The 72,089-nt window shown below is 35.0% G+C and overlaps 1 protein-coding gene across 1 annotated transcript; it reads right to left on the bottom strand.

Annotated features, from left to right (window-relative positions):
* Positions 1-41,836: 41,836 nt before the first annotated feature.
* LOC122279938 (GDSL esterase/lipase At5g45670-like) lies at positions 41,837-45,247 on the bottom strand. The gene is made up of 5 exons (XM_043090848.1): positions 44,901-45,247; positions 43,276-43,400; positions 42,931-43,176; positions 42,363-42,618; positions 41,837-42,240 (listed from the first exon to the last, which is right to left on the bottom strand). Exons 1-5 carry the CDS (start codon positions 45,154-45,156, stop codon positions 42,017-42,019), a joined length of 1,107 nt encoding a protein of 368 aa, XP_042946782.1. The 5' UTR covers positions 45,157-45,247; the 3' UTR covers positions 41,837-42,016.
* Between the last annotated feature and the right edge of the window lie 26,842 nt (positions 45,248-72,089).

Genomic DNA, 72,089 nt, shown 5'->3' with positions numbered 1-72,089 from the left:
AAACCGTACGTACGTTTGTTCATTACAATTTTTCCGTGATGTATCATAGACTTGCTGTGTTAATCCTTGAGCTCGTTGTGGAAGATCTTGTTTTTCTTCTGCTGTTGCTGTCTGCCCCAGTTGGGTTGTTGTGGCTTGTAGTGTGCTATGAAGGGTAGCTGGTTGGGTTGAATTGCTGCTTTTTATCTTGCCTAACTCAGCATTACATGATCTGGTGGGTCTGGTCACTTTTGACAGCACGTGGCTGGTGCCGTGCAGCCAGCGTTTTGACTCCGGGTAGTGATAGATTTACTACTCATTTACTATTCATTTATTATTTATATGTATTTTAATTTTTTTTTATTTTTTTATTTTCTTTTAAGTATTTTTTTAACATTCTTAATTATTAAGAAAAAATTAAAAAAATATATAATTTTATTACTATTCACTTTTTTAATTATTAAATAAAATAAAAAATTATAAAAAAATTAAATAAATAAATAATAATAGAGTACTAAGCTTATCATTTTTTTTTTTACTCTGACTCAATTTCTTTTACCTGACTTTTTATCTCTGTAATGGGGATGCAGGTGCGAGTCAGAAATTTGTTGTTATTTGACTAATATTAGGTAGCGTGCTGCTGGTAGGTTGTCATGCTGCTACGTACGTGCCCTCGATGATATTTTCTTGTACAGGTCTCGTGGAATAAATATTAGTTCCTACCAAAAATATATCATATAAAAAAAATGTAAATTTATATATTCTTTTGAAACATGTTAATTTATAGATTTTGAAATCATTTTTGGTTGCGGCACTTCTTCATGAACAATGACATGGTATGATCAAAAGTAGTATGGACCGTTTGATGTACTTTAGTAGAAGGGATCTTGCATGCCCTAGCTAGCATATTAATTGAGAAACAAAAGTTTTTATGGTGGTTGGTGATATTGTTGGGAGCATTAAAAAAAAAAAAAAGGTCCGTTGAGAATAAATAAATCTATTCAAGAGGTATCGAACAAATAAATAAATCAAATCTAATAAATATAAGAATTCGAACCTCCGTTTGTACAATAATCTCCTTTGAGATCACCTTAATTTGGATGTCTCGGCCATGTTTGAATGTTGAAATTCCTTTAATCCATCTCAAATCATTTTATAAATATACCATTTTTTTAACTTTTTAGGAAAAGTGAAATTACTCTTATATCTCTATATATTAATATAAAGATCTACCAATTTATTCACCAAATTAGTTAGTTATCAATCGTGCAATTATATGATAAGAAAGCATTAATATAAAGTAAATCAATTGTATGACATCAAAATTGCTAACAAAAGAAGACCATTTAAAAAACTTTTTAAATGTAAAACCCTACGGAACGACCAAACTTAAAAAAGTCAATTTGATTATTTGAAAATTAATTACAAGTAAGTTTTAATTACAAAATCGTTGTCAATTGACACTCTTATTTAATAAGATAAATGACTTATTGCAGTAGAAGCAAGAATCTCTGATAATCTTCTAATATTAGCTTTTCTCTTGGAATTCCAGTGGCTGAATCAAGATCACTTAATCTCAATTTTAAATCAATGATCACAAGGGATATTATAGTATATACTAATACTATATCAGTATATATTATAATATATCATTATAGTTTATAATACAATTATAATGTATTATAATATACTATAATATATTATCACTATAGTAATATATATTATGATATAATATATTATATATTATATAATATAATATATATAATATAGTATATTAAAATCGGATCGGAACCAGTAAAATTGGATGAACCGGTTTAAAGGTGTAACCGGTGTGGTATCTATTATTGAAAATGCAAAATCTGTTCATAACAGTTCGGTTTCAGATTTTATCTAAAACTAGACCAGTTACACTTCTAATAATCACACTATTTGAGAGAAACAATATAAAAACTCTCTAAGAAATTTTCTCACCAAAATATGTACTGAAAAGTATTTTAAAAAATATCTAAAATTGAATATCTACAAATCCTAATTAATAAGATCTCTTAAATAAATAATCTAAAAGTAGTTTAAATTGCAATAAAATTTTACTGATAGAGTAACTAATTGCAGTAAGATTTTTTACATTCGTCCAAATTATAAAACTAAAAACCGACTTTTGTAAGAAAATGAATGAACTCTTGGGGAAAGTAACTACGTGACCTGTTTAGCGATCAAATTCAAAGTTAATTTTCTTTAAAATATTGTTGGGAACTGTTCACGAAAGGCGTGCAAATCATGACAACAAGAAACGCAGTTAAGAATTCAAAGGAAGTGTGGAGATTAGCTGGTACAGAATCAACAACCTGTAAGTCAATTAGACGTCTTTCTTTATTGGATGACAAGTGACAACTGGCGAACAGGAAAAGGACGTGCTACAGGGCCACAGGCACCGCTGGTAGCTCTGCTGGGAGTCACCCTTAGGTAAAATATTTTTTTTAATTATTTTTAAATATTTTAAAAAAATATAAAAAATTTATAATAATATTAAAAATAATTTCTTAATTATTAAGAAAAATAAAAATAAAAAACACCAACAGTGGCCAAAACATTTTCTATTGGAAAAAGAATTAAAGGTGTCGCGTAATGTAAGTACAGTAGTAGATATTGTGCAACATTTAAATAATAATAATAATAATAATTAAAATTTTTTATTTAGGTAAATTTTGTATTAATTCATTTGTTTAAAAAAAATATGCAGTGTTTGTATACTTAATAACTATAAATATCCCTATCAAAAATATATATATATAAATATCATTTCTTTTTTATAATATGTAAAATACTAGCATGACAACTAATTAGTTGCCATCAAATATCCACAAATTTTTTTATGCAATTCTTAAGCATATTCAACTATTAAAAAATAAAAAATATATATAAATTTACTAATATTTGCTTTCTTAATCATTAATAAAAACACAAATAAAAAATAAAATATTAGAGTGGACATATTTAATAGCCATACTAACATTTCCCTTATATTATATTTCATAATACATTTTTTTAATGTGGGAGTATTTATGTAAGGTAATCATATACTTATAATTTTTTTACATCTATTTTATAATTTATGTTCAATCAACTAATATAATCATGTCACTCAATTAAAAATAAATTTGAATATTATAAAATTACCCTTCATTTTAGGTAGAGGTGTGAAGTAGTTTCAAAATAGCTGTAAATCTTTCATTTTTTTTTTTTAAAGTACTGTTACTTTTATGGTTTAAAAAAAATATATAATATTACTTTTATAAGATAGTTTATCAAATTATTTTAAAATATGGTTGTCTAATGTGTTGTAAAAGGTAATATGTGTTTATAATTTTTGAAAGGAGAATATTACTCTTACCGAGAGTAGGTCCCGACTAATTTATTTATTTTTTATTTAATGGTTAACGGGGTATTTTTTTAATAATTTTGTAATTTTTTAAACGTTCAAAGAGATTAAAAGAATATATTAAAAAAAATAACTTTTGGCCTTGTTGGGGAGAATTCCTCTGTAGGAATCTGGTGGCTATAGTGCTACACTTAGAAAAATCCTTAAGCCACTGATAAAATATCTTGAAAGTTTCAACCAATTTGACTTTTTTTTTTTTAATTTGACTTTTTTTTTTACTTAATAGTTAATAGTTAAGTAAGTGTTTTTATAAATATTTAAAATGTTTGAAAAGAAACAAAATTAAAAAAGTAAATTTTACACTTATATTTGAGAACTCTCGGTAGCCCTAGTTATTTCCTGACAATTTATGCCTAATTTGTATAGATATGCTTCCATTTCATATCATCTCGTTTTCATTTTAATATTTAAATATTATAAATATAAATATTTTTTAATTTTAAAATTTTAATTTTTTATTTAATGATTACATATTTATTATATTTTTTTTAAATTTTCAAACAAAATATAAAAAATAATTCAATATTTTCAAATTTAAAAATAAAAATTATATTCTAATAATATTTTAACTTTATAATATTTTTATTTAATTTTTTCTTTTTCTATTTCCAACATTTTATAAAATATTTTAACTAAATTAATTTTATTACTATTCAAAAACCATCATAACTCACAATTATTAGGACTTTGTACAAGTTCAAATCGAAAAAAATCATTTCTACTTCGCGCTTAAATTTGGAAGATGTCTTCGTATCGCACAGTATTTATATACAGTAAGTTAATTTATAAATTTTCTTTTTTTTTAAATCAAAATATATTACTAAAAATCTTCATAAATAGTTATCCTTAAACTCGTGGAGATAAAATGAGAGAGAAAAGACATATTAAGTATGTATTATAATATATATATACGATTGCTAGATAAATATATTGAATAATATTAAATAAATAATAAATAATATAAAATTTATTTAATATGTCTATTTTACTCGAAACATTATCTAAATTTGAATTGATTTTTATCCGACAGCAATTTGGAAGTTTTTTTTTTTAAAGAAATTAAGTCATTAAAAAAAAAAGAAGGTAAAATTCTTTTAATTAGTTCTCAGGTTTATTAAAAGAAGTTGTATAAACGGGAAAACCCACTTTCGCCCGGTTCTCTTTTTTTTCTATCTTCTCTCTGAAAAAGGTTTCCAAACCTTAGTGTCACTGATCAAGGAGCTCCTCCCTTCCATTTCTTTTTCCTCTTTCTCTCTATTCCTCTTCATCTTTTTCTCTTTATTTTCTCTTTATTTTCTAGAGTTTTTCTTCCATTTTCTTTTCGTTTTGATTTCGGCATTTTTTGGTAGAGATGTTTCGATCTGTTGGCCTCTGATATTCGACGGCTTCCACGCGCACCACAACGGACCTTCAAATATGCCGATTTGTCAGAAGGAAGAGGAAGTTCGCCGAACACAACGGCGAGTGGATAGCACGCGCGGTCCGTAGCTGGGTGATTGAAGTTCAAATGCCACTGTCTAGGATACTTTTCTGTCGCCACGCAGAGCTTATCTAGGACCAGGACATCTGTTTTCTAATGAGCTGACTGTCGTCTCATACTCCGATGGCAGCGCATGGATCGCACGTTCCTATTACAGCCCATGCCAGTGCTTTTGTTCCATTTTTTGATTTTGTTTAGTTTAATCTCTGTTTGGTTAATATTTTTTAGTATAATAAAATTACAAGTCTCTTAGATATTAGGTCTGAAGAGTTATTTTTTCTTAGACTATTAGTTTGTAGGGTGTTTCTTCTACCTGATTTGTTAAACAGATAGAGGCTGCTTACACTCTGTCTAAAATAGAGTGTTATTCGTCTCACAAACAATAGTATTGTTTGGTGAGATGCATCTAGAGTTAGGCCATATCAGTTACATGTGTGTATTAGAGATTTTTTAGAGATTTAAGTTGATTTGTAATGAAAATTATAAATCTAGTTTGTAATGTTTAATTTAAATGAATGCAAGATGCGATTTTATATAAATAAAATTAAAAAAAATAAGTTGTATAAATGGTTTTTCAAGCAAGTAAAGTTGGGAGTGCGTTCAACATCATGTGGACTTGGAGAGACCGACGATTCATTTTCGTTTGTGGGGGGACGCTCAGGCCTCAGGGGGTTAGCTGGTACAATGATCGTTTGGACACCAAGGTCCAAGGTACTGCCTTAAGTTAATGCAGATGTCAGTTTGGTCGCTAAAAATACAAATAATAGAGAGAGAGAGAGAGAAAAATACTTGGTACTTCGATAATGGTTCAGAACATTTATACTTTTTATTATTATTTAATAATAAGTAAATAAACGACACGAATTAATGCAGATGTCAGCTTGGTCGCTGAACATACAAATAAGAGCTCTACTACCCGAGGCAATCGGCTGGTCTTCTAACTTAGTGAGAGAAACTCCAGCTTCTCTCTAACCTGAGTTGAAAAGTGTTGTCTTACTTTAGGTAAGGTTGTCCTCTAATCTGCGCTCTGCTCAGATTGAGAGGGAAGGAGATGACTTCAGCTCTAATTGAACAATGGGGCAAGCTTCGACTTACTGAGGCAGAACAGGTGGGGATCCAAGTTGACTTCACAGCAGAGGAAATGATCTCAAAACGAGGCAGAATGTGCCTCTTGGGACTGATAGTGGTGGACAAGCAAATAAACAGAGAGGCCTTCCAGGGTACAATGGTGAGATTATGGAAGCCACGAGGGGTGGTCCTCTTCAAAACTGTCGGGGACAACTTGTTCTTAATAGAGTTCAGTAATGCTCATGACATGAATAAGGTCAAACAAGGGAAGCCATGGACATTTGACCGTAACTTAGTATGCCTCAAGGAGTATGATGGGATGATGGCACCTAAAGACATAGCATTTGATTCAGAAACATTGTGGATCCAGCTCCACAATATTCCTCTGGGTGGAATGACTAGGCAGGTTGGTGTGAGAATAGGAAGCAGTATGGGAGAGGTAGTAAATGTGGATGTGGATGAGGAGGGGATAGGTTGGGGCCCTTATTTGCGTGTTCAGGTTAATATTAATATCACACAACCTCTTATGCGAGGTATTATCAGCTCCTTCAATGGGAGCAAGGTCTGGGTAGCATTCCAATATGAAAGGCTCCCAAGCTTCTGCTTTGGCTGTGGTACAATTAAGCATGGCATGGCTGGGTGCCCTGAACCTGCAGCAACCAGGTCATTGCATGGCAAACATGAAGCTCAATATGGTGCATGGCTTCGTGCAACCAACCAGAAAGAAGGCACCAAACTGAGTCCGATTGAGAAGGAGGTACATGGCCATAACCAGGACAGCTACCCAGCAAGAAAGGTTGATGATGATGACGTGGAAACATCGACCAACCACACAGGAAAGCAACCTGACACGCCTGTAGCTGTTGCAGAATCACAGGGAGGAACCTCCTTTCCAAGGCCAGACCATGCTCCTGTCAAGTCTGGCTACAGGAAGGACAGACGTATGGAAAGACCAGGTATGGCTCCAATTACTTTATCAGAGGCTCTTTCTAGGGAATGGAACACTACTAGACTTAGTGAAGGGGGACCCTTAGATGCCAACTCACCACGGACCCTCGGTCCAAAGGACCTACGTTTTGACCAAGGGGAACAAACATCTCATAACCTGAGGAGTATTAGGGTCGAGGTGATTGAGCAAGCAAAAGGGGCTGGTAATGGCACTGGTGAACAGTATAGAGAGGAAGTAAGGAACCAAGAACATACTCTCGAGGAGATTGACTTCAATATACCTCCAAAAGAGCAATCTAGGAAATGGAAGAGAAGGGCCCGAGACATAAGCCTTATGGACCATGATACTTCACTGGACATAGGAGAGAATACAAATGATCTGGACACAACTGGCACCCAGACTAGAGGCAGAAACAAAAGGAAGGGGATTATTAAGGAATCAGCTAGGAAAAGAGGGAAAGTGACACTGCAACATGGGGGGAGAGATACCAAAGGCATGGCAGAGGCTGACTTTCAGCCCTGCCAATTCAGATGAGTATCATAAGCTGGAACTGCCGAGGGCTTGGGAACCCTCGGACAGTTAGGATCCTTAACAGGTTGGTTAAGGATAAGTGCCCCAATTTGGTTTTTCTTATGGAAACCAAATGTTCCAAGGCCAGAATTGAGACTATTAAAAGGTGTATCAAATTTGATAGTTGTTTAGTTGTGGATAGTAAAGGGAGTAGCGGAGGACTGGCCATGCTATGAAAGGATGATGTTGAGGTTCAACTTTTCAACTTCTCTAGATGGTATATCAGTGTGTATGTTAAAACTAGTGCTAGTGAGACCCCATGGATGCTAACTGGCTTTTATGGCCACCCAATGACATCTAAAAGGGCACAGAGCTGGGCCCTTCTAAAAGCCCTGAAACCAACAGGCCCCACAGCATGGATGTGTATAGGTGATTTCAATGAAATCACCAGTCAAAGTGAGAAAATGGGTGCTTTAATTAGACCCTACAAGCAGCTGGAAGCCTTTCGTGAGGCCATTGAATTTTGTGATCTAACTGGACTCAATACAAGGGGTCTGAAATTTACATGGTCAAACAGGAGAAGTGGAAGGGGATTCACAAAGGAAAGACTCGATAGGGGGCTTGCTAATGAAGAATGGAACAGGAGGTTTCATAATGCAACATGTATGGTGCTCCCTGCAATAAAATCAGATCACTCTCCTCTAGTAATATCATTGGTCAGTAGGTCTTTGGAAAGTGGCAGGAATTTCTCAAGATTCAGGTTTGAAGCTGCCTGGTCCTTAAAGACAGAATGCACTGCTATTATTCAAGCTGCCTGGTCAAAGGCAACAGGAAGTAGTGGTGCTAGTTCAGTAATCAGTGGCAAACTGACCAACTGCTCCAAGGCACTGCAACATTGGAGTTCAACCCGAAGGAAAGAAGAGCAAGGCTCTCTCAGGCAGAAGATGAAGAGGATTGCTGACCTACAAGATGATGACATGGGCAACCATGGCCCAACAATCAAACAGCTGCAGGAAGAGGTGGAACAGGCCCTGAATGAAGAAGAACAAAAATGGAAACAAAGGGCTAAGCAACATTGGTTAAAACATGGTGACAGAAATACTCAATTCTATCACCATCAAGCCAATCAAAGAAGGAAAACAAACTCCATTACACAGATTCTGGACCAACTTGGGCAGACAGTTGAAGGCAAGAAGGAGATAGTATCGGTTTTTCATGAGTATTTTACTAACATTTTCTCCTCCACAGGTCCATCTGAATTCCAGGAATGCCTCCAAGGGATGAACCCCACAGTGACCAACAGTATGAACTCCCAGTTGCTGGCCAAGTTCACAGAACAAGAAGTTAAAGAGGCTGTGTTCCAGATGAACCCACTTGGATCCCCAGGTCCTGATGGGTTTCCAGCCCATTTTTACCAAACTCAGTGGGAGAACATAGGCAAAGAAACCTGCCAATTTGCTCTTGCCATCCTAAACCAAGGTGGTACCTTATCTAGTGTGAATGATACATTCATTTCACTGATACCAAAGGTCAAGAACCCAAAGAGAGTCACGGATTTCAGACCAATCAGCCTGTGTAATGTCAGCTACAAAATAGTTGCCAAGGTGTTAGCAAACAGAATTAAGGTTGTTCTTCCTGAGATAATATCAATGAACCATAGTGCATTTGTTCCCGGTAGACTCATCACTGATAATGTACTGGTAGCATACGAGACACTCCACTCTATGCAAACAAGAATGAGAGGTAGAGCTGGTTATATGGCACTCAAGCTAGACATGAGTAAAGCCTATGACCGTGTAGAATGGGACTTCCTTAAAGCTGTTATGGTAAGGATGGGATTTGATCAAAGATTGGTTGGTTTAGTCATGGCCTGCATCACCTCAATTTCCTACTCGATTCTGGTTAATGGAGAGGCCACCCCTTCTTTTAATCCATCAAGAGGAATTAGACAAGGAGACCCCCTCTCTCCTTATCTTTTTATCATGGTAGCAGAAGCCTTTTCATGCCTTTTGAATCAAGCTGAATTGAAGGGCAGCATCTCGAGTATACCAATTGGAACTGGGCCCATTCGTGTTAACCATCTGTTCTTTGCAGATGACAGTTTGCTTTTCTGTAAGGCCAACTCACTGGAGTGGAGCAGGATGCTGTACATACTAGAAGTCTATGAAAAGGCCTCAGGGCAGGTGATAAACAAGGATAAGACCAGCATCTACTTTAGTATCAACACTCCAATTGAGATCCAGAACAACATCTTGAACATATCAGGAGTTAAAGCATCTGGCTCTTTTGAGAAATACCTCGGCCTACCTGCTGTTTTGGGCAGATCCAAAGGGGCAGCCTTCCACTCTCTTATCGATAGGACATGGCTAAGGATTACAAACTGGAAGACTAAGTTTCTGTCAGCTGCAGGGAAGGAAATTCTTTTGAAGGCTGTCCTACAAGCTATCCCAACTTTCACTATGGGAATTTTCATGCTCCCAGTGTCAATATCCAAGAGAATTAACCAACTGTTAAGGAAGTTTTGGTGGGGCTTTGAGGAGGACCACACTAAGGTTCAGTGGGTTAAATGGGATCAGCTAAGCCTGAGAAAGGAGAAGGGTGGTCTGGGATTCAGGGACATTAAGAGCTTTAACCCTGCTATGTTGGCAAAACAAAGCTGGCGCCTACTTCAAGTTCCAAGCTCACTGCCAGCTCAGATTCTCAAACAGAAGTATTTTCCCAATGGGGCACTCTTGGACTCAATGCTGGGCAGCAGGCCATCCTATACATGGAGGAGCATCCAAAGTGGCCTACAACTCTTAAAGGAGGGACTGGTGTGGAGAATTGGTAATGGGACACGGGTAAACATATGGAAAGACAAATGGATCCCACAACCTCATACATACAAGATACAATCCATCAAACCTGAGGAAACACCCTTTTCATTAGTAGCTGACCTTATTGACCCGGATTTGAAGCAATGGAAAGAACCAGTCATCAACAGCTTGTTCTCTACAAGTGAGGTGGATGCCATCAAGTCTATTCCAATTAGCATAGGAGGTAGAGATGATCAATTAGTGTGGAATGGTACTAAAAACAGCAAATTCTCAGTCAGCAGTGCCTATCACCTTCAGAGAGAGATGGAATCCAGACTAATGGGGGGGTCCTCATGCATTGACCCTCTCTCTAGTGTTTGGAAAATCTTGTGGAAGCTGCCAACTACCCCAGCAGTCAGAATGTTCATGTGGAAAGCATGTAGTGAGGCATTACCTACCATGGCAAACTTGAAAAGAAGACACATTGTCACAGAAAGCTTCTGTCCAGTATGCAAGCTGGAATGTGAGACGACTGAGCATGCTCTTTGGAGCTGTGAGGCTGCGAGGGATGTGTGGAGTCAGTGCAGGAAAAAGATCCAAAAGCTGAACCTAAACTGTGCTTCATTTAAGGAAACCTGGGGTATTCTTAGTCAGCAACTACCAGAGGAGGAGCTTATGGAAGTGGCAGTAATATGTCGTTCTCTATGGACCAGAAGAAATGGTTTTATTCATGGTAAGGGTTTTATGCACCCAAACCAGGTCCTAAGCAAAGCCCTGAATGAAATAGAGGCTTACAAGTCTAGTCGAGACCATCAAAGCTCCAGTCCAGCCAGTCATGGTGAGGGGTCAGCTAGTATATGGATCAAACCCCCTGCAGGCTACTACAAATTGAACTGGGATGTAGCCATCAACACTGCTCAGGGACTAGTGGGGGTTGGTGCCATTTTGAGAGACCACATGGGAAGAAGCATCGGTACTATTCAGGCCAGAAGGGAGCTGAATTTGGATCCTTTTAGTGGGGAAGCTTATGCCTTAATGATGAGTGTGGTCTTTTGTAAGGATATTGGTGTTTCCAGGTTGGTAGTCGAGGGGTATGCAGTACAAGTCATCAGGCTTCTTAATGGCGGTGTTCTTGACTGTAGTTACGGTGGATTGGTGGTGGAAGATGCCAAGAGGGAGCTGAACTCCTTTGCTACATGGTCAGCAACTCACACGAGGAGGGAAGGCAACAAGGCAGCCCATAGCTTGGCCAGAAATGCTCTTACTCTTTCGAATGATTTGTTAGATCTTGAGTTTACGCCAGTTTGTATTCAGCAGATAGTAAGAAGTGAAATGTCTGCAATGTCTTTTTAAGGAAATGAAGTATCTCTTTTCAAAAAAAAAAAAAAGAGAGCTCTACTACCCTGCTATGCCACACAAAATTTAAACAGAAACCACCGTCGAATCATGAAGCCAGCAGCCTAAAGGCAGGTTTGGTAAATAAATTTTATGTCAAAATTTTTATTTTAATTTAAAATTCTCATTTCATTATTATAATTTTATTAAAATATTAAAAATTAAAAAGTACAAATAGAAAAAGACAACATTAATGTACCATCCATAACCCAAATCTCTTCTTTTGACTTTTCCTTTCCCTCCATCGTTGTTCCTGCACCATTCTCACCTCTAACTCTTGTTCTTTGAAAATGATAATTTATGGAAAAGGTCTTTGTTACGTATAGTCGTCGTGCAGTCGACTGACGTCAGCATCTATTAAAAAAAAAAAATCTCACACATTTGCTATTCTCTCAAGTCCACGCTTGCCATCTACTTTCCATTTCGTTCAAAGAGAACAAAAACCAAATCTCAACTAACCTCATCACAGCCTTCTTCCCTTTCAATCCAAGCTATCGGCATCGAGAAGTAGCCTCGTCGCAACTTGATACTTGTAGTGGGTTCTGTGTTTTTTTTTTTAATTATCTAAAAACTATTACGCGATGTCAGTTGGCTTTGATTAATAGCAGAGAAGATTGTTTGGAGGCCATAGCTTTCTGATAGATTTTATTGGAATCATTGAAGCTTTAAGATGTTCATGTTGTCCAACTTAATTGAATTAATTGAAGCTTTAAAGTTGTTGCCCAAGTTTTTAAGATGTTCATGTTGCCCATTCCATCTTCTTCCCATTCCTTGGAGGCGCCTATTCTGACAGAGGACAACTCCAAACGAGGAGCCACTCTGTGGACTCTATTTCAAGGTTTCAAAATTTACTTTAATTTTGTGAACCGTAACTGAGAGAAACGATGGGGGAAAAAGAGGCTAGGGTTTCAAACGTCCTGATTCTTCACATTTCATTACCAGAAAAATCCCACCGCCCACAACCACTTTACCTCCATGGATCACGACGAGGGCCAAAGCATTACTGTGAGATAAAGCTTGAAGACCTGGAATTTGAAGACCAAGACAACCATCGCAACCTTCGCTTTGTTGAAGATAAACGAAGACGATTCGGGGTTCGGGATGAAGGGGAAGGGGATTTTGAAGGAAACAAAAGCAAATAGAAATGAAGGCCCCTTTCTCACTTTCTGGTCTTCAAAGGGAGCTGGGGAAGATAACGGAGGGAGACAAAGAATTTTTCGGAGGGAGGAGAAAGGGAGAGCTAGCCTTCGATGGATCTGAGAAGGCAAATATAGGAAATGAGATATGAGGAGAATGGCAAGCGTGGACTTGAGAGAAGCAAAGAGAGGAGGGAAATGGAAGAATTGGTTCTGAGTAGGGGTGGGCAGCAGGGCCCCGTTACCCGCTGCCCCGCCCCGTTCGCCCCACCCCCGCATAGGGCGGGGCGGGGCATCCGTACCGTCAGGGCTGAGGCGGGGCCCCCCAGCCCGTATGGTGTAACCCAGCGGAGGCGGGGGACTGGGATGGACCCCCCCGGTCCATTTTTCCCCCGCCCTGCCCCGTATGTGATATATATAATATATAATATTATATATATATATATATATATATTAATAAGTTTAAGTTATACTTAATGACAAAACGACGCCGTTTCATTTAGGTATAACCCTTACCACTTACCCCCCCCCCCCCCCCCCCGGCGTCCGAAACCCAGAAACTACCTTCACACTTCTCCTGAGTCCCGACTCCCCTCCCCTCTGAAACCCCCAATCCCCTCCCCTCCAACCCTAAGTCGCCGTGCCGCACGCCGTCCCTCCTCCCTCTCCCTAGCCGACGCACGCCGGACACATGGTATGTATAATTTTCTCCTCCGGTCATTGATTTTCTTAATTTTTCTCCGTTAAATTATATATATATATATATATTTTTTTAGTTTTGATCGGAGATTGGAGGAAGGATGGGGTTGAATCGGAGATGGAGGATGAGATTTGTGAATTGTGTGCTGTGGATTCGTTGTTTGTGATATTGTGTGATTGTTTCGGATTTCAAGCATTTTGGATGTTTCGGATTGCCCATTTTTGTTGTAAATTTCATTGAAAACCTAACCCCTAAATTGATCATGAAACCCCTAAATCAATTTAGGGGTTAGGGTTTCGGATTGGGACCCTAAATTAAATTAGGGTTCCAATCCGAAACCCTAATTTTTTTTTAGGGTTTCGGATTGGGGTTCCAATCCGAAACCCTAAATCAATTTGGGGTTTTATGGATTAAAACCCCAATCCGAAACCCTAAACTCATTAATTTCCCAGTGCCCACCCCTACTTTCAACCTGCAAATTTTGTTTACAAAATTATTGAATACAAAAATTGTAAAGAATAAGAAAAAGACCTACCAATTAATTAAGAAAGAAATTATTTATATACATATATATAAATTTATTATACTCGGGGACATCCAATGAAAAAGTATTTTCCTAACCACTGCAATCATCCAAAACCACGTACTTCCCGATCCAAATTATTTTATAACATGTCGATTGATATTCATATAGTTATTTTATAACCTATTTTCCTGAGTTGTTCTACAACCTTTGATTCCACTTCATGAAAATATATATTAAATTTTGTTTATTTAAATTCTAAAATTTAAAGACTAGAGCTGGTATTAGAAAAAATAAAAATAATAAATAATAAAGATACACATGTAAAGAAAAGCAAAGGCTCACATGACTAGAGTCTCCAGGTCATTGTCACTCTAAATAAAAGCATGGCTACTTCTAAAACCCAACCATGAAATGCAAAGGCTCACATGAACAAACTCAAGCAATCTTCAATAATGGCCTTCATTCATAATTTTTTTTAATACTTCTAAAAAAATTCATATCTAATCCAGGGGTAAAAAAATAATACCAGTGTCGGTACTATTAAAATCAATTATGGAAGGATTTAGAATCAAGTCAAGAACTTATGACTTACATGAGGTTCGCTTTAGAGCAATTGCCACTAGAACATAAACTATGATACAAGAAAGAATGCATTATGAATGATTTGTTAAATGAATGGTTTTTTTTAAACAGATCATCGAAAAAGCTTATAGAAATTGGTCTTAGACAAGTTAATTTATTATGAATGATTTGTTAAATGATTGAATAAAATTATCATATGTATTGTGGGAAAGTTTTATACTCATGACTCCACATGATATATATAACGTACACATGATTAACCTAAATTACCTTGGCCTATATATAAATGACACGAAATTAACCTCTACGCTTGCCAAAACTTAAAAAAGGGTAAAAAAAGAAAAAAGAGAGAAGAAAATAATGCCTATTAAAGTGGCCGAGAAAAAAAAAATAATAATAATGAGAAAGGAAAAATGATGAAAGATTATAGGCTTAGGGCGGCTTAAAAAGAAAATATGAAGCATGTCTCTTCGACTCTTCCTAATCAAATTATTTGAAATTGCTTATATGAGGTGTAAAAACTTATTATAGTGTAGCATTTCAATTATCATCATTATATATAAAAAGTACTTAATACATCAATAATAGTTTTGTATGTAGTTTTTGCTGATTGTGTTGGATTACACTTTGAATTTTTTTTTTTTTTTTTTTTTTGTTGGAGAATCAGGAATGTCTTCGGATTTCAATGATAGCTCGCCTTCCCCAGCCAACACCCCTACCTCAGAAGCTAACCCTACTCCTACCCCTATAACGAGTACACCTTGCCCTGCTCCGAAGCCCACACAGGGCAAGAAACCTGTATCTATAGTTTGGCAACACTTTACCAAACTAGAGGGTGGGGACCCCAACAACCTACAAGCTAAATGTAATCACTGTGGGAAAATGTATGGATGTCACTATAGGAAACATGGTACATCCTAGCTGAAGGTCCATCTAGAGGAACAATGTAAGAAGAGTCCAATTTTAAAATCCTTAGTAGAGAAGAGCCAATCTAGACTAGATTTTAAAATGGCGGATGAGAGTAGTGGGGCCGGGGGGCCAACATTGAAGGGGTATACGAAGTATAACCCCGATGAGTGTAGAAGGAAGTTAGCTCGTATGATTATCATGGACGAGCTGCCTTTTCAGTTTGTGGAGGGTAAAGGGTTCCAAGAATTTGTCCAAGAGTTGGAATCCAGATTTGTACTTCCTTCTCATCACACTGTGGCAAAGGATATTAAGAAAATGTACCTTCGTGATAAAGATGTTTTGAGAGGCCAACTTGCGGGTTTGGTAGTTTGCCTCACTACCGATACTTGGACTTCTATCCAAAATATGAATTACATGTCGTTGACTGTGCATTTTGTTGATGCTGATTGGGTTCTGCACAAAAAGATTATTAAATTTTGTCAAATAACTGATCATAAGGGTGAGACGATTGGGAAGGCATTGGAGGCCGCAATAAAGGAGTGGGGGTTGGAAAAGGTTTTGTCTGTGTCAGTTGATAATGCGTCGTCTAATGATGTCGCATTGGGATATCTAAAGAATTATCTTAAAGATGTAAATAAGACATTCTTGGGTGGTGAATACTTGCATGTTAGATGTGCTGCACATATTTTGAATTTAATTGTGACTGAGGGGTTGAAAGATGTTGATGACTCGGTTGCACGAGTTAGAATGGCTGTGAAATGGGTGAGGTCTTCTCATTCTAGATTGGAGAAATTCAAAGTTGCTGCAAAAGCTGTGGGCATAACATCGAAGAAGGGTCTTTGTACTGATGTTCCTACCAGATGGAACTCAACTTTCTTGATGTTGGAGGCGGCCCAGGAATATAAGGCAGCCTTTCAATTATTGGATGATGAAGACATCCAATATGTCAAATACTTTGATGAGCACGGGGGATCACGAAAGGCTAATGATGATGATTGGGTGGTAGTTTCTACTTTCGTTGATTTTCTTGGATTATTTTATGATGTCACGTTGAATATATCTGGTTCTTTGTACCCTACATCCCATGGGTTTTGTCAACAAATATGTAGGGTAAAAGAAGAATTAGAAGATATGCGTAGGGGTTCCAATGAAATGATGAGGGGGATGGCATTGACCATGATGCTAAAATATGACAAGTATTGGGGAGATTTGACTAAAATGAATATTTTCTTATATGTGGCTGTTATTCTTGATCCTCATCTAAAAGTTTCAGGCTTGTTATATGGATTGAGACTTGTTCACGATCAGGTATGGACTGACATTATTGGTGAATTGGTCCGAAATACCTTGAAAAAATTGTATGATGAGTTTATGGCAATTAAGGGTGGTACTACATCGAAGACACATACACCGACCCCAACGCCTTCTACAGACACCGTGACCAAGCCTCCTACAAAGAAGCGCAGAATGCCGTGGACTAAGACCCTCGCACAGAATTCCACACTAGTCCATCAATCTACGGAGGTCGTTTCTGAGTTAGACAACTATTTGTCAGTGGATATGGTCCAAGATGATGATGATAATTTCGATATATTAGGATGGTGGAAGAATGCCTCAAAGAAATATCCCATCATTTTTGAGATTGTCCGCTGTATTTTGGCCATCCCTATTAGCACCGTTGCCTCAGAGTCAGCCTTTAGTACCGGAGGTCGTATATTGGATCCTTTCCATAGTTCATTGTCTCCTATAACTGTAAAGGCATTGATATGCACACAGAGTTGGACGATAGGAAAGGATATTCATGTTCCAGATATTTTAGATTTTAAAGAGACCGATGAAGGTGGTGATCAGTCTGGATTTGGACCACCTGGTAATTATTTTTTATTTTATTATTTTAATTTTTTTATATTCATTTCCATTTCATCGTTATTAATTTTAATATTAATTTTTGTAGTAACACATGAGACGTCTGGCACCTCTGCAACATAAAAATGTGCTCAAGCCCGGGCCGCCCCAACTGTCACACGCCTTAACTCAAAGACAAGCCACAGCTGACAAGCCTATTTAGAATGATCAATTTTTAATTATTTGTTCAAATTTTATATTCAATAATTTGTAATATTGATACAATGTCCCTTGGACACTTTTATGTTTGTAATTTTGTAATTGTTTAGCCTTTCAATTTTGTAATAACTTAGTTATTATTATTAGTTTATTACGTATTAGACTCTTAGACATAACACTTTTTTTTTTTCTTTTAATCTGGGTTTTAATTTTTTTTTTCTTTTTTACTTATAATTTTATGGGCTGAAAAATGAAAATGGCCTACAAGCTTTTTTTGGGCCAAAAATACATACTTGTGGGCCATTTTGGCCCATTGCTGAGGTTTCTGGGCCATTTTCGGCCCAGAAATTGCTTCTGGGCCCAAGGGGGGTGCGGGGGGGCGAATGGATTGCCCCCCACCCCGTACCCCGTCATGCGGGACGGGTACCCCGCCCCCGCACACCAGGGGCGGGGGACGGGGGGATTTTCCCCATCCGCCCCATGCGGGGGCGGGGGCCCGCGGGGGGGGGGGGGCCTACCCTGCACCGTATGGTGTGGGTAGCACCCCTAGTTCTGAGGAGATAGTTCTGAAGAGATGGAAATGGATGGATTTCGATATGGAGAGGAAGAGGGAGGAGGAAACAAGATGGAGAGGTCAGACGGAGATGGAAATTGAGGGAGGGAGGGAGGGAGGGAGGAAACTGAGAGAGAGAAAAAATAGATGAAAAACATACTATTTTATTAAATGACGTGGACACGCCGCTTGCAAGCCGATTACACCCAGCGGTTGCATCCAGCGTTTTCCTATGGAAAATGACAGGGATTTCGAATCCCCTTCATTTTTTCCACTCCAAATTTTATTTTTATTTTTTAATTTTTTATATAATAATTAAGAAAATATAATTTAATAATATTGTAATTTTTTTATTTTTTAAAAATATTTAAAAGTATTAAAAAATGATTTGAAAAAAATATTTAAAAATGTTTTATTTGTGTGTTTTTCATATTATTTTTTAACACTATTAAATATTTTTAAAAAATAAATAGAATTCACAATATTATTAAATAATATTTTCTCAATTATAATGTAAATTTTTTATTTTTTAAAAAACAAGTGTTGAGCGGGATCCTAACATATCCCATACCTTATTGATTCTATTATTCTTTTTCGACTAATTTTCTCTTTTACATTTCTTTATATTCCATTTTGTTATGAACTCAATGAAAATGAGAGAGTTTCAGGAGATTGAGAGAGAACGAGAGAGGAGATTCTCTTATTTATCTATTATCAAACTTATGAATTCCTTAAAAGATACGGCGATATATATAGGAGTATAAAAGAGACTATGCTTTTGACGACTAGCACTATGCATTTAACGACTAGCACTATGCATTTGACGACTAGCACTATGCATTTGACGGCTAGCTAAATGTGGTCATACAATTCAAGATAGTTTATAACACTTCCCCTTTGGATGACCATATTTAAAGAATATGCCTCGTTAAAACCTTGCTAAGGAAAAACCCTGTGGGAAAAAAAAACCAATGGCGAAGGAAAAAGAGTACAGTATTCATGTGAACCGCCAAGTGCTTTAGGATTGTCTCATTAAAACCTTGCAAAGGAAAACCCAGTGGGATAAAACCTTAGTGAAGGAAAAAGAGTATAATCAGCACAAGTCTTCAAGACATTACTTCCCCTGAAAAGTGTATGATAACAGGTCTTCAAATCTCCGCATTCCAATGTTCTGCACAATTTTCTTAAATGTTGCAGTTGGTAATGCTTTTGTGAATAAATCTGCTAGATTTTTACTTGACCGTACCTTCTTGATATCAATTTCAACTTTCTTCTCGTGAATTGCAATGATCTTCTTGTGTGTATCTGAAAGATAACTTGCATCTGTACATCCAACTAACTGTGGACTTGATCCATGTTGATAAAATAATCACAACTGGATCTTTCTCCTCATCACTACTCTTCTGGAGTTGTACTCTTTTGGAGTTTTTGTAATTAACACAGTTAGTGGAGAATTCATCAACATTAAACCGCTAACCTCCTTTTTTTAATAAAAACGGTGGCCAGCCTTTTAAGATCAGACAAGCACTGCGGATTTTCAACTCCTCTGTAGGTGTCAGGCGTGCTGTCAGGCGCCGCAGCTGTCAGGTATGCTGTCTGGCGCCGCAGAGCTATGAAGCTATGTTTCGTCTCTTTTCTCTTGCTTCACGAGAGATGTTGTATCATAATTTTCTCTATAAAAGAGATATTCAGCTCATCTTCATTCGCATCTCATCTTCTTCACTTTTCTGTAATCATACTACATTTTTACTCTGTAATTTCTTTCTGCATTCTTATCTTACAATGGCTCAGCGATCTTCTCATGGCCAATATATGAGGTACTCTGCACCTCGTTCATCAGCTGTTCCTGCTTCTACCACAGGTGCTATCATGCAATATAATGATCTGACTCGTAGGTCAGATAATGAAGCTATCTATGAGCTTGTGAGTCTCGGTACCCGATACTCATCATCCATTATCGCATTTTCTCAGCGACTGCAATCCAGAACTTGTGGAGTTGACAATCTCCACGAGAATATTGCTATATTTCAACGACTTCTTCTGGAATTCAACATGAAGATAGAATCAATAAAGCAAGAGAATAGGAATTTAAAATCCTTGCTTAAATCTTCTTTTCGATTGCCCACCCCTTTAGATAGGGATGCCATGCAGATTCTTGAAGAATAAGAGCGTTTGAAGAATGAGGCAAAGTGCCTCAAATTTCTGTAATTCTTGCTTCAAGATAATAAAATAATATCTCATAAATATTCATATTTGTGTTTCTATCTTTTGGTAGATGTTCTGTGTGCTCCCTTTTATTTCTTCTTTAATAATGCACACTTCATATCAAACCCATAATATGAATCTGAAATACTAATTGTATTAAAAGATGGTATTTCATGACTAATAACATCATCCATCTTCCCCTTGAAGCCGCAAGGGTTTCAGATTTATATTTCAAATATGTGCAGTTTTTATGAGCTCTTCTGGAGCCTCAATGACATTTAAATCATATATATAAACTGCAATAATAGCTTGTTTCCATTTGCATTTGGATTGCTTTAGATCATATAAGGATCTTTGAAACTTGATAGAATACATATTTCTTGATGTATTCATATTAGAAGTTTTAGACATTTTCTATCCTTCAGGGATTTTCATATATATATCATGATCCAATGATCCATATAAATATGTAGTTAATCATACATATCCAAACTCTCGGTAACTATCAAGCTAATAAAAATCTCAATATGATTTCAATCACTTTAAAATCATATCAATATTGTTTCTTCAAGAAACTAACTTGTGATTTCTATATCACATTTTCATATTAAAAGTTTCAGACTTTTTATATCATGTATATAAATATCCACTGATATTTAACAAAAATCACCTCTTTACGTGTTTGGACTTCAAGTCCATATTTATCACATTTTACTTAGTGATATCAATTCTGCAGGAATTGAGAAACTGACTAGTGATTTATATATCACATTTTTATTTCCTTTTCATAAATACCCACTGACATTCAACAAGCATCACCTCTTTAGGTGTTTGGACTATAAGTCCCGATGCATCATTTTTTACTAGTGAATCAATTCTGCAGGAATTGTTTCTTTCAAATTTGGCCAATATTTTACGTCGTATTTTTCGACGATTCTTGATTCACTTTCATCATTACTTTTGGTAATGTCAATTGCCATCTCATATGGAAATACGTTGTCGACAACGATTTTATTTCTATCCATAATTTCTCCAATATTCATGAAATATATCGAGATCTCATTATTTTCAGGTACCTGTCCCTCTTCAAGGGAAGACATTTTCATGAAAAACCTCTTCAGGAGGCACTCTTCAGGAGATTTATATAAGAAAATTTTATACAGAAAATTTGGATGGACTTTATTACTTGTTCTGTGGGTATGGCCTCTTCAGGAGCACCAATTATTTGTGCTTTTATCCTTTTAGATGCTCTATCTTTTGTATCAATACGTCTCACATGCCTTTAGACATGTCTTTAGACGGCTGAATTTCTTAATTGTCCTACAGGGATTTCAATCCTCGCTGGGATTTTAGCAGCTAGAATATGAGACATTTTTATCATATTGCATCCAAAATTTAATTATCATCTGAATTTCTGGTTCATATATGATAATCAAGATAACGTCGAATAATTTCATCTTATTTGCTTTAAGCAAATTTTTCTTTCCACTTCTGGTGGTAAAACTTTATAGTAAAAGAATCTTCTGGTTCTTTTATGGACGTCCATATGAAAATCATTCGACTTATCGTAATTGATTTTGGATGATCAAGATAACCATTAAAAGATACAAATATTTTGAATAATATCACCTTTTGATGCATCATAATATTTGATTCAATAATTTGTATAATATCATCTCAAAGAGAAAGCTTATAGCTTTTCCAATACGAGCTTCTGGTCCGAAAAGATATTCATTATCACGTCCAATCTCTTAATTTCTTTGAATGAAACGCATCATTCTTTTCGCTTCAGGGAATAGAATGATATAAATTCATTATCATTCACTTCAGGGAATGATGTAGATCTAGTAAGACGTGACTAATGATTCTTATCAAAAGCTCATTATTTTGTTCAGTCACTGAAAAATCAGATATAAATTTAGAATATATTGTGAATGTTTGCATTTCATATTACTATTTCAAGAGCATACTCGATATTGTTACTTCAGGAGCACATTCGAAACATTCATTCAAATATATATTCTTTCCACAATTTCAATTATGCAACTTCAGGTGCATAAATCATAATGAGTTTTTGGTACAAGTATCAATCATTTAAACTATGAGATACTCAAAAGCTATTATTGATTTAGGGCGATCCTTCAGGGATGTTCCATTTCCATTCTCAAATAAATCATATCATCAATAATTTATAACAAGTATAAAAGAATAAATAAAACTTATATCTAAACTATGTAAATAAACATAAAATTTATCAAATAATAATAATTAATATAACCATAAATATTCACCTCAGCAATTATAAATAATATATTAAAAACTTATTTGAAGTTGAAGATTACTAACTTCAGAATCATCATAAATTTGAAGTAGAACATCATTTAATCTTATCGTGATACCTGTGATCTCGGTCTTCAAATCTCGTCTCGCATAGCTGTTGACTTTAATCCTCCAACGTAACCAAATGCTTTACTGCTCCCACCTGCTTTCTATTCCTCGCAAGTTGTTTGAATAAAAATAAAAAATAAAAAAACAAAAATAGTAAGGGTCTCATGTGTTTCTAAAAGTAAATCCGTCCAAAATGAAAAAGGGGAAGAAAACTTTGCTTTTTGATTTGGAAAAAGCTCCAAACGTTTTTCCCAAGAGTCACGTGAATGTGTCTCCATTTCATTTTGAAAAGAAGCCAAAAACCTGCTGCCCCACTTTTCTTTTTCTTTGTCTTGTGAGTCACTTTTAAAGACTTTGTTAAAAAGTCTTAAAGTCTTATCCCTACTTTTCTAAATGGGTTCCAGTAGCCACAATGGCTCTAGCAAGTCTGAACTGAAACGCACTCACAACATATGAGCAAAAAGCCATGATTTGAGGAAAGATATTAGGGAGGATTTGGACCAAATATAGAAAAGAACTTCTTCATTAGTGTTGCGGTATCGGCACAAGCGAAATCTTCTTCAGCTTCTCCGTGTTCCTAAAACCTGCAAAAGTAATAATCATTACCAAACGAAGCTCTGAAGCCTTCCTCTAGATCTGAGGTTGGGTTCCAGGCAATCATAGCTCCCCAATCATGGCCGACCAAGAAGACCTGCTCCTTCAGGCCAACTAGCCCGGCCGTCCGTTCGCAGCCATCATGAAGGGCTGGGTAGAGTTACCTGAGAGTCCCGAATAGGACCCCTCTTCCGAGCTCTCCCCGAGATGATCCACTGGTACATACGACACCTCTTGCTTTAAGTCTCAAAAGCCACCTCTGAGTACATAAGCACCGACGAAGAGCAACAACATGCTGAGACCTAGAAAAAAAATCCTCCCATGTTGCCGTCCGATTTCCCCTTTACTCTCTGTTAGTGATTTTATTTGCACACCGGCCAACGTAGAGATGAAATGAAGTCTCTGTTTGTAGCAAGGAAAACCAAGTCCTTTTATACAAAAGACCAATTCTTATGTAAATTAGAGCTGCATCTGCCGCATCTATTTTCTGGATCTATTTTCATTGGATCTATACAACTGCAAAATCTCTGTGGTCTGTGATGACTACTGTAGACGTATCGTCTGGTCAACTTTAATCGTTGAGCCTCAAACTGTATCAGGCCAAGGCCAGAGCATGCTGGCCGTAAGATGATAACTGCCATGGACGTCATCTATGCTTTGAGTCGGCAGGGTAGGACCTGTTATCGAGCAGCACCGAGCTGCAACTCCTTCCCGATTCGCTAATACCCAGAATAAACTGGAGGATCCGAGCGTACGGGACAACTGCCAATGGAAACTCACAGATCATCTTGCTGGATGCTTAGGAGAAACTAAAAAGAAATTCAACGGAGGAAACCAACGAACAAGCACACAGATCTAAGAAAGGAGAGAAAAAAAACTGAACGACAGTCCGTGTTCAATATATGTTTCGGCTTGCAGTTTCACCTCCAACTTCCACTTTTTCCGAGGAAGAAAATGGAGTTGGGAATGAGGAGGAAGATAACGAGAATTGTGCTGGTAACGTGTTATGAACTCAATGAAAATGAGAGAGTTTCAAGAGATTGAGAGAGAACGAGAGTGGAGATTCTCTTATATATCTATTATCAAACTTATGAATTTCTTAAAGGATACGGCGATATATATAAGAGTACAAAAAGGACTATATTTTTAACGACTAGCACTATACATTTGACGACTAGTACTATGCATTAGCACTATACATTTAATGACTAGCTAAATGTGGTCATACAATTCAAGATAGTTTATAACATATTTTATATTTTTAAAAGAAATAAATTTTTATATTGCAAAAACTAGCAGCGGCAGACAAAACATTGAATTGCTTATGCTATCACCACAATCTCGAAAAACGGATATTTGTGATCAATATTTTATAATAAAAAAATTATTTTTGATGAAAATGAGTATATTTTTATTAAAAATCGTCATTTTAATTATAAAATATTAGTCATAAATATCGATTTTTTTTATAATGTCCTGGAAATCGAGGCATTGGTTCGGCGTGATGATTGATGAGATGCCTCTCTGGAACTGAATTGCACTGATCATGATGTCTATTTTACAAGTGCTGGTGCTCTAGAAGTCCTCTCATACACTAGATTTTCTGAAAGATCAACGGTGTTTTCTCCCTTGATCTCCAGAGAGTCGAAAAGGACTCCCTTTTACGTGACTATTTAAATAGTCGGTATCTACTTGACTATTTAAAGTGATCGTTTGTCTTTTTTTTTCTTAATAATTAAGAAAATAATTTTAAATATATTAATATATTTTTTATTTTTTAAAAAGATTTAAATCTATTAAAAATTATGAAAAAAATGACCACTATTTTAAATAGTGCTACTTAAACTACAGAGTAGCACTACTCCTTTCTGTAAGCAACCTTATATAGGAGTAGCATTTCTCAACAAATTATAGAGAGAGAAAAATACTTCGTATTCCTCTATAGTAATTTTTTATTGTATAATAATTAAATAAATCTTTTTATTAATATTGTAGTTTTTTTATAATTTATGAAAAAAAAACAAGAAGTAGTTTGTCTTGCGGAGAGCATCCCTCTGCTGTAGTGCCACCCATGAAGAAAACGTGGGAAAACCCGGAAAAGTTGATGGAGGCCGACGTTACGTCTTTTCGGAATCAACCATTGCAATGGATATTGGATACATTTGAAAGGAAGGTGCGCGTGTTATGTATACTTTTTCATTTTCTTTTTAAAATGTATACTCTTTTTTTAAAAATATTGCAGAATGATTTTAGAAAAATGATAGTTGGTTTTGTGAATTTGTCCTTTTAAAGTTATCTTTTTTTATTTTATTTTTTTATTTTTTAATAATTAAGAAAAATATTATTAGTAAAATGGCGTATTATTTTTTATTTTGAAAATAAGTTTACAGATGTTTAAAAAATATTACAGAATGATTTTAGAAAAATGATAGTTGGTTTTGTGAATTTGTCCATTTAAAGTTATCTTTTATATTTTATTTTATTTTTTATTTTTTAATAATTAAGAAAAAGATTATTAGTAAAATGGAGTATTATTTTTTATTTTCAAAATGTATTTAAAAAATATTTGAAAGAAAAATAAAAAGTGTAATTTATAGTAGATATAAATTTATAGAGACAAACTCTTTGAACTGAGCAGCAGCACCCTAAATTTTAAGTTGGAAAATAAATTGTCCAGGTACCGAATATGTATACCAAACTGTGTTTTTTTTAAGCATTATGTGTATTTTTTTAGTACTTTAAAAAATAATAATACACACATGCAGCATTAAAAATAACAAAATACACTATTCACATTTTGGTACCTTTTGTCGGTGGGAGTAGCCTTCCTTTTCAAATTTATCTATTATTTTAAAAAAATACATTAAATTTATATATTTTAAGACTAAAAATATCATTTATGTATATTGAAAATTAGTTAGTCAATCTACAAAAATTTTACACTAATAACTTTATGAGTAGTGTTATATGTACTTATAGTTTTACTTACAAAACTTATTTTATTAATTTTCTTTTAAAATTTAAATTTTAAATTTCAAAATTCATAATTTTCAACATATCAATAAGTGACATATAGAAAAATAAATTTTTTGTAAGTTTTTCTTAAGTACATTTAACATTTTCCTAACTTTATATACCTACGTACTTTAAATATTAATATTAGATTTATTCAATAATAAAAAAGTTTTATAACATAATGAATGATATTGTACCTAGTTAATATGTAAACCTTTTCTTGGTCTATTTGGCAACATAACTATTATTTTGGTTAGGTTTGAATGTTGAGATGAGAATTGTTAGTCTGAGATGAAAGTTAAAAATTGAATAAAATATTATTTTTTAATATTATTATTATTTTGAGATTAGAAAAAGTTAAATTTTTTATTATATTTTATGTGAGAATTTGAAAAAATTGTAATGATGAAATGAGTTAAGATGAGAATTTTGTATTTAAAAAAAATTTCAAATATTTTCAGATTTTTCATTTCCAAATATCACTCAAATACAAAATACTTTTCAATCTCAAATTTTCATTTTTTTCATTTAATCATTACCTAATCATTAACACTTTCTCAAACTCTTAAAGCAATACAAATAACAATATAATTTTTATAAATTTTAAAACAGAAATAATATTAAAAAATTATATTCAAACCATTTTTAACTTTATAATATTTTTAGTCAACTTTTATAATCTTCTTTTTCAAAACCTAATAAAACACTTTAACTCAAAGAATTTTACTACTATTCACAAACATACTATGATGGGATGAGTTGAGATGAAAGTTGAAATTTGAATAAAATATTATTATAATATATTTTTTTAATATTATTTTTATTTTGAGATTTGAAAAAATGAATTGTTTATTTTATTTTGTATAGAAATTTGAAAAATTGTAATGATTAGACGAGATAAGATAAGTTGAGAAGAGTTATGAAAACAAATGAGGTCTAAACAGATGAGAATATATTTTATTCCTATTCACAAAGTTACTAAAATATTTTAAGTATCCAAACGGCAGGGCTTAAGGTCTTGCTTGTGTTATAAGTATTCAAAGATATTTTTAGATATTTTCATATATTTTCTTTCCAAATATCAACCAAACACAAAATACTTTTTAATTTAAAACTTTTAATTTTTTCATTAAATCATTACTTAATCATTATCCAAACACAAAATCCTATATATCTTTCTTAAACTTTCAAACAAAATACAAAAATTAATACAACTTTTTTAAATTCAAAACAACAATTATGCCATATAAAAATATTACTAAATATGTTATCTACAACGACCTATAAATAGAAATTTTCGCTTTATAGTTTATAGTGATAAAAGATGACAAATTAGAGAAAAACTGTTAAAGGGGGATTCAAAAGAACAATGGTGAAAATGATAAAGGAGGATTCAAAATAACGAGGGAAACATGAAGGGAATATCTGCCTACCGACCTAACTCCTTTGGCGGAATGAATTACTTTGTTTGACATCGCAACGAAAGAATGCCGTTTTGGCCATAATTAATATTACAATAAATAGATTTTAATATAAATTTCTAATATATATTGCATCATATATATTTAAAAATACTGTAGAACATTGAAAATTCATAGAATAAACCTTGCTCTAAACACACTTAAAGTGCATAAATGTTTCGAGGAAAATAATTAATGATATGTACAACTTTAAATATACAAGTCTTGTATAAATTTTTTATAAAAATATTAAACCACACCTTGAAAAAGTATTAAAAGAAATCACCTTATTATGATGAGCTCATCACATTTTTATAAAGGGCTTGCACCAGATTTGTACCAAATATTATTTTTTAGCAGTAGAAACCTATTTGAAGAACTATTGAAAAGAGTAAGGTCAGCTCGTTTGACAACATAATTGTTTTAAGTATTCTAAAATATTCTCATATATTTCCCTCCTACACATTACTCAAATACAAAGTATTTTTTAATTTTAAATCTTTAACTTTTTCATATAATAATTACCTAATCATTAAAACATTTTCAAATCTCCAAACAGAACATAAAAAATAATATTTTTTTTTAATTTCAAAACAAAAATAATATTTAAATAGTTTTTTTAACTTTATAATATTTTTATTTAATTTCTTATCTCTCATTTTTTAAAACTCAATAAGATACTTTAATTCAAATTATTTCACTATTATTTAAAAATATTTTAAGAGCCTGTTTGGGATTGAGTTTGAAAGTTTAAAAAATACTTTTAATTGTTTAAAAGCTCTTTTAAAGAAAAAATGATATGTTTGGTAAATTTATAAAAAGCGATTTAATCACCTAAAAAAGCTGAAAATCTACTTTTTAAGAAAATACCAAATTGAAATTTTTATCGAAAAGCTCATGCAGATAACTGTATTTAAAAAAAAATTAATATAACTAACTTTAAAAGTACTTTAGAGACATAGTTACCAAACAGTAAATGACTTTTTAATAGTAAAACTTGTTATTTAAGTTAAAAGTTATAAGTCCTAAAGTTATAAACTATATTTTCTACCGCAATCTCAAATATATATTAAGTATACAAATTGCGCCCAAAACATTTGGGCGGCACATCCACTACCTATAAATCTACTTCGACCTCTTTTAAAATTTCAGCCATGAACGAAGTTGGCTACTACCAAAAGTCGACCACTACTCCCTAGAACTGCATTACACCGATGATTTCATCGTCAATATCCCGAACAAAGGAAAGTAATTATAAAGTATATGGATAGTAGCCTATGTATTAAGAGACGCAATAATTATATATTGAAAAAGAAAAGTTTGACGTACCGTACTCTACTGTCGCTTTTATCTCATTAGATGCAACAAGATGCATGATATTATCCATTAATCTTTGAAATCGTTTTTCTTTTTTTCTTTTTTTAAATAAAGATTGATCCAAGGATGATAACTTATAAGAAGTGTATGTCACATTTTATATAATAGATGAAAATGTCACATTTATGTAATTGATTTAAGGATAAGAGTGTTGTATGTAGTATTACGTGTCATATAAATATGTCTGTAAGAAATTTTCTTTTTAGGGATGAAATTTGTTAGAGACGAAATAAATTTCGTCTCAAAATAAGGAGAACCTTATAAATCCGTTCGAACTAATAAATATTAGTTCGAACCGGAGATTCTGAGACGAATTAGACCGTCTCAAAAAATCGAAACCGTTCGAACTAATAAAATTTAATTCGAACAGAAAATTAATCTATTCGAATGCAATATAATCTATTCGAATTAGTAATAATTCGTTCGAACTGTATTATTTAATTGAAAAGATATATTGTTAAAATTGTAATAATACATATTTTTTCTATTAATTTTTTATCATTTTCAAATTAAATAAAAATTTCTATATATTATATATTATGATTTACAATGAATTAAAATATTTACGAATTCATAAATTAATTTTATGTAATTATTTTAAAAATATTTTAGTTAAACAAATATTACTTTAAAGATAATGTCATTTTTTCAATTATTGTGAACATTAAGTATAATGAGAAGAAAATATAATTAACAATAAAGAGGCTAGCAAACACTAAAAATAAAAATCATACATTAATCACATCCCAAAAAGAGTTAAACGTTCTATAAAATATAAAAAAATAAAATAATAACTAACAATATCTATTTATTAAGTAAATCAAAATCCTCCTGTAAGGTTTGTAAGCGTCCTTCCACGTCCTGAAACCTATCCATAATGGGCTGAATGAAGTCCCTGAATATAATTTGGCGGTGCTCTGCCAATATAGTTCGTACCTCATCCGTAGTAGCCCCAGCAGGCTGTCTCTCAATAGGGGCAACAGCAATAGAAGCTGGATCAGTAGGTGGAGGCTGATCCTAATCCTGTACTGCATGAGTCCTCGGCAAGTGACCCCTGCTCTTGCTTAATGTGATCCTATTAACATGCCCCATTTGTGGTGTCTTCTGCTCAGTTGAAATCACTTGAACCCTCGATTGGAGTAGGAGGTTAGATATCAGCAGTGCAAATGGTAGACTACCTCCACTCGAATAGCGTGACTCTGATTGAATGCGGAGAAAGAAATATAATGTCAGATCAATCAGCTCCCCCCGTGCTAACCGTAACAAAAATCTGGCCTACTCGATTCTGAAATCAGTCTTGTGTTTTTTCGAATCAATATTATATCCGACAATCAGATTAAACATTCTGAAAAATGCTATACAGTCGGCCTGTCGGATCACTTTACTGCCATCATATGGAGGAGCTGAAGGCTCTCGCATAATGCCACGAACCTGATCATCTATGAGACCATCATCAGGTACCTCAACGCGGCTCTCACTATCATCTGAGTCGATATCCAGCTTTGCAGTTTGTACATCCGGTGCTGGCGATGAGGATGCGACTGGTGTGTCCTCTCCAAATAGTGCAGTTGCTGCTGTCTCTGGTGCTGGTGCTGCAGGATATGCACCGGGCTCCCACCGCAGATCAAGAAACTCAGCAATAACGCGGGGAGAGAAGATAATACTCATTCCCCGGACTACTAAGTTGTAGCACAGAGTATCACCAGACTGCTCTCCTATGGCACGGTAAAACTCACCGACCATCTTAGGATATGCTGTGCCCCTCTGCTGACAGATCGGGGTCCATCCACGATTGATGATGATGTCATGTATGCTTCGTCCCTCCCAAGTGAGATCACGGAAGTCATCCAGAATGATCTCCCGCTCAACAAGTATAGGCTGCACGACAAGCTAAGAAGGAGCTGCTTCGCTACTTTGGCCTGTTTGGGGTCGGGAACGTTTTCTTCCGCTGCTGCTTGCCATTAGTATACTGTTGATATACAAAATAATTATGTAATTTAACTAAGTGAATATTGTCTACTGATGATGTTGTCTTGCAGTGTTTGGCAAGTCTTTATTCGAATGGATTAAAATCCGTTCGAATAAGGGCTGCCAAATATCATGTTTAGTTCGAATGATTGAAATTCAATTCGAATGGTCTTAATTTTCATTCGAATGAAGTAAAAGTCCATTCGAATGGAATTTAACATCATTCGAATGACCATAAAAGTAATTCAAATGAGCTCATAAAACATTAACTCGAATGAGCAAGAAGTCTATTCGAATGAACATATTTTCCATTCGAATGAGCATAAATTCCATTCGAATTGAAATAACTTTAATTCAAACAGAATATAAGCTCATTTGAATGAGACTGAGCCAAACAGACATGGCTGAGTCGACTCAGTCCCGAATCTACAAATTCAAACAACTTAATGTACCAATATTTTAATCGGTAGAAATGATTGAGGAGTACAGCCCCATCATTTTTACCGATTACTTTTGGGTCATTTAACCCCAAAACAACAAAATGGGGTCGGATTGATTCAAAATCCGAACCCCCCCAAAACTTAAAATATAATCGGTTAAAACTCTAAATATTTAACCCACACCTCTTTTTGTAGGGGATTTGAGCACTTGGTCGGAGTTTGCGGCGGCGTTGGGGCTGCAAACGGCGGAGGATTTGATTGGATGGTTCGAATGAAAGGATGCATGAATGGCCGAAGAAGAAACTGTATCGCGGCTTAAATAACGTAAATTCGTTCGAACGGAAAGGGTATATGTTCGAATGGATATTGTAATAATTCAAAAATAATTTGATATATATAAGTACAAGAGGTAAAATAATATATACTAGTATTAGTACTAATATTTAAATTATGCATTAGCTGAGTATAAAATAGTCTCAGGTAAAGCATTGCATTATATTGTAATATACTAAGTCTATAGTAAAACATTGTATTAAATATAAGTATAAAATACATATATCTAATATATTTAGTTTGTGTATTAGTAATTAATAAACCAAATACTTAGAATATATTAGAAAGTATTATAGTACTATTAGTTTTCAAATATTTATGCTATCTATACTATAATAGATAATCTTATACTATTAGTGATACTTAGTGTTATACTTATAGTGATACTAATTATAAGTATAACACTATTAGTGATATTAAATAAAATATTAGTCTATTAGTAATACATAATATTATAGATTGATAAGAAACTTAGTATTATGCTATTACTGACACTTAGTATTATAACGTGTATTGTATTTTATTATATACTAATAATAATATAATAAGTATATTTATATATTTCTATTATTATCTGTTCAAACGCATATTAAGCTGTTCGAATAGATATAAATTTTGTTCGAACAAAGTTTTTTGTTTGGAGGGAAAATTCACGTCAAATTATCGGTATATGCTGGAGAATATTCATTTTTTTCGTTCGAACTGAAATATTATTAATTCGAACGGGAAAATATTGTGGGAAAAAATCACGGTTTTTTTGATTTTCGCGTTCGAACTTGTAAAAAATCTGTTCAAACGTAAATTCACATATTATTAACCCGATCCTTTAACTTCATTTTCATTCGGATTGAAGTTTAAGAAAATGAGAGAGAGCGTGGCAGAGGCTGATAGAGAGTGTTGTGGAGAGAGAGAGCTTCAAAGAAGTGAGAGAGAAGAGATTCTTGAGAGAGAAGAAAGAAGGAGAAGAGGTAAATGGTATTTTTGTTATTTTTCATTCCGATTTTCGTTTACAAGTACAATTTCATTTCTTATATTTATTTGTTGGGATAGAACAGCTGTTTAATGTGTTTTATGCATATATAGGTATTGTAGATTGATATTTTTATTGGATTGCAAAAATTGGAGGTAAGTTTTTATAGCTTTCTAAATTATTTAATAATCATATTTAGGGATAATCATATAGTTTTCAATGTATCTTATTGAAATATATCATCATGTATGTGAAAATTGTATTTTGCGATTCAGTTTTTTGCTCTTTTTCGTGACTGGTTTCTGGTTTTGTCCCATTCGAACACTCTGAATACCATTCGAATTGAATGTAATCAGTTCGAACGGAATCAAATGATGGCTTTATTCTATTCGAACATATTGAGTATTTGTTCGAACAATATCAATTAGATGATAGTTATAAAGTAATTATAAAATGTAATTATAATGTATAATTGTAAATATTTAAGTAATGTATTATAATATTCGAAAACTTAAAATATAATTAAGATATTTAATAAAAGAAGTTTAATGTATTAGTGAAAATATTTAATAGATTAATACGACAAAAAAAAAAAAAACCATAAAATATAAGTTATAAAAAATTATAAGTACTCTAATTGAAAAAATTTAAGTAATCTAAATAAGATAATTAATACTCTAAATATTCTTATTGTACTTAAGTAAAGAATATTGATGTATAATTAATTATATTTAAGTACTCTAATTAATAGATTAATACATCAATTATAATTATAAAATATAAGTTATAAAAAATTATAATTAAATATGCAGAATTATTTAAGCTCTCTAATTAAGATGATTAATACTCTAAATATTATTATTGTAATTAATTAAAGAATTATAATGCATAATTAATTCTATTTAAGTACTCTAATTAATAGATTAATACTTCAATTATAATTATAAAATATAAGTTGTAAAAAATTATAATTAAATATGCAGAATTATTTAAGCTCTCTAATTAAGATGATTAATACTCTAAATATTCTTATTGTAATTAATTAAATAATTATAATGCATAATTAATTCTATTTAACTACTCTAATTAATAGATTAATACTCAAATTATAATTATAAATATAATTATAAAAAATTATAATTAAATATGCATAATTATTTAAGCTCTCTAATTAAGATGATTAATACTCTAAATATTCTTATTGTAATTAATTAAAGAATTATAATGCATAATTAATTCTATTTAACTACTCTAATTAATAGATTAATACTTAAATTATAATTATAAAATATTTTTAGAATTATTTAAGTATTCTAATTAAGATGATTAACATGATGGAATCTTTAAGTAAAGAATTATAAGTACTTAAATATATGGCAGGGCCCATCATGTATACTTGTAATGTAATTTTGTAATGTATTTATGATGTATACTTGTTATGTTTATTATTGTGTTTTTAGATTTTCTAATTATTTTACATGCAGTTAAACCTTATACCCGTTCAAGAGTTGTGGCCAAATATTCTCGTAAAAAATGTTTGGGTACAACTCTTAAATTGTCCAAAGTGGACAGTTTGAGATTCTATCATTTATATGGCATATATATTTAGTTAAAACTCATGTGTTAGTCAATTAAAATTTTGGTTTAGCATTTTCTTACATTCTTCGAATATGTAGTTCGTAAGTTTCTCGGCCCATGAATAGGGTCGATGACTTACCGTGACTGGCATACTTGAAGAATTGTAGGGAAATGCTGCCGAAATTTTTACTAACATACGAGTTTTGGACTGAGTATATATGCGATATAGATGATAGTCTCTCGAATGGGATAAGACCAACTACCTTAAAAATAGATGGTACCCAGACACGTTTATTATAATAGTTTATTAATAGTGCTTATCCCATGAATTGAGTTTTTTATAGATGGATAAAAGTTGGATGTTGTTGGGAGATAGACTTGGTCGAGACTATAAGCAATATGCACAAGGGGTAAAGTCTTTCTTACAATTTGCTTCTGAGAGTGTTGATAGTCGAGGATTTATAAGATGCCCATGCAAGAAGTGCAAAAACCTTAGTTCATATAATATGATGGCTGTGGAGGATCATTTAGTCGTAAATGGATTTGATCCAAAATATTCACATTGGGTTTTACATGGCGAATCATTTCCTAAGGGAGTTCGATTTGACAGTAATCTCAATCAGATGGATGAATGTAATAAGATTGGCACGGATGACATAAATGATGATGTTTCTGATGATAGCAATGATAATGGAGAAGATATGACTGAAATGTTAGGGGATCTTGGCGCAGGCATATTTGGTGCCAGGGACGGAGAAGGAACATCTACATAATCATTGAAGGAAATGAAGAATTTAGATTACTATGGGAGGATGCACAACGAGAATTGTACCCAGGGTGCACCCGTCATAGCAAGTTGTCATTCACTGTCCGTCTGCTCCATATTAAGTCTATTTGTTGTATTTCTGCAAAGGCCATCGATATGTTGCTTGAATTATTTAAAGAGGCTCTCCCATAGGATAATGTAGTACCTCGAAATTTTTATGAAGCGAAGAAATTGAAGTGAGGTTTAGGATTTGATTATAATATTATCCATGCATGTAAAAATGATTGTATTCTCTTTTGAAAGCAATATGCAGAATTTGATTTATGTCCGGTGTGTCATGAGTCAAGATGGACATCAGATAAGCGTAATGTACCCCATAAAGTGCTAAGCCATTTTCTGCTTATTCCTTGACTTCAGAGATTGTTTACTTTCTGGATGACTGCGACAGATATGACTTGGCATCACACAGGGAGAGTTCAAAATGATCAATTCCTCACGCATCTTGCAGATTCCTTACAATGGAAGAAATTTGATGACGAGTATCCATGGTTTGCCAGAGAACCTCGCAATGTACGTCTTGGGTTAGCAACTGATGGCTTTAATCCATTTGACAATATGAGCACTTCTCATAGCACCTGGCCTGTCATAGTAATGCCTTATAATTTGTCACCATGAAAGTATATGAAAGATCCCTATTTTATGATGACTTTATTAATCTCAGGGCCAAGATCACCAGGAAATGAAATAGACGTATATTTGTAGCCAATGATAGCAGAGTTGAAAGAGTTGTGGGAGCAGGGTGTCAATATATATGATATGACCATGTTGGAAGAATTCAAGATGCATGCTGCAGTATTTTGGACAATAAATGATTTCCCGACATACGGTAATTTGTCTGGGTGGAGTATGAAAGGAAAGATGGCTTGTTCTGTTTGTAACAAAGATACACAGTCTCAGTAGTTAACAAATGGTCGGAAGTTATGTTTCATGTGACACCGTCGATATCTACCTCATGATCATAGATGTCATTCAAATAGAGTATTGTTTGATGAAATGGTTGAGCGTAGGTCATCACCACCAGAGTATTCTGGTATTGATATTCTCACTCAATTGGAAGATATTCCAGGCAATAGATTTGAGAAAAATGCAAGATGTCGAAAGAGGAAAAGACAAGCAATGAAATTGAATTGGACAAAAAAAAGTATTTTTTTTGAGTTGCCATATTGGTCTACCTTGGCACTCCGTCACAATCTAGACGTTATGCACATTGAAAAAAATATATGCGAGAATATTTTGGGTACCCTGATGTCAATACAAGGGAAGACAAAAGATACAGTCAACTCTCGTAAAGATTTGAAAGAGTTGGGAATAAGATCAGAGTTATATTTGCAAGATACTGGGTCGTCAGCTTATATGCCCCTTGGATGGTATACACTTTCGAGTGATGAGAGAAAGAAATTCTGTGACTGGTTCATGACAATCAAATTACCCTATGGTTATGCTTCAAACATGTTAAGATGTGTTCAAACTCATGATTGGAAGATAACTAGTCTCAAAAGTCACGACTGCCATATATTTCTGCAGCGATTGTTGCCAATTGGTGTGCGCGGAAAGCTTACTCGAGATGTTCCTACAGCTCTGATAGAATTAGGATGATTTTTCAGGAGTATTTGCAGTAGAACGTTGAAGGTTGATGCCTTATTAAAAATGGAAGCTAACATTGCATTGATATTGTGCAAGTTGGAGAGTTTGTACTCGCCTTCATTCTTTGATGTAATGGTTCATTTGGCTGTGCATATACCTCGTGAGGGTTTAGTTGCTGGCCCTGTTCAGTATAGATGGATGTATCCTATTAAACGATTTTTGGAAAAACTTAAGCGATCTGTAGGAAATAAGGCTCGTCCGGAAGGATCGATTGCAGAATCATATATTCATAATGAGTGGCATATATTTTGTTCAATGTATTTTCGTTGGGTTGATACTAGATTTATAAGACCAGATCAAAATTATGAAGGTGGACAAATGAGAGTTTCGTCAGCATTTACTGTGTTTTCCTAGAAAGTACGTCCCATTGGTGCACAAGGGGGCTATGACCTATGTGGACGAGAGTTTGAAAGAGCTCGCTGGTATGTCTTGAATAACTGTGAAGAGATTGAACATTATTTGTGGTTAGTGATGATCATCTAATTTAATAGTATTTTTAAGTGTATTTATAATAATATAATATATATACCAATTAATAGCTCACATTAACATACGCAGTGAACATATACAACTACTTCAGACAAATGGTGTGACTGACGTAGAAAAGACGCACGAAGAAGAATTTGCCTCATGGTTTGAACATACGGTATTACTAAAAATAAATATGCACAATTATTTTAAATTTTATACATTTTGTATATGGTATTGATATTTATATATGATATTGATATGAGTAGAATAAAATTTATTTATGTAGGTTGCATCGAAATATAGTGAACATTCAGGTGAAATCTCACCAAAAGTATATGCTTTGGCATGTGGTCCGTCTAAGCGGGCTATCCAATATTCAGGATGTTTGGTGCGTGGATATAGATTTTACACAGCAGACAGAGAACGATATAGGAAAATTCAAAATTGTGGGGTTGTAGTCGAAAGAAGTCATAGGGATGATAATATCGACTTTTATGGAATTGTGGAAGATATCATAGCGTTAAAGTATGTGGGGGGATATATGGTCTAGTTATTTAAATGTAATTGGTGGGATGTCTTAAATCCTAGGTTGGGAGTGCGTAAAGATGCATATTTTGTAACTGTCAATATCTCTCGCAAATAGTATGAGGACGATCCTTTCGTTCTCGCAAACCAAGCAAATCAAGTTTTTTATTTAGATGATCCGGAGTTCGGAAATCCATGGCGGGTAGTCGAGAAGTTTGCACCAAGAAATGTATATGATTATATTCCAGAGGCAGACAAACCACATGAAGAAGTTGATAGTCCAGACCATGAAGAAGCATATCAAGAAAATGAATCAGGCATCAATCTATTTGTTGATCTAAACCAACATGACATGGTCTCATTGCGCAGAGAAGATGTTCAACCCGAAGTAATTGAATGTGACATGTCGGAAGAACATGAATCAACTGAAGTGTCTACTGATGATGAGAGCGATTGGTCTAACAAAACTGATACCGAATGATTTTCAAACAGATATTTGTGTAGGTATAATTCTTATAAAAAGATTCTTCCATTTGTTTGAATAATAACTTATTATAATTTCAAACAAATATGTCTCCTAAACGCAAAAGAACACGTGAGTCATCTCACCACCTACTAACTCCCCGTGTAATTCACCTGTCAACAATGGTGGACTAATATCACCAGAACCAAAATAAGGTATTTTATCATTACATATCTTTTAAATTATATGATTATTTTAATTAAAATATATGATTTAATTTTTGTATATATAGCTATTGTAAATCAGCGTCGAGTTAGAGGCATTACGAGGGGTGTCGGCATAGAGAAAGTAAGGAAAGTAGGTAAAATTAAAGTTGATATACCTGATGATCACACCGGTGGCTCTGGGGATTCAGCAGCTTGGCTTGCTTCTTATGTTAGTACACTTACTCGCACGTATGCACCAATGGCTACATTTTCCTGGGTTAAAGTTTCCTAAGATGTGAAAGATCACATAAAAAATCGTTGCCTGGTAATAAGTTATTCAAGAGAACATTTTTATTTAAATAACTTTTGAAATTATACTAATTGCTTCTAATTTTTTGAAGGACGAGTTTGAACTAAATTTTGGCCGACGAGAGGATCAACTAACGATTGAGGAACTGATGTCGAATGCATTTTGGAGGTACAAAGGTCGATGTCATGCACACTATCAGAAGTTCAGTACTACGACAGAGGCGCATCAAAATCCATTCCAAGCAATGCCACCAAACGATTGGGAGAAAGTTTGTGATCTGTTTTAAGATTCTGTTTATTAGGTAATTTCACTGCTGTATTTTTTTAATATGATAGATGTATTAAATATAAAATTATAATACTTTTTTTAGCAACGGAGTACGGTGAACAAAGCAAATAGATCAAATTTAATGATACACCATCATGCTGGTTCTTGATCTTTTCATCGCTTGTAAAAAAAAATGGTTAGTTATTTTATTTTCCATTAAATATTGATACATACACTTTTCTGGTTTAAATTTTAATATTAATTTCCATTTTGCAGCAAGAAGAAAATCCTGCTGATTATGATCTGACCCAATTGTATGCTAAAGTACATAAAAATCGTGATGGTGTTTGGAGCAATCGTGAAGCAGATGCAAATTATGTAAGTTTAAGTTTATTTAATTTCATTGTCAAAATATATTTTTGTTATCTATACTAATTTTAATGTTTTTCTTTTTGTAGGACAAGATGCAATCTCTTAAAACACTGCTGTGGATCCATTTGATAAATCATCTGTCAACTATGCTCAAATCTTTTCTCAAGTTCTTGGATCATGTTTTGGATATTTGAGGGGCTTAAGACGTTGTGTGAAGCCATCCTCAACATCGTCATTCTCTTCTAAAGCCAGATCAAATGACGACCAGACTAAGAGGTTAGAGGAAACTACACTTGAGATAGAACAATTGAGGTCAAAAGGAAAAGAGTTGCTGACCCGATTAGATCAAACAGCAGATTTAGAGGTAAGATTAGAAGAGAGGCTACAATTAAATAATAAAAAAATGTTTGAACAATTCCAGTCAATGATGTCTCAAAACCCTATGCCACCAATACCACCACAATCATAGTTCATTTAATTTTTTTAATTACCTTTATTTATGATGCTTGTAAACATTTAAACAATTGATGTATATAGATTACAATTGGTATTACTATTATCATTTTAATTAAATTTTATTCTATTTGATCAATACCTTTCGAATTTTAAATAATGCGTTTGAATGGTAAATTACCATTTATGCATATATTCGAACAAAAACATATCCATTCGAACGTATCGGGAAATACAATTAGTGCCTTTGTTCGAACAATTAAATATTCATTCGAATAACGATGTTTTCAAAACTTCATTCGAACAAAATATTTCCGTAAATATATTGTCTGTTTGAACAGTTAAAATTTTTCTTCGAACAAAAGTCACTTCAAACTGTGTTGTTCGAATGGATTCGATCAGAGATGGTTCTTGGTTCAAATTATCATTTCCTGTTGTTCGAACAGTAATTTTTTCATTCGAACTTCATTTTGAGACCAAATTTTTTTGTTTCAAAAAAAATTTTCCGTTCGAACGGTTTCGACTGGTTCTGCCTAATTTCATTTCTAAAAGTAATTTTTGGAGACGAAATATTTTAGTCTCTAAAAACCTTCGAAGACGGTCTTTCTGAGCCAAAATAGAGATAAAAAATTTTCGTCTCTAAAAACTTCTAGGGACGAAATTCTTATTTTTTGGGACAAATTTTTTTGCCTCTAAAATCCAATTTTCTTATAGTGATGTCTGCGTGGTTAGGTCTCGGATCACGGTTGAGCCCTGACTAAGAAACCTTTTAAAACAAATTCTTGAAACATTCACTTACCACCACAAGTTTTATGTGCTTCAAGCGAAGTTAAAATCCGAAATTTTTCTAGATTGGAGTCCGTTAATGAATTTGCTTGGAATTTAGCCAGATTAGTGCCCTAGAACTGTAGCCTTAGGTCTCAGTACTGGAGTCCAGTTAGAATCTAAAGAAAGGTATAGTCAAATTTTTGTTTATGCATTCTCTTCAACTAATTATATACTTTCAAACATAAGAAATTGGATTAAGTTTTGACATTGAATATAAAAATGGAAAATGCTAATCAGCTATTTTACTCAATTGCTCAATTGAGTTTAGAACTCTCGGCTCTCTCTCTCTCTCTCTTAGCACCATTGCTTGAAAATTGATGAACTGACAGAAATCACGTCGAAACCAAGCATGCCGTTTTTCTCCCCTGTAATCAGCCTGTTTGATCAATTTTAAACAAGAAAAAAATAGTCGGTTTGGTTTCGATTTTGTGCTGGATCAAAACTGGTTTTCAACCCTAATTAAAATTAAAATCAAATTATATAAGACCGAGTAGAATGAAAACATATTTAAAAGGAACCAGATCAAGGCCCATTCAAATTTTGTCCAAATTTGAGAATCCCCAACAAGAGAGATAATTAAACACATAAAGTGAACCATACAATATTTATTATTTCTCGTATAAATATTTCAATTAATGCGAAATTAACTATTAATGTTATAGGTCTTTTTTGGAAATTAACTATTAATGTTATAGGGCTTAGTACAAAAAAGAAATATGCAGTGTGGATACAAACTTAAATAGTTGTGAGCTTGTACTCATTTTAGTTCAATTTTGGTTGGCTTTATCTTGCACCTAAAAATTGCTTCTTTATTGTAAGTTATTTCTTACGAAAATGATAATTTTTTTTTTATTAAAATGAATATATTTTCATTATAAATAATTATTCTCGTCGTTAATAATTTGTTATAAATGTTCAATTTTCTTGTATTGCTAATTTTTAAGTTTTAAAAGCTTACTAATGCTATAAAACAAATCATTGATTTCTTACCGTTCCGTTTCCAAGAGGATCGAGGAAAAGAGGAAAGTTGAGATGTGTATCAGTATTTAAGCCCAAAATTTATAAACACGCTTCATAGATTTGAACAAACCACGAAATGGACAATGGAGTTCGGATGATAGTACTTTAGGTTCATAGTTACAAATTACAATAATAATGAAACACAGTTATCAGCAACTTTCCATGCATCGACTTAATTATCGCCCAAATCACAACCATTAATATCTCCATGATGATCTTCATAGCAGGGCTAATCGTCTGATATCAATCGGGTAAGCATCCGTTGCAGACTGAGCACTGTAAGCTCTCCTGGCCACAATGGCGTTCCCTGCCTCAGTTGGATGAAAGGCATCCCAAAAGAGATACTCATCCCTATTTTGGCATGGAGTTTGAAGAGGTAGACATGTAATTTGCCCATTGTTCCTTCCCACACCACAGCACCCGGCATTTGTTACACTGAAACCTAAAGTTGCCAAAAGAAAGATGTACAAAGCATGCATGAATACCTCAATATACACAAATAATGGCACTTGTTACCCTTAATCATATAAAGATTCATCTAGAATTGAATGGAAATGATTTTACCGAAAGCCGAAGGACGGCTTATAATATCTTGGAAAATCCCAAAAGAGTCTACATAGATGAATCTTGCATCTGGCGTATTGCTGTTGAGAGTAGTAACAAGAGATTTCAATCTGTTGTTGAATATCTGGTTGGCGGAATTGATTTTCTGTACGCATGTTGACCCATCCTGACTGTTTTGAGCCAATTCATTTGGGCTGCAACCTATTTGACCCAGTCCGAACAAGACCATTCTCCTTGCTCCATTGTCATACAAGATCTGTACAATGAATGAAGCCAGTCCAAATATGACACGGTTTTCCAAATGCAGATTACTTGGGTAACTGACCATTAATGCCAGTTTAGTTGAAGGGTGCACATTCAGTAAGGCCAGAGTGTGCCCACTTCCCCAACCCAAAAGAATCCGAAAAGAAAGATGTTTATAAGTGGCAATGTAACATTGAAGTCTTAACAGGTGATGCCCATTTTGGCCAGTCACCTAGAGCCGGTTTTAAGGCTCAACTCAGCCCATTTTAGCTGAGTTTCCTAGGGAAAAAGCCAAAAGTAAAGAGTAAGGAAATGTAGTACTGACCTTTAGTTGTTCTGTATATTGTTCAATAAGAACATCTGCATATTGATCAGGAGTATATTGGTTGCCAGTGGAGTAATATTGGGGCATGAAATAGTTGTTAAGGTAGTCATTGCTACCCAATCCAATTGAGTATATACATTTGCTTAGGTATTGTGCAGCAGAGTCTTCATCTCCAAGTAAGTTCACCACTTGTGAGACTGTGTCTTGGTAGTTTTTCACCTGCCCACTGAAGCTAATCCTGCCTCCCTGCATGAATAAGGGTTCCTTTAAAACTGAAATACAGAACACGTACAACCTGAATTCATTTCTTTGTCAATGAAAAAGTGAGTGAAGCATTTTTGGTACCAGTTGGCGCCCAGTTTCCTCTCTGATTCCAGCGGCTGCTGATGCGTAATTCACTCCTCTAAGTATGTCTCGACCTCTTGCAGTTGCATAGGGAGGTATATAATCATCGAAGCCCAAAAGCTCAGCTGTCGATTTGAAACAAAAACAAAAAAATTATTTTAGACCTGCACTTTAGCAACTAATCTTCTTGAACACAGTGAAACAAATCCAATATAATATTATTTTTCATCACAAGTTTATCAAACTTCGTTATACTTATTAATATAAAAGATTTTCAGTATTTTTTATAACAAATAAAAAAAATTATAAAAATAGTCTCGATATAATTTACGAGATGGTAAAAAGGGAAGGACCATCGTCGAATAGAATCTTGTTAGGTGAAGAGACTGCAAGTTTTTTAATGTTTTGTGAAAGAAAATAAAAGTTGTCAGACGTAAGGCATTAGGAACACACCGAACGACCCGCGCTTCCATTAAATGCGCTTTTATGGCGATACGTTTTTGGACGACTATTTATTTAAAAAAAATTTATTTCTCTTCCTAACTCTATTTATTATATGTGATTTTTTAATTTTTTAAAAAATTAAAAAAAACTTAATTAGTTTAAGACATAGATAATGAATAAAAGAATTCAATTAATTTAAGAGAAATAAAATAAAAATAAAAATAACTATAAAGTATAAGATGATGAGTAACAAATTTCATAATAATGTTACGCACACTCGTGAAGTGCGTAAGTACCGTACAATTATTTAAAAAAAATATAGTTTATTTTTTAAAAATGAATTTGTTTAATTTAAGTCTCATATTTATTTATTTATTTTTTTAAAAAGAGTGTATAGCGTTTGCTCACTCCACAATTATAAATATTATTTTTCTTAGTTTAAATTTTAAGAAACTAAAGTAACTAAAAATAACAAACCAAATTCCACTGCTCTTTTATGGATAAAATACTAAAAATACACTCTAAAAACCAGTTCCCCTACTCCCACTCCCTTGGAACTCTATAAAATTAATTGAAAAATAGAAATGGAGAAAAAAAAATGGTCTTTTGAGATTCTTAGCAAGGGAAACTAGTTTGTACAATATTAGAGTTTGCAGATATCATGTGCTGTTTTAAATGATAGACTTTATTACTCTTTTAAGAATATGTGAGACTTGTAGATCTTAATTAAAATTGCATATAATATTATTCATATTTAATTAATCATTTATAGCTTAAGCTAAGGAAATGCTGCTCCTTTAGGAAAGTTCATATCACATGTATGAAAATAAGATTGAATTTTCACCATATATATATATACGTATATTCTACATCAAAACATGAAAAAAAATATTTTATCAAAGAAAAGACGACACAAAAATTGTTGATCCATTGAGCAGGGAACTGTCATTTTCATAATAATGATGGTTTCAATTTAACACCATCAGGTTGCTAGATGTCATAAGTTTGAGTAATGAGACTGTTGTGAATGCATTCATGAATATTAGGCTCCACGTCCAATAAAACAAGTAATACGAGTGATTAACATGATATGACTACAAAAGTAAAGATTTTAAACTAAATATCAAGATCAAAAAACTTAGTCAATTTGAGAGAAAACTAAATCTGATAAGAGAGCTTACCAACGACATCAACAGTAGTTTTACCATTGGAGAACCTTCCAGTGGGTCCCTCGGGGAAGTCAACCCCATAAGGCATGTAGTTAGCCCTAGCCAACGATTGGAGTTGGTTGTTATTCCCATTATCCACCAAAGAGTCCCCGAATATGAAGTAGCAAGGCACTTGGGGCTCTGCTTCTGCTGCCTTGCACCAGAAATTCAAGAGCACCAGCACCAGCACAGACACTTGCACCCCCATTTTCCGAAGCTCCTTCGCCATTGAAGAAAGTTGGAAAGAAAAAAAATGGAATGAGAAAAGGGATCCTACTAGGTTTTGTGTGTTTAAGTAGGAGAATGATCGAGGACTTCAAAAGCTAAGTAGAAGTATATATAGTCGGGGGGGGGGGGGGGGGGGGGGGGGGGAAATGAAGTGATGGGCATGGTTTTGCTTTTACAGTTGAGGGAGTTGGATAGAAGCATTAATTTCACGCGGAGGCGTTTATGAGACTGTAGTGCCAAGGCAGGCCCTGCTGCCTCTGTTTGCTCATAACTTCCGATCTTTTGGTTTTGCATTGCACTACACTGGATTTTGAAATGTATTAATGCAATTACTATGAAAATGCTGAGAAGAAAAAATAATAATAAGAAAGTTAAATATGATATAAAACGTTAAATCAACAATAAAAAATAAATGCTGCGTATAATAATTTTGCTTATCCTTTATGCATTCTATTTATATAGACAATTATTTTATATTAAAAAAATAATAATACAGTTAATTATATTTATAAAGTACGTACGTAAAAGTGATTTCACGAAAAATTTTTATAAAAATAATTTGCAATCCAGTATCATATCAATAGATCTGTTCTGATTTCCAGCCTCTGGCCGTAGATATTAATTATATCATGTCCGTAACTTCACTAGTATACCACTAGTAGAATACACGGATCGTAGTGCGTCGTGCATGGATCCAAGTTTGCTCAAGTACTACTATATATCTCCCATTATTATTCATGTGAACTAGAGCTGTACACGTACGTACATGACACGTGTAAAGAGAAAATATGAAGGTAAAACAGTACAATCATTCAATATATACTTTAGTCCCTACGTTCAAAGCAAATTTAATTGTTATTGAGGGGATAAGATGATTAGATCGTGAACCCCACATGATATAAGACAATGTGTAAACCAATGAGATGGCACACTTTGACAGCCTACAATCGAGACATATGCCCTAGCAATTGCTGTACCAACTAATGAGATAGCTCACATGCTAATAAAAGGAGAAAACAGCTATACGAAAGAACCATGCTTTGTATATAAGAGAGGGACGTAGCAATAAGGAGATAATGGTCCTAGAATATCCTTTCGTTCATCATCTCCTTCTTCCTCTTATCCTTCTTCCTCTTATCTTGTAAAGAGAGAACTTAAAAGGTTCCTTAATCATGCAACTCCATCCCTAACGTACTGCATTTGAAAATAAATGCCTCTTGGCCGGATGGTCTTTTAGATAGATGCTTCTTGGATAGAAAAGGGATCCTTCGCGTCTCCATACGTACTACTGCATTAGAATACATACATTTATCTATTTTTCTCTAAAATCTTGGTTTGTGGTTGCCTCAGCTAGCTTGATCCCACCATATTGGCCTTAATTAAAAACCAAAAGCACTTGCTCCACCTAATGAGGATTGATGGTAACATGACTTCCACATGACAATAAATGCATATATAGATCGATGGCCGGCTCTTACTATTAAAATTTTCCCTTCATATTTCTTAATTTAATGAGTTAGAAAATCAACCAAGCTAGTTTATGGCATGAAAGGGAAAGAATGATTACTGCATCAACAACCGAGAGTCAAAATGGGCAACAAAGTCAACAATGTATATATGTGTAGCAGTTCTATCTAGCTGGTACGTAACTGCAGCAGCTGGCGCACACATGCATAATATAATGCTCGATGGATGCATATACCATCCCATAAATGCTTGTGGGGTGAGCAAAATAAATGTTATTGGCAAAGTCATGTTCCGAGTAACATGCATCTGCATGCATAGACTACCAAACTGGACTCATGCATGGCCCCCAGTTTGATTAAATGAGAATCTCATCTCTGTAATTGGTTTGCCTTAATTAGCTAGTGCCATCTATGTGTGACAGCGATTCTAACACTATTAATTGGCATTAAGATCCTTAGATAGTTCTAGTCGGCTTAAAGGTGAGAGAGATATATAATTGCATAAAAAGATTTTATAAATTTCATTATCATCTTACTCTTATCATATTCTCATGAGATATATTTTATTATTTATTTTATATCTCAATACCATTTCACATTATGTGTGGGTTAAACTCTCTCTCAAAGAATAGAGCCAACACTTGAGATATTTAAATTAAATATAATAAAGTGTATAGTTAGACTTCAAATCTAAGACCTCTACTGTGATCCTAAGTGTAATCAGGCCACTTGTTCCAAAAGCTTGAGCTGATAGTTGGGAACATGTACATTTAATTATTTTTATTATATTCTTAACACTAGGCTCCCTCTCAATGAATGGGCTAAACACATAAAATATTTAATTAAATGAGATAAGTGTAGAGTCAGAATTCGAACTTAGGACGTCTCTCTGATACCATGTGAAATCACTACTTATCCCAAAATCTTAAATTAATAAAAAGAGATAGATTTTGTTATCTATTTTATATCTAAATTAAAAGCGGGATCCATTAATGTTTGATTTGATGATCCAAAGGTGACACAAATTGTCACATCTAAATTACATGGTAGGATGAAAGCTGGAAATGAGTATAAGATAGGAATTCAATTATTGGGTGTTGATCTTACGTTTTTTTTTTCTTTTTCTTTTTCTTTTTCTTTTTCTTTTAGACCATGTGCACCTTTGATTTCGTCTTCTTAAATCTTCTTTCTTATTACTTTCTTCTAGATCTGAAGTTCTCCTGGTATTTAGTGAACTCAATTATAATTCCATTTTTGAAGCTCAACTAATTAGGACAAGACAGGTTCCACTTTTACTCTCCCTCAAAGTTGCAGTGGATTGTTATTCGAATTGCTTGAATTAATATATCATTGCATGATGGTAAGCATGCATTTTTCTTGTCACCTGATGCTGGCAGAGTAAATTAATTACCATATATACTTCATAGTGTATGTATTATGTGTCAATCTTCCTTATGGGTCGTTTGCAGCTTTCAAGAGTAAGAGTCTTTCAACTTTATTGAAGTGATTTTATTCTGCACGAGTTACTTATATGAACACCAAGCTTTTGATTGCCTTCTTCGTGGATTATCGAGAGTGCCTCTCTTTCGGTGTGTTTGTGTGTATATTGTTTCCAGGGGGCAAACATGCCAATCCAACCATCTATATGTAACTAGACTAACCCATACAGAAGTAGGTTCGGACCATTAATTCTAGATGAGGGTAGACACTAAGCCCACAATGCAACATTGATCCAAACTCGAGCAGAGCCCGAAAAGAAAGGGTTGTTCAGAATTGCTACAGTAACCTTAAATGTCTCATTGCTCCTATGTACGAAAAACCAGGGGTGTCTATGTAAATGGACCCCGTGGTATGTTGTGATTTTGGATCTATATTTGTCGACTATAGTAACGAGATATTGTGTTGTGATAATTTCTTGATAGTCACGTTACAAAGCATAGGCTCCTTATACAGATAGGAAAATGATACACTTATTATTCCACTACAATCTATTGACTATTCTTTTTATAATTAATTTTTTTAAAATTTTTTATTTTACTTAATGATTAAGGAAGTGAGTATTAGTAAAATTATATATTTTTTTAATTTTTCTTAGTGATTAACAATGTTAAAAAAAATACTTAAAATAAAATAAAATAAAAGTAAAAAATTTATAATACACTTGAGTAGTGAATGGGTAGTGATAGGTTTACTATACAGATAACCCATATGCTAAACATTGAAATTATTAATTGAATTTTCTTACATTAAAAACTCAAATCCTACCATTTATTATTTTGATAGCCCATATCAATTCCCTAGAAAATCATAGCTTGATATTAAATATTTCATGGAAAATCATGATTTTATATCAATTATTTCCTAGCAATTCATAGATTCATATTACTATATTTTAACTTTTTAGTTCTTTACTTCTTGCGCTTGAACTTTGGTATTTTTAGGGTTTGCTTTGATGTAAAATGGTTTCATCAATAATGTAAGATTGTCAATGAATAGTGTAAAAACTTGAAAAAACATTTTTAAGATGATGGTTTTAAGAGCTTTAACAAGTGGCGGAACTCATTATAAAAGTATGTTCGGATTGCAAAATTTTTAAGAAAAGTTTGACGAGAGGACTTAATAAATAATATTAAGAAGTTTATTTAAATTAAAAAAACAGAAGCATGAAATTCGACAACAAACTCGATATGGCCAGATTAGGAACCATGGTGATCCGATCTAGGCCTCCATTTACTACCAAAATCATTGTGGGGTAGAAAACTCAAGTCACCACGAGTTAGTGTAGATTGCGCTACCATGGTGGCTGGAGTATTAAAAATAAATAAATTCTTTAATAAAACGACGTTGTTTTGGTGTTTGACTAAAGAGTATATAAAGAAAACTACAAAACCCTAATTCATTCTCTCATCTCTTCGCTCTCCCTCTGCCATTCTGTTCTACCTCCACTTCACTCTTCTTCAATTCATCTCCCCCTTCATCTTCTCCTCCTCCTCATTTTTTCTTCTTAAAGGTTGTCACTTTGAGACACCTATGGGCACATTGTGGCTGTGGGTTTGCAAAGAAACCCGGCCATGGCCATTCATGGCCGTGATTCTTTACTCAGACTCACAGCCACAACTAGTCGTAGTTCTTTACCTTGAGCCATAGGCCACGACATGTTTGTGGGTTTGCTTAGAGTACTAGTAGTGGGCTCAACAAAGCTAAATTATAGCCAAAGAATAGTTAAAATGTGAAATAAACCTCTATAATGGGCTCAATAAATATACATTAAATTTGGCCATCAACCATTTGGTTGGCCAAATCTATTGAGGCAAAGACACTAGCTAAATAATATTTTTGGAGTAAAATATTACTTCCCACCGCCCATTGTCTCCCGCGTAGCCGAAAATCTTCTGCCTTCCCCTTTTCATCTCCCTCACTTTGAGCAAAACCCAGCTAGAGCAACAGATTGCCTCCATCGTCTGCAGCACTGAACGGAGCCGTTCAAGGTTTTGGTGGCCGGAACTCTCTCCCAGATTGCCTCCCAGCTCCATCGTCTCCCAGCTGCAGCACAAAACGAGAGCAACCACAGCACCGAACGGACTCCATTGTCTCCCAGCTGCAGCACCGAACGACGATGCAACTTCGTGAGAATTTAAGGACCATCGGTAAGCCGCCGAATGCCAGGCCATCATTTAAACTGATTCTCCTATTTTTTTTTAATGCAATTTATGGTGAAGGGTAGCACCGAACGGGACTTCTGGTTTTGGTACCAGACGGGATTCATCGCACCGAATGGACTCCCAGCTGCAGCATCGAACGAGCAAGAAGACTCTGAGAATTTCATTGAGCACCGGTAAATCCTATCGTGAACTAATTCTCCTCTGTTTTTTTTATGCGATTTCTGGAATCTATTTTCATACCGGATGAGATTTTTCTTCTTTGATCTTTGTTTGAACTGCATTTTTTTTTCGAATTCTCAATGGTTGATTGAATTTTTGGAATTTGATTTTGGTGTATTGAATTTGATAAAATCACATTCTAATGAACCACTCCGAGAATTATCTTTGCTGTGGAAGTTGAGAATTTCTTGTGGTATATTGTACTGAAACTAAATTTACTGATAATGGGTGGTCGAATTTCTTGTGGTCGACGATTATTTGACAAAATTCTTGTTTCAGTACTGAAGTTCTAGTGGTATATTGTAATGAAATCGGATGAACTTCAGAAGATTATTTGATAGATTTTTTTTTTCATTCATCAATTTATTTTTTTCATTTTCTTGGTGATTCCTGTGGACCACATTCCAACGGTTTAGGAATGATATCTAGTGATAGATGATATCTAGTTCCTTGTTCCATATCTCTTGTTAGGAATGGATCCATCCACTCACCATGATGCCTACTTCACAAATCTTCTAAATAATAATGATTTTTGATGAGTGCCACAAATGAACAAGAACTCTCTCCACCCCAAGTTGAGGTTATTGAAGTTGAACCGAGTGGACAAAAAACACAATGAGGTAATAATTTTAGTAATGAGGAAGATTTGTTGCTTGTGGAGGGATGGCTTCAAACTTCCTTAGATGCGGTACAAGGAAAAGATCAAAAGCACAAGATGTTAAGGAAAAGAATTCATAAGTATTTTGAGGAAAACAAGAAATTTGACTTTTTACGCAACTACACATCTCTAATGAATTGGTGGTCGACGATTCAACAAGCTACAAATAATTTTTGTGGTTACTTGGCTCAAGTTGAAAGAATGCATCCAAGTGGGTTTAACGAGCAAGACAAGATATGTTTTGCACCTTTTAAACTTATTTTTTAATATGCTATTTTTTTAACATCTTATTTATTTAGAACCATGGTTCTTTATGTATGTAGATTGGCAAGGCAAAGGTTATGTTCCTGGAGTTAGAGAAGAAGTCTTTTAACTTTGATCATTGTTGACGGGTGTTAAGATTCCATCCTGTGACGCCCCCAAATCCCCACGCTCGAACACGGGGAAATCGAGACGTCCGGATGGTGACAACCCGGGTCACCATCCCATCGACGGGTGCCAAGTGTGTGCAAGGCAACATATGTGTACAAAGAAACACGCAGCGGATAACGAAAGTCATAACTAAGTACCAGAATTTTTCTCAACGTAATACAAGCTGTTTAAAACATACATAAATAAAATATTACAAAAACACAAATACGGTTTTAAACCAAATATAAAGCATAGCATCAGCAACCCGGTGGAGCCGCATCTTCGGGCTCAGCCTCCTCCTCTTCGTCCTCCAACTCTGCACCAAAAGCTACGGAACCAAAAATGGTACCGCAGGTAAGTAAAACCCAAACACTACCAGATAAAAACACATAGAACTCAAACAATATGCATGAAACATGTCCAATGCACAAAGCCCATAAAACACGATTTTTCCACACACGCCAAAAAATCCATTTGGCCCAAAAACACATCCTTTCCGAAAAACACGCCAAAAGTCACATTTGGCCTTTACCCGACTCAATCCAGAATCCATATTATCCGTATGCACCATGACCTCCCCTAGGGGTCATCCGCACACCCTGGCTCCAGTGCCACACCGCAGAGTACCACCACGCATGTGACACCTAACGAGCGATGCCCAGTTCCGCGCCCCGCGCGTTCGTAGCCAAGCATCCTCTAGCCCTCACCAGCGAAGGGCCACAGAGTCGGTGCGTAGAGCGATGCCCGGTTTCGCGCCCGGCGCGTTCGTAGCCAAGCAACCCCTAGCCCCCGCTCCCGTCGTCTAGCGACGACCCAGGGGACATCACTCAGTTTATTCTGCTCCCGAGTGACCAGAGGAGCTCCACCGGGATAATACCCCATCCCGGCTTGGGGTCGTGATACACACGCACCCGTAAGACCACTTACGCCAAACACAGGCTTTTCACACTATTTCACAAACACACGTGCATGCACCATGCAATGCCATAACAATGCATAATAAAATAATCCAACAACATAAAATAAATAAACAGGCAACTCCGTCCTCCATCCATCCGACCCCCGAACTCCTCGGACTCAGTCCGGAAACAACCAACCAGCAGATTAATTAATTGAATGAGCAATATATATTTAAATCTGAAAATAGGGTTTGGAAAATACCTACAGCGCTATATGGCAATTTTAAAAAACACGAGGCGTTGCAAACGGCGGCGAAAAAGCAACGTCACAGTGAAAATTCACTGTGGCCGTGGGTTGTGAAAATCCCACTTTTGAACAGGGACAAACTAGGGCTTGGGATTGATAGGGAATGGTCTAAGGATAGTTGTGAAGCTATTGGAAGTGGTGGTTGGCCGTGGGTGGCGGCGAAATAGCCGGAAAGAGGCCGGATTTCCCAAAAAGGAAAGCTAGCTCGTAGGAGCTGTTCCGGTGGTCGTTGGAGGCCGGAAATAGGTGGGTTAGGATGGCAAGGGACCGGTGATGAAGTGGTGAAGAAATGGTTGCCGGAGGTGGAGCGACGGCGGCGGATCGGAGCCAAAGCCGTGCGGGCTTCAAAGGGCTTTTCCGGCCAAACGGCCGGCCAGTTCGGGGTGGAAATTGGTGGGAAGGTGCGCCGGAGGGAGGGGAACCGAACGGTGCCGGCGGTGAGCCACACGGTGGCTGGACGGTGGCGGTTCGAACGGCTGAAGGTTCCAGCGTGAGAGAGAGAGAAGAGAGAGAGAGACCGGGGGGGTCGACGCGGGGAGAGAGAGAGGGAAAAGAAAAAAAGAAAGAGAAAAAAAGAAAAAAAAAGAAAAAGAAAGGAAAAAGAAAGAAGGAAAAAAGAGGAAAAGGAAAAAGAAAAGGAAAAAGGAAAAGAGATGTAGGGAAAAGACGAGGTCTAATCCTCAGTCCGGGAAAACAACACTAAACCGCCGCGAAGATATTAAAAACTGTAAACAACTAAAAGAAATAAAACACAACATCAATTAAATAAAAAATAATAATTTTAAAACACAAATAAATAACTAATATATTAATTAAAATAAAAACAACTATTTTAGCGAAAATACACTCAAAAGCGGGTCATCACATCCTCCCCTCCTTAAAAACAAATTTCGTCCTCGAAATTTGCAGATCAACCACCAACTTAAAGCAAGCCACAAGACAGCCCATAAACCAACTGTGATCAAGATTAAGATACATACCTTCTCTATTCGAACAAGTACGGGTACTGCTCCCTCATGTCCGCTGCTCGCTCCCAAGAGAAGTCTTGAGCTAACGGGTCTCCCCAAGCCACTTTAACCAAAGGTATCGTCTTGGACCTTAACTGTTGCTCCTTCCAATCCAAGATCTGCGACGGAACAACTTCATAAGTGAGATCCGGTTGCAACTGAATACCCGCTGGGTCGACGAAGCGTGGCTCTTGCTGTCCAAAGCTCTTCTTCAGGGATGATACGTGGAAGACATCATGAACGTCCCCAAAATAATCTGGCAAAGCAACTCTGTAGGCGACAGACCCTACCTTCTCCAGAATCTAAAAAGGGCCGACGTATCTCGGATCTAGCTTCCTCTTCTTACCGAAACGCTTAACACCTCTCATGGGAGAGACTTTAAGGTAAACCCAATCACCAACTTCAAACGACAACTCTCTCCTCCTGGTATCAGCGTAACTCTTCTGGCGACTCTGAGCTGCCGCCATTTTATCTCTGATGATCCGGACTTGGCTTTGCATCTCTTGAATTATTTCGAGTCCAATTATCCTACTCTCCCCAACTTCATCCCAACACAAGGGCGACCTGCACTTTCTCCCATAAAGAGTTTCATAGGGAGCCATCTGAATGGTCACATGGAAGCTGTTATTGTATGCAAACTCGATGAGCGGCAAATGGTTTTCCCAACTCCCTTGGAATTCCATGACACATGCTCGCAACATGTCTTCCAGGGTCTGAATGGTGCGCTCTGATTGGCCGTCTGTCTGCGGGTGATAAGCAGTATTGAACTTCAACTTAGTACCCAAAGCTGCCTGCAAACTCTTCCAGAACTGAGATGTGAACCTCGGGTCTCGATCCGACACTATACTCTTTGGTATGCCGTGTAGCCGCACTACCTCTTTGACATACAAACGGGTCAACTTACCCAAAGAGTCAGTGTTATTAACAGGCAGAAAATGAGCACTCTTCGTTAACCGGTCCACAATCACCCAAACAGAATTCTTCCCACTAGGCGTTCTCGGCAAACCCATAACAAAGTCCATCGTGATGTCATCCCATTTCCACTCAGGAATAGGGAGGGGTTGGAGCATACCTGCATGTCTCTGATGCTCGGCCTTTACCTGACGGCATGTGTGGCATTTCTCCACATATAAGGCGACGTCCTTCTTCATTCCATCCCACCAGTAATTTTTCTTCAAGTCCCGATACATCTTTGTACTGCCGGGATGAACTGAATACGGGGCCGCATGAGCTTCCGCCATGATCCGTTCTTTGAAATCTGAGTCCTTTGGGACCACTCTGCGATCTCGGAACCGAAGTATCCCATCATTATCCATGCTATAATGCAACGGCCCTCGAGATTTTCTAACTTTTTTCCTGATGTTCAGCAGCTTCGGATCCTTTCTTTGGAGAGCTTTCAATTCTTCAAAATCAGTTACCCGAATATCAAGAACTGAAGACAAAATCTCCACTTGCTGCGAACTCTCTATAAGGAGCCTTCTCATCCCACAAAGCAACGAATCCAATTCTGACGGCTCGGCTTCATCTTCCAAGTGTGACTTCCGGCTCAAAGCATCAGCAACTATATTAGCCTTCCCCGGATGGTACTTGATCTCACACTGATAGTCACTGATTAGCTCCAGCCATCGCCTCTGCCTCATATTCAGATTTTTCTGGAAAAACAGATGCTTCAAGTTCTTGTGATCGGTAAAAACCTCGCAAGCTTCCCCATACAAGAAGTGCCGCCAGATTTTGAGAGCAAAAACAATCGCAGCCAATTCTAGATCGTGCGTCGGATAATTCTTCTCATGGTCCTTTAGCTGACGAGATGCATAGGCTACAACCCGTCCTTCCTGCATAAGGACACAACCCAAACCAAACTTAGACGCATCACTGAAGACTACGAATGGCTTATGCGGTTCTGGGAGCGCTAACACTGGTGCCGTCGTCAACCTGTTCTTTAATTCCTGGAAGCTTCTCTCACATTTCTCTGACCAAACAAATTCTGTATTCTTCCGAGTCAAAGCTGTGAGAGGTCCGGATTGGCGAGCAAAACCCTCTACAAATCTTCGGTAGTATCCGGCGAGCCCCAAGAAACTCCTGACCTCGCGCACTGTAGTCGGGCGCTACCATGACAAAATGGCTTCTACCTTACTAGGATCAACAGCCACTCCGCCCCGGGAAATTACGTGCCCAAGAAATTTAACTTCTTCCAACCAGAATTCACACTTGCTGAGTTTGGCGTACAACTGGTGTTCTCTCAATCTCTCAAGTACCAGACTAAGATGATACACATGCTCTTCAACATCTCGAGAATAGATCAGTATATCATCAATAAATACTACCACAAAGGAATCCAGATAAGGTCGAAACACTCGATTCATCAAATCCATGAAAGCTGCAGGGGCATTAGCTAACCCAAACGGCATCACCTTAAATTCATAATGCCCATACCTCGACCTGAAAGCAGTTTTAGGCACATCCTGATCTCTGATTCTCAGCTGGTAGTATCCCGACCTCAGATCAATTTTAGAGAACACGGCTGCTCCTTGAAGCTGATCAAACAAATCATCAATCCGTGGAAGAGGGTATTTATTTTTGATGGTCACCTTGTTCAATTCCCGATAATCAATGCACATACGGAGGGTTCCATCTTTCTTTTTAACAAATAAAACTGGTGCACCCCATGGCGACGTACTAGGCTGAATAAATCCCTTCTCTACGAGTTCTTGCAACTGAGTCTTCAACTCTTTCAATTCAGCCGGTGCCATGCGATAAGGAGCTTTATGCACAGGAGCCGCTCCAGGTTCCAAGTCGATAACAAACTCCATCTCCCGAACAGGGGGTAGTCCGGGCAAGTCATCCACAAACACATCGGGGAATTCTTCCACAACTGGAATGTCTGCCAAAGACTTCTTCTTAGACGACGTGGACACCATCTGCACCAAGAATGCATCCGCTCCCCATGCAGTCTCTCTTCTTGCCTGAATCGCCGATATAATTATCGGCTTTTCTCTTAATCTACTCCCCACAAATTCCAGACAATCACCATCTGGAAGCTGAAAGCTAATTATCCGACTTCTGCAATTAATACTCGCAGAATATCGGTATAGCCAATCCATCCCGAGGATGATATCAAAGCCCAATAGCTTGAACACCACCAAATCAGCATCCAAGAACCTTCCCTCAAAATTTAACGGGCATCCCAAAGCAACCTTGGAACACCACACCATCCCACCATCGGGTAGAGCCACTACCATAGACTTCGGCAACGGTTCCGTGACCAAATTACACACCCGAGCAAACGTGGAAGATACAAACGACTGTGAAGCACCGGAATCAAACAAAGTACAAGCATAAAACTCATACAAACGGACTCTTCCTGAACCAAACACATCAACCCATGAAATCCAAAAAGCACAGAATAAACCACATACACCAAAAATTAAATCCAACTTAAAAGTAGATTAAACCCGTACCTGTAATTACTCCAGCATCATGGGTCGCTGGTGCCTCATCATCCACCTCTCCAGGTGTGACAGCATAAACCCGGGCTTGCACTACTTGTCTCGGGTTGGTTCTTCCACCGTGTCTACCTCCACGGCTTCCTTGAACTCTGACGGAGCAATCCCGAGCGATATGTCCCACTTGGCCGCACCGGTAACACTGGGGTCCGCTACTCATCCGACACTCGCCCTCATGAGCTCTATTACAAGCTCCACAAATAGGCACCCGTCCTCCCATACGAACACCTGAGGACGTTTGAGGTCGAGTTCCGGTCCGCTGAACAAACTTCTAGGGCGAACCCAAGCTGCTTCCTTCACCAGAAAAACTTCGCCTCTTATGCCCTGGAGGGGAGCCCACACTCAGATTATTTTCTCGCTCCACAAGGGTGGCCACATCCACTAATTCCTGAAAAGTGGATATCCGATGGCTGACCACCATACGGCGTATGTCATGGCGTAGCCCCTCCTGAAAACGATCTGCTCGCATCTCCTCAGTGGCGACAAGGTAAGGAGCAAATCGCTCAAGTTCTATGAATCTCCGGGCGTATTGTTCCACTGTCGCGCCCCCTTGTACCAGATTGGAGAACTCTCTTGCCTTTTGCTTTCTTACCGATGCGGGAAAGAAGTGGTCATTGAACTCCTTCTTGAAACGCAGCCAGGTCACCGCAGCGAAAGATCCCAATTCAGATTCCAGCATCACCCTCTTGGTATCCCACCAATCAGAAGCGGTACCTTGTAGGAGATAGCTGGCGTAGAGTACTTGCTGTGCCTCAGTGCATCCACACACCTCAAAGGTTTTCTCCAGATCTTTGATCCATTTTTCAGCCTGAAGTGGATCCTCATTTCCAGTGAAGTGTGGAGTCCTATGAGCTAGGAAGCGCTCATAGGTGCATCCGGCTTGCACCATGCTACTGGACCCTCCTGGATACATCCAAGGCCCTCCCTGATATGGCCAAAGACCTCCTGGTTGTGGCCAAAACCCTCCTTGTTGTGGACAAGGCCCTCCTGATGGTGGACAAGGCCCTCCTGATGGTGGCCAGGGACCCCCTTGTTGTGGCCAAGGTCCTTGTTGTGGCCAAGGCCCTGTCTGTTGAGACCTCGCACTCTGCTGCATAAATTCCGTCATCTGCCGTATTGCTTCGGCTATGGAGTCATCCCGGGAGGTATTGTCCCGTGGTTCCTGGGTAGATTTCCTTGGTCTCCCCATTTTCCTGCCACAACACCACTCTTGACCCTCCTTTAAGAAAACAAATAAAACCATCATAAAATCAACAAAAACAAAACCAACACCACACAGCAAGAAACAAAAAAAACCAGCTTGCAAAAACATAACCAAATAAATACAAACAAACAAACAAGCTCAAACAAATAAAACAAATAAAACAACTGTACTTAACATAATTTTTAAAACACAACTTTAAAAAGCATTCTGGTACTGTCTACGGGACATGTGGTTTTACCCAGAGCCAAACTGCTCTGGTACCACCTGTGACGCCCCCAAATCCCCACGCCCGAACACGGGGAAATCGAGACGTCCGGATGGTGACAACCCAGGTCACCATCCCATCGACGGGTGCCAAGTGTGTGCAAGGCAACATATGTGTACAAAGAAACACGCAGCGGATAACGAAAGTCATAACTAAGTACCAGAATTTTTCTCAACGTAATACAAGCTGTTTAAAACATACATAAATAAAATATTACAAAAACACAAATACGGTTTTAAACCAAATATAAAGCATAGCATCAGCAACCCGGTGGAGCCGCATCTTCGGGCTCAGCCTCCTCCTCTTCGTCCTCCAACTCTGCACCAAAAGCTACGGAACCAAAAATGGTACCGCAGGTAAGTAAAACCCAAACACTACCAGATAAAAACACATAGAACTCAAACAATATGCATGAAACATGCCCAATGCACAAAACGGTGCGCCGGAGGGAGGGGAACCGAACGGTGCCGGCAGTGAGCCACACGGTGGCCGGACGGCGGCGATTCGAACGGCTGAAGGTTCCGGTGTGAGAGAGAGAGAAGCGAGAGAGAGACCGGGGGGGTCGACGCGGGGAGAGAGAGAGGGAAAAGAAAAAAAGAAAGAAAAAAAAGAAAAAGAAAGGAAAAAGAAAGAAGGAAAAAAGAGGAAAAGGAAAAAGAAAAGGAAAAAGGAAAAGAGATGTAGGGAAAAGACGAGGTCTAATCCTCAGTCCGGGAAAACAACACTAAACCGCCGCGAAGATATTAAAAACTGTAAACAACTAAAAGAAATAAAACACAACATCAATTAAATAAAAAAAAAACAATTTTAAAACGCAAATAAATAACTAATATATTAATTAAAATAAAAACAACTATTTCAGCGAAAATACACTCAAAAGCGGGTCATCACACATCCAAAGTGGGTGGAACATATGGACATGGTGAAGCCGAAGAAGAAACCAAGTTCACATGATTCGACACCAAATTCAATAAATCTAGGCGAAGATGAGGATTTTCATGTTGCATCTTCAAATTTGGAACAACCAATAGGTCGTAAAGCAGAAAAAGAGAAATGAAAGAGAAAAGAAATGACAAGCTCCGACTCCCTTGTGGTATTAAATGAGATGGCAAAAATTAGAAAGAGTAAACTTGTGCTTATGCAAGAAGCACGTGATCATGACAATAAAATGTTGTGTCTTAGACAAGAGGAAGTGAGTCTTAGGCAAGACGAATTGCGTATTTAGAAAGAGAAGTTGTCACTTCAACAAGTGAAAGCACATCTTGAAGAAAAGAAAGAAGATGAAAGAATTATGACATTAAATACAAGTGCCATGCCTCCAATGCTACAACAATATTATCTTCAACGAAAAATAGAAATACTTGCAAGTCGTGCTGGGAAAAACTAGCTGTAGTTTTTGTTTATGTTTGTTAGATTAATCACTTTAGATTGACCATTATGGAGTAATGTTATATTTATGTTTGTTAGATAATCATTTCAGATTGATAATTATGGAGTAATTTTATATTTATGTTTGTTAGATTAATCACTTCATATTGATCATTATAGAGTAATTTAATACAACCATAAACTTAATACAACAAGAAACTTAATACAACTATAAACTTAAGACAACAAGAAATTTAATACAACTATAAATTTAATAGAACCATGTCTTATGCGGCACTATATTGTTGCCATAAGTGCTCGACAAGATCTGTTTGGAGTTGAGAATGGATTCTTCTATCCTTAAGAGCATGATGATGTTGAATGAACTCGCTAAATTCAGGTGTAGGGCCTGTTGATACTGGATCATGTGTAGTTTCTGGCAACTGTTCATATTCGAACTCTTCTTCTCCATTGTCAGCCCATTCATCTTCAATGATAATATTATATAAAATTATGCATACCATCATAATTTCATTGAGTGTTTCAATGTGGAAAAATCGTGCAGGTTCACAAATTATAGTAAATCGTGCTTGAAGCACACCAAAAGCACGCTCCACATCCTTCCTTGCAGACTCTTGGGCTGTAGAAAAATATTTTTTCTTGTTTCCTTGTGGAGCTGAGATAGTTTTAACAAATGTTGCTCATTGCGGATAAATGCCATCAGCAAGATAGTATCCCATTGCATAGTTATGACCATTAATAGTGTAATTGTTGCCCAGATGATTAATACAAGAGGGAGGGTAAATTGAATTGTATAAAAAAAAATAACAATTATAAATCAAATATAAAATATAAATAAAATACGAAACAACAATAAATATAAAGAGTAAGGGTAAGAGAGAAGCAAACTTAGTATGTTAACGAGGTTCGGCCCCACTGCCTACGTCCTCGCCTCAAGCTACTCCTTGAGAATCTCCAAATTCACTATTCAACCTCATTCGGGTGGAGATAGAAACCTATTACACTTTTGAACAATACTGCTACGAAGGATCCTTGTAGAACACCCTCTACACTTGCAATCACCTTACACGTGATGATTCAACTATTTCCTGTGTAAAACACTTTTTACACATACAAGGGTTATACATACTATTTTACTGATACAAAAGCTGATAGTGGATAGATTACTAGAAAACACTCCTCAATGAGTAAAATAAGAACAATACAGTACAAACTATATCTCTCAAAATGAAAAAGGGTTAAGGCTCAATGCTTAGAGAAGAGAGAATAAAAGTTTTGAATGAATGTTGTATGCTCTTGGTGTTGTAAATGTGAAACTTTCAAATGATCTATTTATAGGCATATGAAACTTCATATTTAAATTTAAAAAGATTCACAAGTCAAAGACAACATCATTCACTTTTTCAAAAAATTCAAATAAAAGGTTTTTCTTTTTCAATTGTCAAAGACAACATCATTCATTTTTTAAAAACTTCAAACCTAATCTTTTACTTTTAGTATATGACAAAAAGAGCACATTTTACATTTCAAAGAATTCAAATCTAATATTTTTACTTTTTGTATATGACAAAAAGAGCTCACTTTACTTTTTAAAAAATTTAAATATAATCTTTTTACTTTTTGCATATGACAAAAGGAGCACACTTTACTTTTCAAAATTTTCAAACAAAAACATCTACATTTTGCATAAGTAAAAAAAAAGGTATCAATCACTTTTGAAAATATTCAAATAAAACATGCACGTGTGAAAGATGACAATCAATCATTTTTAATATTTTTAAATTTCAAACCTTTAATCATGTAATGCACATGTAAAAGATAATAATCAATAATCTTTCAAAATTTTTAAATTTAATTTTTAAAATATTCATGCACATGTGGAAAAGGTATTTTAATGCTTTATGATAAAATATTAATTTTGAGACTTAATCCTAATTTCGAATTTTAAGAGATTTACAACATTATTCAATGACTTTAATGTGAACTTATTCCCTTCTTGCTCATGTTTATTTGCTTGATGTACTTGATTCTATTGTGTAAACAACTTGAGTTTGAGACTCCTTTATTCTTTAAATTCATTTGTTATTTTCAAAATCCATTTGTAGATATATAATTATACAAAACTTGAAACCTTGTATTCAACAGTAATTAACAGTCGGAGTACACCCTTGAGCAAGGTCAGAAAATATAAATGATCTATGAAGCACATTTATATCATTATGAGACCCCGGTAACCCAAAAAAGGCATGCCAAATCCATTGATCGTAAGAAGCCACTGGTTCTAAAATAATTATTGGTTTATTGATATCACCAGAATACATACTATGCCAAGCAGTTGGGCAGTTCTTCCACTTCCAATGCATACAATCGATACTCCCTAACATACTTGGAAATCTAGGTTTCTCACCAACTACGAGTAATCTAACAATGTCATCATTGTTGGGTTTTCTTAAGTACTCTTCAGAAAAAATTGAAACAACAGCTTTGACAAACATATTTAGGCTTCTTAATGCAGTAGTCTCTCCAATCTTCAAATATTTATCCATAAAATCAGCCGTGACACCATATGCAAGCATCCTTAGAGCAGTTGTTATTTTTTGAAGGGAAGAAAAACCAAGCCTTCCAGAATTATCTCATCTTTGGACAAAATAAGGTTCATGGGCTTCTACTGTAGCTTAGATACGAAGAAATAGAGGATGACTCATCTGAAACCTTCTTCGAAAATATTTGTAAGGATAGATTGGAGGATCAGCAAAATAGTCGCAAAATAGATTTTGGCGGGTTGCAATCGATCGCACCTTATGAATCTACGTGCATTTTTAGAAGAACCATGTGAGCTTAATCCTTCTTCTTCCAAAACAAGTTGCCTCGCTATCTCAAATTCTTCGTCAGAATCTGAATCAATAAGTGTCATTTTGTGAAAAAGCGAACGATCTATTGAGAGAAAATGAGAATAAAAGGTTTCAAAGAGATACTTGAGTTGAAGTGAATGAAATTGTTGAGGAAATGTTATATTTTATAGTGAAAGTATATAAATGTTGGAGAATTATAGCTGTTAAAAAATATAATCGTTGGTAAAATATAACCGTTAAAAAATATAGCCGTTGGAAAAATATAGCCTTTAAAAAAAATATCTGTTGGAGAAATATAGCTATTAAAAATATAGCCGTTGGAAAAAATAAGACTAAAAAAATATATTCAACTCATATGATATGATCATTGAAAAAATATGACCGTTGAAAATATATAACCATCAATAATACAATAATAATACAACTATAAATTTTAATACAACCATAAATTTTAATACAACAATAATATAACTATAAACTTTAATACAACAATAAACTTTAATGCAGCCATAATATTTAATATAATCATATTCAAATTACAATTAGAATTAAAATTCAACAAAAGGTTCAAAATCAATATTTTAATAGAGTAGTGAAAGATTTGTTGAGCCTATTATTTGGTGTTATAAAAAGTGGCTAGCTAAAATTTGTAAAAGTGAATTTTCTAGTTAAATTTTATCTAAAATTTGTTGAACCCACTACTAGTGCTCTTAGAGAAGCAAAGCCACATCATGGTCTTGCTGCTTGCATCATTACAATTGTTTTTGTTTAGGATGATAGTCTTTTGGTCTATGTTTGTATACTTGTTGTTTGATGATTGATATGTAGCTTTAAGAGATAGATCTATGGATTTGCTGAAAGGATTTTTGAAATTTGGATTATTTGGTAGATTCTTGACAGTTTGCACTGCGGATTTACCCCAGCATTCAAACACCCGCCCACAAGGGGCAAGCTCGGAGGCCCAACTCCCCCCCTCCTCCCCACCCCCACCATATAGCGGGGATGGGGGGCGTGGTTGGGGGTCCTTCGTCTAGGGGGTGCGGGTAGCACAGCTACTAGAAATGTCATCTCGTATGCCCTTGGCTCAATTCATAATCAGGTGTGAAATTGCAGCTAACCCTCCTTGTTGTTGTTCCATACCATCTCATCTAGATAATGTATTTGCTTGCACATTGTCTCGCATACACTTGTGCTCAATTATAAAGTCAAAGTCCAAGAGCTTGTATAGCCACCTTTGTTGGTCACTCGTAGTAATTTTTTGGGGTCATAGATACTTAAGGCTCTAGTGATCCATCTTGATCACAAAATTATGTCCTAATAAATAAAGTCTCCATTTTTGTACAACCAAAACAAGAGCTACCATATCTATGTCATATGTGGACCGGAATAGGTGCTTTCCCTATGAGGCTTGACTGAAGAAAGCTATGAGACATCCTTGATGAAGAATGACTCCTTAAAGCATCACAATCAACAAATAAGCTCTTTTTGAAGTTTGTTATGGCTAGAGTGCTTGGGTCATGGCTTTCTTTAGTTTTTCAAAGGCCATTTGGATGCATTACTCCAGAAAACTTCATTCATAAGGGCTTAGAATGTCGAAGGAGAATTGGTTAAGCTAAAAGGCATAACCAGGCCATTTTTTCCACATCATTTGGAGCCACTCGAATTTGATAATGTCTAAAACGTAAATCGAATTTAGAAAAAATACAAGCACCAAGTAATTTGTCAATCAACGGAATTGGAAACTTGTATTTGATCATGATAATTTTATTCAATTTATGGTAGTACATGCACACACACCAAGTGTTGTGCTGTATTTTTGCCAAAATAACAGGTGAAGAATAAGGACTAGTGGATTCTAGATAATACCTATTGAAAGCATGTCTACTACCTTTTTCTCAATTGCTTCCTTTTGATAGTGTGGCTAAAAGTAGGGTTTGACTGAGATTGGACCTATTCCATTATACACTAGGATTCGATGATTATATTTTTATGATGGCAATAGCTTTGATGGTTCTGAAAACATGTCTTCATAATTTCTTTGTAGCCTCTCCAATTATCCTTTGTCAGTTGTCTACTATAAAAAGCTATCCCAACACTTCTTCATTTTTAAACACCTGCCTAACGCACTAGTTCACCGGCCCAAGAGAAACAAAAAGTCATGCGCTCAAAGTCCATGACAATTAGGTCGATCGAGTATCTTCAAATAGTGTCCATACAAGATGAAATACTATATAAGAATTCCTTGATAATCACATTGCAAAGCTTAGAGATTATTTGAATTTTAGTATATTAATAACTCAAATCCTACCATTACTTATTCACCCCCTCTCGCTTCAGTCCCTTGCTTGTCCCTCTCACTTCTTTGTTTCTCTCTTTTTCACACCTTTCAGCCATTGCTATCCCTTACATGCTAGATGGTTGCACATCGCTGCCATTACTCAACCACCATAGTAGCTCCTTCAATCTGTCTCCTTGCTTATCTCTTGATTCCTCACCCTCCATCTATGCCTATCATTGTCACTCGGTGTCTCTCTGTCTCTCTTGCTACAACTTTTAACCGCCACTCATCATTAGACTATTGCCAACCATAATGTAGCCCACATCATTTTCAGCCCTCAATCTCTACTCCTCCACTGCCATCCCACATGCAAAGCCTTGAATCACCACACTATAACCTTGTAATTGGAGGTATAATTTCTATATCCATGTTTTGGGAGTTTTTTGTTTTATATCGAGATAGTTGGAATTGAGAAATATTATACTAATGTAGTTAGAGTTTGTGAAATTATGGATTTCACGTTGATGTTGTGAATTGTGTGTCGTACAAATTGTTGGGAAACAATGTAGTTGCTATGTGGATTTGTGTAGTGTAAAGTGATGGAAATAATTGTGTAGCTATGAAGTGGCTACATGAAGTGTCGAATTGAACTATGTAGTTTTGGCGTATGGTGTGAAGTTTGCATTTTGCCATCTTAGCATTTGGATAATAAGCTCATGATTTTGAATGGAACTATACCCTTGAGTTGGGTCATAAAATTTGGGAACATATTTGTGTTGCTAAAATTTTTTCAAGAGGGAGTTGTGTGTTTGTGGAGGTCGAGTGGATGGAGTGGTTTGTACGGTGTGTGAATATGGCGGAAGTTGGAAATAGAATAGGTAGGTTATATTTAAGGTATAAAAGCATACTATTGGAGTATGGAAGGTGTAAAGGTTGGGAGTTTTATTTTGGCTCGTTAATTGTGTCGTTTATTGTAAATGTGCTAGTTTATTTGTATTAATTTATAGTATATTTAATTATATTTAGGTGATGATCAAAATTTGATTGACACTTTTGAGAGGATTTTCAAAAAAATTAAAAACTTCAGGTAAACGGAATTCCTATACTAAACTTTGTATAAAAGAAATTGACTGGGGTTATTCTTTAAAAATATGCATGTTTTGTTATGAAAAAAAATTTGAAATAATCTCAGTTATTTGTTCTACATTACTAATGAAATTTGTATAAAAGATAAAAGTATTTTTGTCACTACTAGTGCAAACATGGGCATATTTTTGGTATTCTGTTTCTGAACTGTGTAAAAAGAACGAATATGAAATCTGAAAATTTGTGCATATTATGCAAAAATGCTCTAAATCTGCTTTGATTTTGTAAAGATGATATGATTTTGTTCAATACTCTATTTTGATATGATGTGGCATATGAAAACCTGTGGCAAGACATTCTAACTCTGTATCTAATTCTGTTTCTGGCTTTGATCCAATGATTTTGATTTTATTTCAACTCTGCTTTGACTTTACTACTTGTGTAAAACTGTTATCTCTGTTATATGATTGGTACCAACATCTTTGTTTCTGATTGCATTCACTTTGAAAATAAAGTGATTTTTTTGCCTGATCTTTTCTGTGTGCACACTCGATATTTCGAAAATGGAAAAGATGAAGATTCATATTTTGATACTGCCTAATTTAGCCACCGAAGATAGCAAAATCCTACCACGAGGGTTAAACGTATTCTCTGTTATGATATGATGTTCTCATATGTTATGATATAATAAGATGATGATGTTCAGTTATACTATGTCAAAAAACTTTTGAATATGAACATTTCAAATTGTCGCTTTGATATTCTGGTAACATGTATGCTTTGGATCTGCATTTTGAAAATAAAATGTTTTTTTTTTGAACTCTTTAAAAATGTTTATATTTACATACTAGTATATGTTATCTGACCTTATTGATAACTCACCCATTATCTCCACAATATTTCTGAGATAATTTAAATGTTTCAGTTGAGTATCAGGATTAGGGAGTATGGATGAGATTAGTTAAGCATAGGGGTGTAACCAGTCCGGTTCGATTCGGTTTTGGACAAAATTTAGGACCAAACCGGTAGGCACCGGTTTTGCATTTTTCAAAACCAATAACGCACCGGTTTTCCTCATAAACTGGTACCCTGATTTTACTGGTTTTCGGTTCGGTTTTTTAGTTTTAATAAAATACAAATTTGTCATAAAAAATTATGTTTAAAAAAAACTGATTTAAAAATTTTGTTTTATTAAAAATCTATTACTATTTACAAAAATCTACTTTACAAAAAAAAACTACTATGTATAAAAATTCTGTTTTATAAAAATAATCTGCTATGTAAAAAAATTCTGTTATAAAAAATCTGCTTTATAAATTGTTAATCTGCTATCTAAATAAAATTTAGCTATATAAAAAATTGCTATAATACAAAAACTAAAATAAGAAATCTAGTGTAAAAAAAAACCTACTCTAAGCTTATAAGCTTGTAAATAAAATTGCTACAAAAAAAAAAAAAAAAAAACAAAATCTACAATAAAAAAAAATCTGCTATGAAATAAAATAAGTCCAAAAATCCAATAAATTACAAGTCCAAAAATTTAGCAAATTACAAATCCAAATACCAAAAGTCTAAAGTACAAATAAAAAAATCTAACAAACTATAAGTCCAAAAGTTTAACACATTACAAGTCCAAATTAAAAGTTCAAATTACAAATCTAAATTAGAAATTCAAATTACAAGAACATCCAATAAAAAACTTTACAATTAGAATAAATAGCTAACAGTAATAGCTATGCACGAAGTCACCAACTCCAATAGTTCAGTCAACAAACCTTGCAATTGTATGAAAATAAATCAAGCAGTTAATTTCAATAAAAAGTTAGTAATTAGTTAAATAAATAAATAAATAACTTTAAGAAATATGTTATACAAGTTGTCCTACCTTAAATTTAATCATCTCCAACCAAAAAAGAATGTCTTGAAGAACTCTCTAAGTCTTCCATGAGCTCTACACAAAAGGGAAAAAATAAAGTATAATAATTAAAATAAATTACTAATATGATATACATTTTAAAGACACTTAAAGAAAAGGTAAATGATGCTACATAACTGCATCAAATTTTTCAAACTCCTCAACATCATCCATCAAAGTGCAAATGTTTAACGGGACAGAAGATGAGCAAAGCCAATTTTGTATACAAATAAGGGCTTCAAACATAAGTGGAGATAGGCTACTGTAGAAAGGATCGAGTACTCGACTTGCCGTGCTAAAATCTGACTCAGAGGCCACTGTAGATATCGAAACTGCAAGAACATCCCGTGCAACTTTTGAAAGCACGGGGTATCTAATGCTGTTAACCTTCCACCAATTCAACAAGTCAAATTTTGTATTATCTTGTTCACATTTTTTAATTAAATACCTGTCCAATTCAGATTTAGTCTCCATAGAGTTTTCTGACTCCAAATGCATCTTAACTTTTAAACTGATATATGATCTCATTGATCCAAAATCACCTTGACCCACCCCAGGATTTAAACATGTAGTACTAGTCCATCCCTCATTTGATTGGCTCATATTTTGATCTTGTGCCCCAACATTACTTCTGTCATTTGTACAAACTATCATATAAACGAGTTAAAGCATCTTTAACCAAATCCAATAACATAAGAACTTTTGAAGTGTTATCCTCATAAAATCCTTTAAAAAGAATATCTAGACATTGCATTTTATATCAAGGATAAAAAACCAAGCAATATACAACAAAAAATTCATTTTTTTAATATTTTCCCAATATTTCTCAAATTTAGATTTCATATTAAATGCCATCATCCTCAAATTATGAGGCTCTTCTGCACACTCCAAATTAATTGCGGCATGAATTGTCGTTAGCTTAAATGCAAAACAGTTGCAAGTGACACAATTGGCCATAGAAAAATGCAAGGTTGCATCATAAAAAGGTTTTTGAAATTTTACAAACAACCTACTCTTATCCCAATTATTCATAGTTGGAGGCCCTAACTTGGATGTCCCCCCTTTACCCAACTCACTAACACAATCATCATCCTCACCATCATCCTCCCCAACACTCTTAACATATCCTGAATGATCTTCATCCTCTAGCCGTTGAAATATTTTTTGAAACTTTTCAGCCCTATCCAACATCATAAAAGTGGAGTTCCAACGAGTTGGTACATCTAAGCATACACTTACAAGTAATATCTCACTATCACAATATTGCTTAAATGTGTTCCACCTTTGTGGAGATGATTTCACATACTTTACAGCCCCTCAAATTTGTGCAATTGATTGATCATATTCTTTTAACCCATCCCGAATAATTAAGTTCAAGATATGAGCACAACATTTCATATGCAAGAACTCATGTTCTAAAATCATATTTTTTTTATTCCTTGTCTTTCTTTTGATATACGAAACTATCCCATTATTTGAATTTGCAATATCAAGTATAATTGAAAATATTTTGGACCTCCCCCATTCGAGTAAACACATTTCAATTTTTTTTTTCCAGTGTCTCACCCTTATGGTTTTCCACTTTACAAAAATTGATAATTCTTTTGTTCATTTTCCAATCTTTATTAATAAAATGTGCAGTGAGACACATGTAGTTAAAATTTTACACGCATGTCCATGTATCCATGGTTAGACAAATGCGCTGCCCCTTAAGACAACTTTTTAACTTGTCTTTCTCAAATAAAGTTTAAAAATATCTTTTACAACTGTTACACATGATAGAATCTCATTCTATCTAGGTTGCACAATAAGCATAAATTTCTTAAATCCTTTCCATTCCACAAATTTAAAAGAAAGCTCATCAATAACAATCATTTCTACTAAGGCTGCTCTACAAGTCTCAACACTAAAAGCAATAGATACAAGCATCCCACTGCTTTTTCTAGATTGGAAACTTAATACAGATTGGTTTCTATCAACTTTTCTAAGTGGAGACTTCTTACATTTTTTTTCCAAGTGCTATAAAATTGATTTTGTGCCATTTATATTAGGATCACAAGCTTAAGTAGTCCCGCAAAAATTACATGCAGCTCTAGGTCTTGAATTATCTTCATTTTTAATCTTTTTAAAGTAGTCCCAAACTACAGATCTTTTCCTACCACTTCCAGGACCAGTAGATGACTTACTTACATTAGAAGGTGGAGAAAGTGGATCATTAGTCATCGTTGGTTCCATGGTCTTTTGACTCCTTTCCATTGAAGGTCTCACATCGTCGAGTGTTTCATTTGATTGATTCATCTATAGTAACAACAATAAATAGTATTAATATTATATTACAGTCACACACTTTATAAAATAATAGACCAAGCAATCACTCACTTTATAAAATAATAGACCAAACAATTTAAAAAACATATTAATATTATTCAAGCCGCACACATGTACGAGTAGTAGTTTAGCAGCTGCAAATTGGTTGGCACATTGCATGCGATTGAATCGTTGATCATCAGTACACAATTATATATATTGTTTTTAATTTGCTTCTCTTTTTGCATGGTTTACATAAACCATATCGCTCACTCTCTCTCTCTCTCTCTCACACACACACACATATATATGTAGCCAGTTCAATGATATATATAAGGTCTCTTCAATATGTCCCAGTACTCTAGTACTGTCAAAGAAAATTAAATGAGTGAAAAAAAAAGAAAAGAAAATTAAATGAATGATGGGTCCAAGTACCTTTAGCAGTGGATCTTTGTAGTAGTAGCTTATACAGACTTTGCTTTAAACAGGGGTCAGAAAAAGCTATTGTAAGCATGTAATAAGAGGTTGATCTCTCACTTAAATTCTGTAAAAGAATTAGGAGGGCGATCCCTCACTTCAAATTTTGTAAAATGCAAGCGAAAAAATGTATAAGAAAAATTAGCAGTTAAATTTCACCCCCAAAAAGTTTTAAAAAAATAAAAAGGAAAAAAAAAGGATCATATTGCTGGATCATGTAATAGATTTCTTTTCTCACTAACCAAGAACATAGTACCAAAAAAATCTTCATGAAAGAAATAAACTGAAAAAAAAAGCATTGACTTTCAGATAAAATCATATTAAAAGGAAGGAAATTCAGAACCCACAACCCAAATCAACAAAAATTAACAAACCACTAACTCTTAGAAAAATGTACAAATAAATCAAAAAAGTACACACCAAGATGCAGCACAACAGTGACTATGAAGAAGAACCGAAGTTTGAAGAGTGAAGAAGAAGAAAAGAAGAAGAAGAAGAAGAGAGGGAAGAGGCACAGACTGGCTGAGGAGAGAACGAAAAAAAAAATAAAACTAATTAACCTAATTTCTATTAAACGCACCATATAGTATAATAGTATTGGGGATTTTCAACCGGGCTGTAGTGGTAGTGCAATGGATTGGGCCCAAAACAGAGGAAAAATACACTTAAATAGCCATAGTAAGCCAAGTCCGAAAATAGAGGATCCAATAAAATAAAAATAGTATAATTAAATATATACAAGACAATTAAAAACACTATAACAATTATATTATTAAATACAAAACAATAACTAAGACTATTATAGTTTTCGTGTTACTACATCATATAATGATATTAATACTATAAGTCTATATATAGGCTATATAGTTATACATTAAAGAATATAATTATTAATGACTATTAGTATTGGTGTGTATATATATATAATAAACTATTAGTATTAATACTATAAGTCTATATTAGACTATTAGTATTAGTATATATATGTATTAGTATTAGTTATAGTTATATAATATATTAGACAATATA

This window comes from Carya illinoinensis, chromosome 10 (assembly GCF_018687715.1).
Source record: "Carya illinoinensis cultivar Pawnee chromosome 10, C.illinoinensisPawnee_v1, whole genome shotgun sequence".
NCBI lineage: Eukaryota > Viridiplantae > Streptophyta > Magnoliopsida > Fagales > Juglandaceae > Carya > Carya illinoinensis.
Note: the sequence above shows the minus strand (reverse complement) of the source record. Positions and strands in the feature narration are given on the sequence as shown.

Excerpts from the sequence above, each read along its gene's own strand:
- LOC122279938 (XM_043090848.1), bottom strand. The coding sequence starts at position 45,156 with ATGGCGAAGGAGCTTCGGAAAATGGGGGTGCAAGTGTCTGTGCTGGTG. Across the intron at positions 43,401-44,900 it reads AACTACTGTTGATGTCGTTG|CTGAGCTTTTGGGCTTCGAT; the intron begins GTAAGCTCTCTT and ends TCAAATCGACAG. Across the intron at positions 43,177-43,275 it reads AGGAAACTGGGCGCCAACTG|GGAGGCAGGATTAGCTTCAG; the intron begins GTACCAAAAATG and ends TTATTCATGCAG.